General features: G+C 35.0%; 1 protein-coding gene across 1 annotated transcript; it reads left to right on the top strand.

The window, feature by feature from the left end:
- Positions 1–22,699: 22,699 nt before the first annotated feature.
- On the top strand, positions 22,700–71,842 carry LOC148590633 (gamma-2-syntrophin-like; the record flags this gene model as incomplete). Its single annotated transcript, XM_088538805.1, has 6 exons — positions 22,700–22,855; positions 35,214–35,431; positions 47,058–47,101; positions 47,219–47,260; positions 62,440–62,527; positions 71,751–71,842. Coding segments are annotated over exons 2-6 (348 nt in total), but the record flags the coding sequence as incomplete, so codon positions are not given.
- Between the last annotated feature and the right edge of the window lie 247 nt (positions 71,843–72,089).

The raw sequence follows: 72,089 nt of genomic DNA, 5'->3' as shown, positions 1-72,089 counted from the left end.
ATGATCTGTGTATTTAAGCAGACTCCCATCCTGAGCGGTATTGTCAGGAATTACTGTAAAACACGCGATGATAAAAATAATCTTCTTTTTTGGTAGAGTGTATAGTAGTGTAGGTAATACTGTCCATTCGTGCACTTCAGGGTCATATGAACTCAATTTTCTCATATACATCAAACTGAGTTACATCTATCCTGCGTTATAGAAGGGCAGTATGCTGATTTTTCTGTACATTGTAACAGTGGATAATTATTTTAAAAAATGTTGGGAAGCCCTGTGTTTCATCATTGCAAAGGTGCCCCTAGGAATAATGGAGTCCCATTGTGACACTGTCCTAAAGAACAGGAAGCTCCAAGTGTAATTCTTGACACTAGTAGTTTCCAAACTTTGGTCTTGCCAGAGATGGGGAATTATTGGAGCATATTGCCTTTAAAGTGTTTTCAAATAAAACTTGATTATCCAATTAAGTGCCATAAGACTAATTATCGTTGAATATGAAAACTATTAAGGCTAGCAAGTTTTTTTGTTTCTCCCAAATGGAGAACTTACATATTTTAAAAAGGAAATAACACAATTACACAATGCTTTCAGTAATTCACATGCCCAAACAATGTGACAGCTAGCTTGTAGTTACAATTTCTTAAAATAACTCCATTGCAAGTTTTAAATATAGCTTTTAAAAAAAAAATACAAAAGGTTGAAATACAGGCAGCCATTCACAGGGGTTTTATTGAGTTGTTGTCATGCATAATACAATACTGTGGGATCAAAAATAATTTTGGAAGGTGGAAAATTAGTGAAGAAAACAGTACTGATAATTTCAGTGTGATAATTTATAGCTGGTATACTGTCAATAAATTATTTATTCTCTCTGCTGCAATGTCTTAGTTATGTTTTGTGGATGACTTTTTAACTGTGTGATCTTCTTCAAATCTATCAGTTGAGAGAAATATGAAATCTACTTATGTTCCACTGTATACTATATCAAGTATTCTTCATATTATTATTAATCTATAATTAGTCTAGAAGAATTATTATCAGGTTAATTTAATCGTGCCTTTTCAAGAAGTAGGTTACCATACTTGGGATGAAGCAGTTTTTAGTTCTGCTATACCTTTATGCACATAAACAAAAATACTAGTAACATAACATAGTATGAGACCAATTACAGATTAATAATATGAAGAATTCCTTCAAGGCCACAAACTCTTAATGTTGCTTTTGGTAACATGTAACTTTATCTGACCTGCCTCTTCATAAATGATTTATAATATCCTAGTTGATTTAACCAGCATATACCATGTGAATACAACTAATAGCTATATGAAATAACGGAATAGATTAAATAAAGTCCGAAGTCCAAAGTGCTCAGCTCTAATTTTCTGAGCAGTGGTAGATCTGAGGTTATGCTTGACTACACATGTGGCTGGTCAGTGAAGAAAGCTTTTCTTTTGCTAAAAATTTTTAGAGTTTGATGGGCCATGAATCTAATGGATGTCATCTGGGAACGCTTGAAGATAAATTGTGTGTATATATGGACATCAGCTTTCCAAGGGCCAAACTTTTTTTGTGCCTTGTTCTGCTCTGCTCAGTTGCAAGTTTCCTTAGTCCATATTCACTATAATGAAGAGTGAATTTAGTCTGTCAGGATAAATATCCGTGACCTGGGGGGACATTTGTCTGTAAAAGCCTAGTATTATGAAGATACATTTTTCTGTATCCTCTTTATATTTTATAAAAAAAGTGTACATAGATAAATTATAATAATGCTTAAATTATGTGACAAATCTGTGTTCTTATTTTTCCTTCTTGCTACAAAAAGATATTCATTTGCATTTAAAGGAAAAGAATCATTTGCTAACAGAGCTCAACAATACTAAAATAGTAAAGCATAGCTATATTTTGTTTCCCATCTGTCTTGCAAATAACAATGTATGTGCAGAAAATTTAGGAAGTATTTTTTTCATACCTGAATAGGCATTCGGCCACAGTACTGCACTTAATATGCAGTAATATGCATTTTAAATGCTTCTTATTTAAAATGACAGTTGCCAACCTTGTCAAAGTTTGACATATACTATAATTGACATTTTATAGTGGGAACTATCCTAGATGAATTCAGCTTGAAAACTTGCCCACAAAGTTTTATGTTCATTACATTGCTGGTCAGAAAGTAAAAAAAAAAAGAAAAAGGTAATATTTTCAAATATTATCTTATTTTCTAGTTACAGTTATAGAAGCAAAAATGTATTTAAGAAAAAGGAAGAAATAGAAAATAAGGAAAGGTGGAAGTCATACTGAAAATAACTTTGTTGTTTGCATAAGCAATTGACAAAATGTAAAATTTAGCAATGATAAAGCATAGAAATATTTAGCAAAATATTACTGAGATGTTAACAGTCCAAGTCAACATTTTTTTATGTCATAAGTATCCTACTTCTGAGCTTTTGAATTACAATTTTTTTAACTCTCATTTCTTTTTCATATAACATTAATCAGTATAGTATTCCAGATCCATATCTGCAGTCATCTAAAGAAAGAACAGATATAAAGTCATCATTAAAAAAAAAATGATTAGACTGCCTGTGTTACAGGCAGAGAATTCATAGCTCACTTCCTGTGGTTTCTTCTGTTCCTTTCTAATGTTCAATACAGCCTAGATCTTAAAAGAAGGCATTTACTTTCCCAGTGTACATCAGGTAGGACATGGCTACATTAGAGAGGAGTATCTATTTTAAATCTCTAATCTATTTAAAGCAGCAGTTGTTTCTGAAAGTTCAGTCACCTAAATGCAAGCCCCAAGTAACAGCAGACAGATGTTTTAAGTCTAAAGAAGGTAATGATTCTGCTTTTTCATCATTATGTGCAGGCAGAACTGAGCACACGGAATTGAATTAAATTAATCCTTGCCAGATATCTCCGTACAGTTTTAAACAATGTAAAGCAAGGCAGTGTTTTCACACTATCTCTCAAGTATACTAAATCAAAGCTTTTTGTGGTTACTATTCAGTTTTGACATTGGAATATTTACTTAAGATATATATTAACTTCTGTTTTATTTCTTTCATGTAACCAGGAAGAGCTTACAAAGAATTATTAATACTGCAGGAGGAACACAACGTTACTGATGAATTTGCTCTATAAAGAAATCAGCAAGATGCTTTATAATTAAAATATACCACTGAAAGATAATGAGTTACAATTGAGGAAGTATGGCTTTTAAATAAAGTCCCTGTAGTGCCTTAAGCAGAAATAACATGTTATTCAAGTATGTTACTAGACAAACATTATGGTATCAAGGTGAAACAGCCTGAGCCATCATAAATCTGGGCTGAAGTGCATTATAGTGATTTGGTTCATGTACCCTCATGAATAATCTACAACTGCTATATCATCTGGTCTGTCTGAACCACAACCTCACTAGGGTATTAAAATAGTATTTTATAAACAACAATATGAAATGAACTGAAACAAATTCACTTATCTTCATGTTTCAGTTATGTGTTACTGTTAAACATTCTTTAACTTCTTTGTATTTGAGTTTCCTCTTACCCCTAAAGATGACTAACCACTCAAGAGATCCCTAAACTTATTTTGATTAATAAAGTCTGGAAGTTTCTTATAAGATGTTTTTTGCCATTCTTAAGTTCTTAAAGGGATGACGTTTTTGTGATTTTTTTTTTCTTTTTCCATTTTTAATATCTTTACACTTCACACTATAAATTTATGCAGTATTTTGGGTTAGTACTTTGCAAGTACTATGTATGGATATTATAAACTTACTTGCTTTTTTTTTTTTTTTTTTGGGGGGGGGTGTTGCCCTGGACATTCTATAACTATTATAATTTGCTTATTCCCCAAGTACTTTCTCCATTATGCAGTATGTGCTCTTGGATATATAGCTGTATCTCCTCAAAACTCATTAAAATCACAGTATTCCATTATAATTTCCTAATAATTACTTTACTTAGTAATCATTTAACTAATTCTTTTCTTAAAAGCTCTTTTGGTAGTATTTTTTAAACCTAAATATGAGGTAAATGTTGTCTTGCCAGTTTTCAGTAGTCTGCCCATTCACCTGCCTTCTCTCATTTTTGGTTTTAAGGTCCATTTTCTGATAATTTCTGATAAAATGTGAACGGATATCTACAGATTTCCAAAGACCTGCTACGTGCTGCCAGAGATGTGCACCTGTGGTAGCAGCCGCAGGTGCCCAATGCAGCAGTGCCTACCGTACTGCCAAATCCTGAGTATGCACTGACAGACTTCACAGAATCCATTCTTGACCAGTGCTTGGGTAGCTGTCAAGTCTCTTCTTTCCTATTTAATTTTTATATAACAATACAGCATACATGATGGCCCTATTTTTCCACCCACCCTCAGCACGTGTGAACTGTTACATTTTTCAGGATATGGGCAGCTCTGCATTTCCGTCATTTTGTATCTGCAGATTATTGGTGGGGCCAAAATAATTGCTATGATGAGAATTTGACAAGTTTGCCTGTCTGTGATGAATTATAGAATCATTAAAGTTGGAAGAGACCTTTTGAGCTCATCTAGCCAACCGCCCTACACACACAGGGTCACCTAGAGCACATGGCACAGGATTGTGTCCAAGTGGGTTTTGAAGATCTCTGGAGAAGGAGATTCCACAACCTCTCTGGGCAACCTTTGTGCTCTATCACCTGCACTGTCAAGAATTTTTTCCTTAATTTAGTTATTTTTAAAAAATTATTACCTTAAAATGATTAAAATTGAAATTGTGAACATAATCTCAATCTTTCTCCCAGTCTGACCCACTCCACCAAGCCACTGTTACGTTAAAATTTACACTACTGAAAGAAATCCATTACATTGCTGTGAAAAATTCGGATGTCCAGGCAGCAGGTACACTGAGTCTTCACTATCTTCCTGCACGTCAGAGCTGAGTTTTGGTCCAATGCCTCAAGAAAACCTATAAAGTTTTATCAGACGAATGAGGCATTTCTTCTGGGACAAAAACTATACCGATACTCTGTCGAGATGTGGTTATGTAGGAAGAGAACCAGAGGATGAAATGGCTCTTGAGTGATATCTTGTGTAGGTGATTTGAGGTGGATTTCTTCCCATTCTGCAGCCATTCATTTCAGGTTGTGAATTTACGTGCAGAGTCTATCTTGTCATTTCTGCTTTGCCACTAAGGGTTGCAGTGTGTGAACAACTCATTTTTAGGCTGTCGCTACTAGTTATCTCTTTGGCTACCTGAGTGCTGTGTAAAAGTATTTACAGAGCTGTTGGCAGACAGGGGGACTAAATATAGAAATGCCTTCATACACGGAGGAATTGCATATTGGAGTATAATTCAAATGCCCTGTATGTCACGCAAAGTCAACACAAAATGAAGATTATACTGAAATGTTAGGAGCTACCCTTAGTTCGAACTGTATTTTTTGTATTTCTCTCTGTGTTGTCTATTCTCTGGGTTATACATAAAGAACTGCACATAGGATATTCTCTGGTCTTTAACTGTTGTTATGTGTCTGCATGAAACCAGGGCTGTCAATAATTTGTGACTGTTAAGACAAAGAGAAAATACTGAAAAGGTCCCACACTTTTACCTAGGTGGGTAGGTTTCATATGTGCAAGGAGTTTTGACCACAGTTACATTATGATAATTATTTTTTTTTGTGGGGGGATTCTGTAGTTTTGGAGTATTAGGAAGAGAAATTCAATGAATTAACATCTTGTTTGTATTTTGTAAAAGAACGAGTAATAACTTTTCCCTAAATTTTCACTAAATAGGTTAGCCATCTCACTGTATTTTAATACTAGATTATGATATTTTAAGAAATGAACAATAGTTATTTTTATATTTTTTAACTAATAAAATTATTTTTTTTGTTGGTAACCAGATCATTTTAGACAAATCAGGCTCTTTACTTACCTTTTTTTTTTTATTACAGACTTTAAATTATAACAAAGGTACACAAGTAATGATGTGTAATGATAAACTTACAAATCATTCTATGCATAATGATTTTATAAGCTACACAAATGAATATTAAATAATAGAAATTTAAATCTTATACATACAAGAGATAGTTGTTTGTTATGTTGTTATGTTTGTTATCACAGTTGTTATGACAGTTGTTACAGTTTAACAGTTCATAATTGGTTTCTTATTGCTGTTGGTTTCTGTCGTAGACATACATAAAAATAGCGTGACTAGCAAAGTGGATTGAGGCAGAATAAACATAATAGAAGATTAATGACATTAGCAGAGATTTGTTAATTTTTTTTTCATAAATTTTGACTGAAGTGCTTGCAGATGTTCATAGTACCCTCTCTCCTCTGTTTTTGGCCTTTCTACCAGATAGCAGTGAGGTGTCATGCATAATAACACATCAGACAAGTAATTAAGCTAAGCAACTGTCTACTCATTTCATCAAGTATGCTGTTACTCATGTCTCTTTTTGGAAAGCAGTAATAATATTATCCTAAAACAGAAAATGTGAAGCAAATACAAATGTAAAGGTGTAATCCTACTGCTGATCTTTCATAACCTCTTTGAAAGTGTGCAAAGAGAGCACAGAGTGCCAAGGAACATCTTTTTTCAGTTTTCTAAATTTGTAGTCTTTCAAATGTCAGATTTAAGACTTGTTCTGGCACTAATGGCATGCACATTCCAAATCATGCAGTTTAAGAGGATACAATTCATGTCTATGTATACTACCCATTACAATCATTTATTTTTCTCTTGTGCAAGCATCCTTAAAATAGTCATAAACTGACTGATTCCAAGCAGACACGCTCTGTACTTCTCTGTGCTGGGAGGGTGGATTTGCCAATTTGCAGAGCCTTACACTTTATCAGAGAGAGGGGCACCCCATCGCTGTATCATTAATACCTTCTGGACAGGTTGTCAGTTCTGGAATGAGAGCAGCTGTATGCCCCAATTCAGCATAGCTTAAGAAGTATAAGTAGCTCCACTGGAAATGTGCATATGCACAAAGTTCACTTTATGCAGTGTTTGAAGAAAAAAATGTATTAGTTAATACCTGAATGCTGTTTAATGCACATCAGTATGAATCACCTTTTCAGCCCGTTACTTGCTTTCTGTCCACCTTGTAATGAACTACCATTGGAGAAATGTGAACATTATCTGTAAGTACTAAGAAAAAACTTTTACAGGTTAATTTTAAGGACTTTTGCTTATGATATACTTACCCATTTTATATCTTTACGTAGAAAAGAAATACAAATTAATAAAATGGAGTTTTAGTCCCCAGACTAAAATAGTCCATGCAGACTGTTTTCTTCAACCTCTTCAACTGCCAAGAAATGAGTATATACTGATTTCAGGCTGTTTTGATAGGAATCTAGTTGTCTTTTTCCCCTCTCTTTCTCATAGGTTATTTAATTCCTTGCCAAGTTTATGGAAAAAGAAGAATATACATAGCAGATAATAACTCCAAAATATATTGTTTTCTGTGAAAATAAAAGCAGTTAGAAAGCATCCAACTGTAGGCATATGAGTACTGCAGGGAAATGGTGCCAGAAGCTCAGCATTACAGTGATTTTTTTTTTTTTTTTAATTAGGAATGTGTCTGCTTATACTCTATTTTGGCATTCTTATTTTGGAATTCATTGCCAATTATGTGAATAACCGAAGCAATTTAAACTATAATCAGAAGGATTTTATTTCTGAATTATTCATGTGCAGATGTAAATATTCAGAAGAATGTCATCCTTTTCTTTCTTTCCATATAATTTCAGATGCTTTTAGGTGTAAACAGGACACAATTTCCAAAACGAATGTCCTGGTAAAAAAAAGTGTACTTTTTTGCACTTCCAAAATACAAGTCATGGATTCAGTCATAGATATGGAAATGCTGAAAGGCAAATAACTGTAGGCAAATAACTTTCTTAAACAATATGCTATACAGACATTGTGCAAACAAGATTGCCCAAAAAGCTGAGTCCAGAGTACTGTAGTGGTCTTTTGTGATCAAAAAAAAAAAAAAAAAAAGAAAAGAAAAAAACACTGAGGTAACTTAGATCAGTGTAGATGCAAATAACTGTGCAGAAGCCTTTCTTCAAAGGAAAAAAAAAAACTTTGGTAAAATGTTAGTGAAAGCAGCAGAGAATGAATTATGGTAGTTTGCCAAGAGAGGAATTTGCTTTTCTGAGTATCAAATCAAAGCAAATTTCATCTAAGAGAATATTTATCTTTCAGAAAATGGGCATTTTTATTTAGACTAGCTTATAACATTTATCTTTATCATTTCTCCATCTTCGGATGTCATTAAATTCTTGGAAGTCATATAAGTAAATTCAATACCAAAATTAGAATAGCATAGTGTTTTATAAAGATCCCTCAGGGTGGGTAAATACTGGCAAATATAATACACTGCTCCTTTGGTTATTAGTTTCCCTAATTTCTGCTGATGATATAACAATATTTATTTCTCTGTTTGTGACAAGGTATGAAAACAGTAATGATTATTATTTTTTTTCTCAGTAACCTTTTTTTTGATTTCTCCTCACCTTTGCTGTATCTTAGGAGTTCTAAATGGGGTCATTAATCCTAAAATGTACCTCCATAAGAAATAGCATTGCTTAGTTATGACAATAGAAACAAAACTGTATGATGAAATGTGGTGAAAGGCCAACAAAAATTTCCAGGAGTGGGAATTTCCACCAAATTTATCCATCAAAGAGAACCAAAGAGAGAGTATCACAGAACTAAATACCCAGTTTATTGATCTCAACCTAATTTAGCTCTCATTATTTTTGTAAATATTAAAAATTTGAAGAGAGTATGTATTTTGTATATTTCTACAGAAGCATAAAGATGCTAGACTAGACAACCTGTGATGCCTGTGCTCACTGATTCACAGCTAGGTTTTGAGAAACTCTATAGATATCTGCACTTCAAGTGCAGATAAAATGTTACTATCTACTGCTTTGTAAATAGTTGTATGAATATGCAACTTAATGAATGGTTATGGTCTCATTGTTAACTTTCGTAGTTTGGATTCTGTACGTGTTTGTGATTCTAGTGATAGCATGAATATTTTCGTGAATGAGAGATTTATCACTGAATAAGTATGTTTGGATAAAATGTGCTGCTGATAGAACTTGTCATAGGTTGGCTACATAATATATATTAGTAGTATAGTATGATTGCTTCTCATAAGATATTTTAAACAAAATTGAGCTGTGATTTAAAAATATCAAAATGAAGTGAAAATCCTTTTTTGCTTGCTTTCTTTGATGGTTGGAAATATTAAACTTTGACACAGTCACATTAGATGGATATGAGTGAACAGGACAAAGTGATATTTTTGGATGAGCTAAAGGGGCTTATGATTTAATAAACAGGCTTCAAGGACTTTTTGCTTTCTTCTTTTTGAATTCTTTGCTGTTTTTTCCTTTTTGTACTGTGTCAAACACAGACCATTTTTCTCTTTGTTCAGTTCCTCTTCCCGTCTTACCAATTTCCCCTTGCTTCATAATGAGGTTGGCTTTTGTCTTTCATCAGATATTAATATCAGCTTTTGTTTCCCTCAGGTAGGATATTTTCAAGACATATTTTTCAATATTTTATTGTTGAACAGACGTTAAAAAAGTCACCTTAACAAAAATATGTAATTTCCTCAAATTCGACCCTTTATAATTTGAATGTGTTTCACCAAAATTTCCACTGAATCTTTTTGTTGTTGGATTATTGGCTTGATCTCTACCAAGTTTAGCCGAGATCAACTAAACTTAGCTGAATGTTTAGCTGAATGACAGTCGCCTTCAGAGGGTGATTAATCTTTAAGAGTCCCTTAAAACTGAATTCTCAGGGCACTTAGTATAACTGTTCTTATCTTAGGTGTTCCAGCAAATTATCTAAAATTTGATTGGATGAATTTCATCTAAGCTATCTGTGTACTTTCTCCATAGAAAGAATAGAAAAGATTTCTGGTCCATAATTAAGGTTACAGGTATTATGGTGCAACATACAGTAACTAAATCCACTTGGCAGAATGATTATTAATCCCTTTGAAAGATTCTGTTCATTTTGCTTTTGACTATCAGGGCACTGAAGCTGTTCAGAAGCCGTTAATTGTTCCAGTCCTAAGATATGTGGAACACATTGAATGGAAAATGAAAAACTAATATTATAATTACAATTTTGGTAATGCTTTATTTAACTAAGGACTGTATTTTATATAACATATATTAATGGAAATGTGCTCTCTTTTTTTTAAAAAAAAAAATAATTTCTAGCTCTTTCTTATCAGTGTTCCTACCTTCAGTCAAATGTATTAATAGATGCTCAAAGTCCTTTTAAAAAATGTAAATAAATTTCTGTTAGATGGCAGATAGATCATCAGGTAACAGGTATTGTGAATACCATTTTTGTGGAGCCTAGGTTCTCTTTTCAGTGTAGAAATCTACAGTTTGATCTATCAGTTGTTTTGAAGCTGCTGCCTTGCAGTAAATAAGCTATTCTAGATTCTCCCTCAAAACAGTTTCTAAAACCTGAATTTTAGTGTGTAAGAGAATACCCTTATGCCACACAGCATATTCTCCTAAATTCTATATTCAGACTCTCAATTGGAGACACAGCACCAAAAATCAAACTGTCTGTTTTTAGTTTTTCAGTCAGATTGGACTCAGAGTAACTGCTTAGGAATCTGAGTCCCACCACACACAATAGGCTTTTTTTTTTCCTTCCCACTTCAGAATTTTATTTAATTTTAACTTGAAAAAATTTCTATTATGTATCTGGCTCCTTAAATCATTTTTTAATCTATCACTCAGTTAATTGCATGCATTGTATGAAAAATGTGGATGTAGCCTTGAGGATTCTTTTTCGGTGGGGTAGGAGAATGGAATTAGGCTGCTCAGCCTGGACCCAAAGTCCTCGGGATGTTCAGGAATGAAATATTGGGTTCAGTCTACTCTTGCGTTCAATAATATCTGGTTGTCAACTGCTGTTTCCATCATTTTACCTGACAATCTTAACTATTATTTGCTGTAAAAGACTCTTTAGACAGCTGTTTTGCAGGTTGGTTAATTCATCAGCTCATAGGAGAATAGATGGAGACATATCAGACCATGCCAATTTTCCATCATATCCCTTATCTTCTGTCTGATGGAAGCCCATTTTATGACTCTTGGAAGAAAGCAAGATTTCTGTGCAGTTATGCAGTAGTATAGTGTGGAGGAAAAAATGTCTTTCACTTACAGACTGACAGACAATTTATGAAGTAACTTTTAGAAGTAAAATAAGAACAAAATCTCTTTACAGCTGTATTATTTCTGGAGGGCTTTGCAGTAATTTCAAAAGAATTAGAAAGTTTCCTAAAGCATGCATTGTCTTCAATTTAAGAATGCAGAAACAGAGAATCAGCAGGGTAAACTAGCCTGTACAACTTACCATCCTCAGTTGTTAATCTTTAAGACATGAATTAAATAAAGGATCAGAACTCAAAATGTTATACTCAATTTCCCACTTTGTTGGCCATATATTTATGTATACATATGATATGTAGACCACTGTTTTCAGCAGTAAACATCTAAGATAATATGCTTTTAATGCAAAACTTATCATATGGCTGTTTCGATTTAATACATCATGGTACAGATTTATTATTTCATCTGCATCATTTTACTTGATTTACCTTTCAGCCATGTGAGTGAATAACTGAACAGTTCCATGATTCTGTCCAAGACTTTTCCTCTAACTGTTTTTCATTAATTTAACAGTCTCCGAAAAATAACTGCTTGTGAGAGCAGGAAGATGAACATGGTTATCAATTCAATGTTTTCTGTAATCAGACCTCAAAAAAGTGCATTACATTCATTTAGTAATTGTTCAATCCCCCAAAATAACAGAAAAATAGATAGCGAGGAGGGTTTCCAACATAGATTTTCTGCATATTTTAGAGTGGATTATTTAGTATGTTTAAAGTTTATTCTTTCTTGTTTTATTATCATAATTTTGCTTTGAACATCTCAGTTGAAATTTATTCTGTTTATCATTTATCATTACAAATGTTTCTGTGCTGGCTGGTACACTCTTATGTTTGCAGTTCGACTTTAAGTATTCTTAAAGTATTAAAGTAAAGTACTTCTTAAATACTCTTTTTTTTTTCTAGTCAGCACTGAGAATTCTTGCTTTCCCATCTCTCATATTTTCAGATATTTTACCAGCTTCTTCATTTTGTGATTTTTTTTTTTTTAACAAAGCTTATTCTCAATGCCATTTCTTCCATTCTCAATGCTAAGGCTTAATTGCTAAATAATATAGAAATTACTTGTATAAAGCCACTGTTAAATCAATTGTAAATATTGTTTGTTTAAAGACTTATTTTTGGAAAAGGCTTAGCTGGGACTAGGCCATCTTTATTCTGTGCTTTCCATTAGCACATATAATGGTCTAATACTTAAATCATGTGGAGTAGTCCCAGCAAGTTCAGAAACTCATGGGCTCACAATGTACACCCTTTTGAAAAAAGACCATTCTTTGTGAAGCGTATAACATAGTAATCAACTATTTACAAATTCTGTAGGCAAATATAGTAATTGTAATTCTTTATATTCACTTTATTCCTAATAATGCTCTCTTAGGAACAAAGAGGAACTATGAAAATCTTGTTACAGGAAGTTTTGTTTTTCTGTATATTTTAGGTGTAAGTAAGTAAAGTGCTCCTTTCATCTTTTTCCTAGCATGACCTAGCATGATCAGTTTTTAAATTAGACTCTTATCTACTACTTAATATTGACTGTCTAGGTGCTGCTGATTATGCTCTCGATTATGAGATTGTTAAGAGTGTTACTTAGAAACTTCACATTTTTTTTCCTGGCTCCTATCCTGCTTTGCTATTTACTATCAATTCCTGTAGAGGTGCTTCCTATAGAGTTCCATATTTTCAAAGTTGAGATTCTCCCTCAAATAATTTTTCAGATAATCTCTCAGCTGTTATAATCTCCATAGAGAATGGTTTAGAGGTCCTTTTGGTCTATTGCTAAGTAAGTATTACAAATTTCAAATGTCTTGTATTACTGGTAGCTGCCTGCTGTAAGCATAGGAGTATGTCTATATACTTAGAATAGTTGATTCTGTCCTATTTCCCCATTCCTGGAAGAAAAAAAAAAAAAAAAAAAAAAAGGAGAGAGAGAGTACAGTGATCGATTTCCCTAAAGATATCATTTAAATCAAAATAAAATGAGGTATTTCTTTCTAATAGTTTGTGCTTTAACTATTTTCTGGGATAGAATTTGTGTTCTAATATGTTGTGTAGTACTATTCAGCACTGAGTAGAATTTTATTTTTAAACAGGCAGTTTTTATTTAAAATTATGTTCTGAAAGTTTATTTTCTAAACATGTATTACAGGATTCAGATATTTGTTTCTGATCTTTTGAGAGCTATGTGAGGATGACAATAATCCATCATATGTAATTAGCTGGTGACACACTGTGCTTGCAGTAATTAAACAGGATATTACTGCTTACTTTCTAATGGCTAATATCACATAGATTGAAAGCCAGCTGTTAATCACTTTTCCTACAAGACTAATGTCATTAAGAAAAAATCTCAACATTCCTAGGGCTATTTTGAAAAGAGTTTTTGGTGAACAGGCTGTGATGTAAGCAAAAAAAAAATGCATTTTGAGCATCTTTTCAAATAGCTGTTAGCTTGAGCTTTTAACCTTTTTTAGAAGTCTATATTTTACTTAAATATTTAGAAAAAAATGTCCTGCAGTGCTAGAAAATAATATTGCAATATTGTATTTAAAATATTCTAAAATCTTTTAACATTAATACACTCTTTAACTGTACATAGTAAAATGTTAAATCACAATAAGCACTGATAAAATGCAGGATGACAAAAATCTTTTTGAAAAACAGTAATTTTTAAGATGTATATTTCATATATTCTTTACTTGGAGGAAGATATAATCTTTTCTAGTTAAATATTTGTTTTTTAACATTTTTGTTTATAATTTTGATTCTTATAAAAATCATATATCTGCCTATTAAATATCTTTCAATGAAAATATACAATATATTGTGAGTGAGTGCCTTTAGTCTTCATTGATTTACCCTGTAATCACTAATGCCCATCAGATAACTGTTTAAAAAAATGAGTTGCCACGAATTTGTATTCTTCCCCACTGATTGACAGTAGTGACTGTCAACTCTATGAAATTCTATACATAATCTTGTCTCCTACTGCTCATTCTCATTCTCATAGAATCAACTATGAGGATAGTTGATAGAATCATAGTCTCATTTTCATTATCAACTGCTCAAGATGAAAATAATAATAAGAATAAAATAAAAATAAGAATAAAAATAAGAATAACACTAGCATTTCTACTAGCTACTTAGTGATTAGGCTACCAAGCAGTTTTGTTTTTCTGATTAGTTTTTGGTGTTTTTGGTTCAAGGTTTTGTTTTTTTGTTTGATTGTTTTTTAAATAGGAGCTGAAAGAAGATATGTTTCAAATACATATGAGATAGAAGGCAGCTGTTATGTCAGTTTAGTTCTATATTATTCTAGATTAAAAATTACTGTTGACTTTGTGTCATAAAAAATAATCTACTCTCAATAGTTAGCATGGGCAGTTGCTTTCAGGCTGGAATAAATTTCACGGTTTATTTTCTTTTGGCTATTTTTCAGGGATGAAAATAATGCTACTCTTCAGTCTATTTTATGATAATGACAAGGTAGACTCTTTTTTCACTGTAGTTTGTGGGGAGGAGGGAAATAGTAGAATTAGGTAATACGAGTATGGTTTCAGATTTTGCTTTTTTTGGCAGAATGCATTGTAAAGTCCTCTCCAGTTCAAGTCTAGTTCAAGATATTTTCTTTTCTTTATAAGTTCTATATCTCTCTTCCTCCATTGAGTTTACTATGATATTATAAAGCAAACTAAAAACAAAGAGTGTGTTTAAAACATCATCTACACTATTTTTTCGGTCCTTCTTTCTGAATAAATATTCTTAACAGAAGTACTAATAAGAATATTTCCTTATACTAAGGAAAACATTTGATATATTTGATATATTTGATATATTCTGCTAAACTTAAGTTTCTAATTGAAGAAAGCAATATTATATTTTGAATATTTTATAGTGTTTGTTCTTACTATTCATCTTAATTATTAAATTATTAAATTAAGATAGGTAGTCTGAAGAACACTATACTTAAAATGGAAAAACAGAGCTAATATGCCTAAATTCCTGTGCAGTATTCCATAGTTTAGTGATTAAAACCTAACAAACAGTGGTAATATTTGCCAAATATATGTATTAAGAAATGCTTTATGCTTCATGGCTGGCCACATATGAATTCATATGAATGATGCATTTGTTACTTCTTTTCCTAGAAGATTATGAAGAAGTCAACATTTTCGGTAGCTCAGGCAAATAGGTGTTTAGTGTTCATATCACTCTTGGTCTAACAAAACATTTCAACATATGCTGAACTCAGTTATGCTGAAGTTTACATAAATGTGGTGCTTTTGTACAAGTCATTGACAGAATTAGCATTTTAAATTCCTCATCTTTTTTTTTTTATGCTTTTAAATGCTTTTTAGCTATGCAAAGCAGTTATAATTCTGAGTTTGCAAGAGTTCTAATCATCACATAGAGGAAAGTACATTTTCTATGTCAAATATGTGTTGTTCTTTCAAAGACCATATTACTGTATTTTTCTCTCAGGAATTATTCCAGTAGAATGTCATTCTAGTTTTCAGAATACTTATTATCATAATGGGTGTAGTTTTTAAGCTATAGCTCACAGTGCACACCCACACACTGTATCATTGACTTACTTACATGGGAGTCTGCATTTTTATACAGGCCGCAGTTTTTAGGCGAGGCTGTGCTGTGGGCAGCTCTGCCTTGTTCAGTCAAATAAGTTCTCATATCCCAGCTCTACGTTGTATCTTCGGTGTACTTTCTTCTGGAAGTTGCACTTCCAGTGCTCTTCCTCTGCCTACACATCAGGCTGTAAACCCATGGGTTTCCAGTGCTACTTTGCTGCTTCTCATGGATGCAAGGCCAAGTAAAGGAGCTGGTTGGAAAAGGGCAGCTTTGGGATGCAGAGCAGAGGGAGTACAACAAACATTATAATAACCAGTAGATGTCATAGCAAGGGGAATATTTCATATACCTCATATTTGATGACTGTAACAGGTTTCTGATTTATTGTCCTCTCTGTGTCAGTATCTAGTATTACAGGTAAGATTTGTACTTTCTTTCATTCAGTCAAAAAAGAGCAAAAAGGGTAGTATCACAATGTTTGTTGGCATTTAAGTAGTAGATGATTCCTCATGAATATTTTAGGAATATTTAGTATATATTTCCATAATACAGTGGATTTAAAAAAAGGAGGAGGGAATTTTCAAGATATGCTGGCTTTTTCCTTTTATTGCCTAGTAAGGAATAACTATTATTGTTGAATGTGTGCTCTTAGTATATTCTTTTTGTTTGTTTGTTTGTTCATTTGTTTTTCTACTTCTTGAATGAGACAACGTGCATAAGTCGTAAATACAGAGGTTCAGACCAGACAGAAGGGGAAGCTTTTTCCTCAGGAGGACAGCCAAATAGCAGAGGGGGTTGCCCAGGGAGGTTGTGTAGTCTCCCTCCTTAGAGATAAGGGGTCTCTAAGGAAATCTTGTCTGCATTAGGGAACAATAACCTAACAATAACCTCTAAAAATGTATTTAAGGACCTCATTATCTTATAATCCTGATGTATCTGCTATTTTTATCCTTTTATTCCATGTTGATCCCTCAAAAAATCTGTATTTATGTTCTCATTCAAGGCCTCTTAAGTCTGGAATTATGTTCTGATCATGAAAGATAAAATTACAGTTCTCTTTAGTGTGTAGTCTTCCTTCAGATAAACTGGCATGAAAACTCATATCTTTTATCTATAATAATATTAATATTCCTATTTTGAATGCCATGATAAACTTCCTTAGGTCTTCTAGTTATTTTTATGTCTTTGCTGTATCAGCAACAAGTTTTTTAACGCAGATACCTTTTTAAAGTCAGTCTGAGTTCTTGAAGGATGCACATTTCCAGTCAAATGCAGGAAGTAATGGCTCTAAATATTAGTATCATAGACAAATTGATCTGAAAGAAATCATTCCATCAAGGATTTTAGCCGCATAAGAGGATTAATAACTATGTCATTGTTGCGGATTGAAGGAAAGGCAAATTTAGTAAGAGATGAAGCCCCTTGCGTTTCAGCTAATCCTCAGAGGTTAGAGGGACTGGGAGCGAATGGACTTACCTCTTAATAGAGATGACAAATACTGTGGTAACTATAGGCCCAGCTCTGCCAGCACCAGATTCACAAACAGTCTGTCTACTGTAGGTCCGACTGCCTTCAAAACAATATGATTTATTCAAATGTAACATTCACAAAGCAGGTTTTGGATGTGAGTACAGAAAATTCTCTACTACAGTGTGGGGTTCTTAGCTAGCTCTAATGTACAAGTGCACAATCATCACTGCAGAAGATGGGAGAGGGCTCTCAACCTCAAGGAGTTGAGGGAGCATCCCAACCAAAGGGAGGGCAAGGGGTTCAGCCCATTGATTGATCCAGAAGTTACAATGCAGTCTTTCCTCTAACTTCTTCCCTCCTTAGTTCATCTTATATATATATATTTTACACTTAAGTGGAGCTCGAGTGACTCTAGTCATAGGTACTTTCATTATCCATTGATTTAAAAAGTCCATTCAGTCAGTCAAAAATCTAGAGAGCATGCTCTGTGAGGAGTGGTCATTCTCTGGAGTCGGGTAAGGTGTGTATTGGAGGTATGTATTTTTGGAGGTGTGTATTGGTATTATAATGAGATTAGAATGAGGAAAAGTTTGAGCAAAGTCCATTGAAAGAGACTGATCTGCCACCATCACTGGCCCAGCACCAGACATCTTATCATATTGTGTGGCTTGTCAGCTGCATGGTTAGACCAGGTTACCACCTCTGCAGGGAGTACAGCAGAGTTTGGCCATGGTGTCTTAATTCCTCTCCACCTTCCATTCACTTGTCCTCTGCGCAGCACCATCAGATTATCACCTCCACAGGGAAGCCAACAAAGTTTGCTCCATTCTGCTTCACTCTTTGTTTATTCTTATTAGCGTGTTGAAGGAGGGAACCGTGGAGAAGTAGATTCCACACATACCAACCATCCGGGAAGTGGTAGCTGTCTCTTACCCCAAGCAAACTTCTGTAATACCATAACTTCTGTTAGGCTCTAATTTTTATCTAATTTCCCCTTTCACAAGCAGTTTTCCCACAACTATTTAGACAGATGTTTGTCCAATTTTCTGTCAGAATCCCTCAGGATGAAAATCTATAATCTGTCCCAGAAGCCTGAAGACTTCAGGTTACTTGCAGTAGGAATATGCTAAAGAAAGAAGTTTTTTTTATGTATCTGTATTGGATTTTTCCATTTGTCTTTGTAATATACTTTGAAGTAATTGAAAACTGTCATTCTGTTTTTGAAGTTAAAAAACCCAAATTCATACAGAATTACTAATAGGGTCCATTTTCCAGGTCTCTGATCATTTTTAATGTTTGTTTTGTTCTTGACTCTTTTCAGTTCATTATCTCTTTTCTCTAGTGCAACCATGAATCAGCACTGTCATAATATTGTATAAAAAGAAACAATTTACTGGAACATATTAAATGCAACATGGTAATGGATTACACCACGGACATGAAAAAAAATCTGCCCTCATATTCAGCTCTGTTAAAGAACATTGTGTACTACAAAGCTGGAGTCCTATGTTAACTTCTGGACACTGTCTTTTGTTGTGGGGAGGGAAGCAAATCAGTTGGAGAGAATTAAAAGCAGAGCCACCGAAATGATCTGTGTCTGTTTTCCCAGTAGCATGCAATTGTTTATTCTTCCTAGAGTGTAGTATCTTCCATTTTTTTTTTCTGTGGTGCTTCATCCCTTTTGTTTGTTTGTTTGCTTGTTTGTTTTTGTATTAGTCAAAGCCATTTCAAATTTGAATTCTGTCCTGTTCTTGGAAAACATCTTCTTTTGTCTTTTTATCACAATAGTAGAAGTTTTGCAAAGATACATGTCAAAACAGTTACAAGAGAGTAAATTGAAGTAAATACGTTTTAAAAAAGAAGACCTAATACACGTCAGCACCACTTTTACACTTTGTCTGCCTGATTTTTTGCAGGCTTTTTCAACATTAAAATAATGAAAACAGATGCTTAAGACCAAAGTTTGGCCTATAGATGTCTACTCAGAAACAGAATTCACAGCTTTGAAGTTTGGCCTGGAGATACAGCGCATTGAAAGAATTAGGATAGTTTGGGTAAGGTCCCTAAGCATTGTGCTGAACAGGGAGAGCTGTAAAACAAGTACACTGACAGAGGACCTGCCCCTAGTGAGAATAATAATACAACAAAATTGTTTGGTTTTGTATTTGTTGTTATTTTGAATAACAATAAAAGTCTGACAAAAGGATGCATCTGCAATTCTATCTCCCTCTAAAAAGTGCTATTTGCACTTTTATCGGTAAGGGCAAAGTGTGGTATTGACAATTTTTCAACTTCCTCAAGAAAGCAAAGGACAATGTTTTCTCTTTCAAAGAAAAAACAGTGGCTAAGCTTTCTTAAGTGTAATGTGTTGTGTTGCATTTGTTACTGATCTTCCCTCTCTCGTCTCTTTCTTCACACATACACACACACACACACCTTTTCTTTTCCTGAAACCAGTATGTAGAAAAGTTCAGTATAGTGTGGATTAGTATAATGACCAACATTTAATTCCTCATCTGCTGAAAGTAATTTAAGCACATATTCCCTTACTTCTCTCTATAAGCACCTATATCTTATTGAGATGCAACTTTGCACATCCGTTCATTCAAAACACATGCAAATATAATGTATGGTCTCTAGCATTATTATATCATTTTTAGGAGAAATTTATATTCTTAAAATCTCACTTTCTGATAGCAGTTATTGGAAGTTTATAAAGAAACTTTTTAAAAGGGAAATCTAGACAAACCCCGCATGCTTTAAATGTTGTATATACATGCACATGCAAAAACTAAATTACCAGTATTCTTGCATGAGGAAGCACTTTGTCCATACTGAAATTTGCCTAATGAATGTAAGAGTTACTTGTAACAACCTCTGTAGTGTTACAAGGAACAGGTGAATGTTCTTAATTCTAATTCACAGCCATTTATTTAAAAAGGCATAATTGAAAGGCTGAGAGAACTCTAGATTTGTCTTATTGATTTGATTCTGAAAGCAAATAGGGTATTGCTTTATGTCATCTTAGATCACATTGAAAGTTAGATAAAGTGTGAAGTAGGTATTCATTTAAATAGGAATAGATGAACTTCAGTCGGATTTTCAGCTTAAATAGCTTGATAGAAATACTAACTTATTCTGCACATTTCATTTGTTATTTAGCGAGCTGTTACAATTAAAAGTTCAGATTTTTTCATCATATCACTTCTAAACATGTGTAACAATTACTAGGTGGTAGAATGTTCTGATTTTAGATTATATAAAGTGTTCTGTTCTCTCAAGATGTTTCTGTAAAGCATAATCTGGCATATCAGTAAAAGCAACAATGATTGTCAGGCTGGGTGAAATAGTGATGCAGAACCTTTGGGAGCAAAACATGGGTAAAGTGATTTTGAAAGGAAATTCTATTTAAAAATATTTGTTTCTACATAATATAGCAGTTAAGCAGATGGTGTTGACATAACTTTCATATTCTGTCATTTATAAAATTGTGCTGATAAGTTATCAAATCATACTAAAAAATTTAAAACACTTGGGGAATATAAAGTAGTGTCAGTTTACAAACAAATGAGGATAATAAAAGTTTATACCCCCCACTGAATCTTTTTTTTTTCCTTTAGGCATTCCCAGCAGACACTCGGAGCAAGACTCATTTGGGTTGTCATTTATTTTCCCAGTTGAAATAGAGAGCTATGATACAATTTCTTTCATTCTTGAAGGGTGTGTGGAATAGATCAGGTGAATTGTGCTCCAGTGTTTATTTCTCACCATTGACTTTACAGAATCCAAGTGGCTGTCTAGATGGGATTTTTTACATTTTAAATCTTTGTAGTGATATTAATTTCAAACTTGAAATGTTGACAGGTAAATATCTACTGTCACGATAGCTATCATGTCTGCATCTCATTATAATGGTGGAGATCTGGAGATCTGTCAAAACCTCTCTCCAGAAGAGGCTTTGGACTTTGGTTTCTCATAGGGCCAAATATATGTATAGATTGTCTTGGATACCCTAAACTGTCTAAAATGGCAGCAATGGCCTACATGGGACACTGAGGACAACCCAATGAGCAATTCAACTGAACAACTCCTATGTAAGGGCAAATGGAATTGCGGTCTATGCTGCCTTCCATTTCTGCAGACTATAAGGGATGCTTCGGCATTTTGTTTCTGCATAGAGCTACATGACATCTAAATAAAAGTGCCTCGAGCTGAACAATGGTTAAAAGATGAAAGGTTTTTGCTAACAATCACCAAAGAGCTCTCTGCTTACTCTTTATAGTAATGGAAATACTGTTATGAAGGTGACATGCCTTTTTATTTTACTTTTTGAGGAACATTCATTCAGTACACAGGGCATGTTTCTTCTTTAAGTCCATCGCTCTGTTCTTTACACAGTCTGCTAATTATCAAAGTAAAAACAAAATAAATAGGTGAATGACTTGATTCAAAAGCCTTAAAAAAAAGGAACGTGCTGTAGCTAAACCTTCCTGTGCAAGTGCATGGTGGTGGTCCGAAGTGATATTATAAATTAATAAGCAAATATTACTCTCAAATATGTTGATCTGTTTTCAGAATAGGTGCTTTAATCTTTCTCTTCTGTGCAATGACTATAAAGTTCTGAAATTGTACTTGCTTACTTATTTTAACAAATTTCTATAGCATTCTGGAGTCCAGTTTAGTAGGAAATCTGTATATGTAAGTAAACCAAAGTCAGAACAGATTTTCTTTTCTATTAGTCACAGGCTTAACATCTTTTAGATGTTAATGTTTGTTACAAAACTGATTGACTTCCAGGCTTTACCTATTTTATATTCTGATGATGATGTAACTTCTTAAGTACACGTCCCTTGACTTAAGCAAATTGAAACCTGTAACACCTGTATGTTTGCAGTGTGTGTATTTGTGTGGTTTACTGTTGGAAAACAGTTTTGCGCTACAGTGGAATTCTGTATCTTAAAGGTGACACTTATGAAGGATACATTTTTTTTTTCCCTGAGACAGCAGAAGAAACTACTCTAAGTCAGTAATAATATGACATTTCTCCACCTTTTGTTGAAACTGAAAAGTCCATCTGCATACATACTTACATATATACATACATACATTCTGCTTCTAATACAAATTCATGATAAATGGAATGGCTAAATATAAACAGAAAAAATATCCTTTGTTGAACAGTATACTGGGAAAATATTTTTTACATATATATACATATATATACCTGCTTCAAAGACCTTTTTGCTGTCTTTTTACAGTACATGTTTATTCTTATGTTTAACTCATTTGGAGCCTAAAAAGCAGGCCTTTTTTCCACTTTTTTTAAAAAAATGTTTATTTATATGCATTTTGTGTATTGGATAAGATAGAGGCTATTTTTTATCATTATGAAGTGTTCACATAATTAAAATCTTTGTTTCTGTGTCTTGTTTTCACAGACTAAAACTGGTATTGCTTTATTATATGATGAAGTATCTGAAAATGCCTATGACATCCGACTGAAGCTTACAAAAGAGGTACTAACAATTCAAAAACAAGATGTCATCTGTGTTAGTGGAAGTGATCACAGTGCAAATGTAAGTGCTTCTAGATCTCTGTGTTTTTGGCTGTATATTTTCATGTCTTCTACAGAGATCCAAATATGGTATTGGAGTGCAAGAGATGTTATTTGGGAATAGAAAATATGTAATGTTCAACATTTCTTTTGTGCATTCTTGTAGCCAAGAACTTATTCTTTTTACAAGAGTGTCCTTTATTTTGAAAAGAAATTAAAAATATATAAACATTGAGACTATAAAATTATTCCACCAAATATTGTTAGGTTATTAATGGTAAAAAAATGAAGAAAAAGGCACGCAAATGCTGTATTTCCAACTGAAAGCATCTAAACGAGTACAACAAGGCCTTTTCTTCATTGTTTTTTCAAGTATTGACAATTGTCAAGGATATACAGTGGCCGGGAGAACACTTGACAGATACTTACATCCTTCATTTTAATTCTTTTTTTTTGTGCACAGACGGGGTGCAGGGAATGCCAGCATATGTACGGTACTCTTCTTTTTTTTCCCCTAAAATTCAGTTACAAAACTTTTTTTTTTTTTTTTTTTTTTTTTTTTTTAATCATGTGGTGTCCCTACACTATACACCCTTGTCTGTGTAATTCAGTGGAACATGACTTGCTTTTAAAATGCTCAAATGCTCAGGTTGCATCAGTGAGCAACCAGTGGAAGGCCATTTAGAGAACTAAAGGCATGTCACGTTTTGGTTGGTTTGCTGAAGTAGATAGAAGCCAAAAATCATCAGTTTGTGTGTACTTTCCATTTCACTGAGAAGCATGAAGTGCTGCAGATTCTAGCTACTGACACTGTATGTTGGTAGTACCGGTAAGCTGTATGCAAAGTGTGGTAATAAAAGGCATAATAAAATGTCATCTGCCTGAAATTTAATATGTCTGTATATATAAGCATATATGACTGCTGAGGTCTTGCTGGTATCTACATGCCTTGTGTCCTCTAACTAGTATTTGCTGGAGGAAGATAGGACAGGAAAACAACCTCTGATTTTAAGATAAGAAGAAGAATTTTGAAAAAAAAGTTCTCAAAAGTAAGAGTCATTGTAGAGTAGAAGAGTTCTGACAGAACTGAAGAAGGATGCAGAAGTAGGGGTAAAAGTAAGGGAGAAATAATGGGTAAAAGTGAGAGAGTTTCAAATACAGTTCAGATGTTCAGATGGCAATCTAGATTTGAGTTGCAAAGTACTATGTGGCTCTAGATATGAAATCCACTAAGGACTTCTTCCTCATTATGCTATTCATAGGCAATATTTTTCAGGGAAACCCTGAAAAATCAGGTGATCATACACAAACAACTGGGTCTTCCTCAGCCTGTCCAGTTGACTGCACTGGAGGAGGGCCTGTAGTTTTGTACTCCTCTAAATTAATTTCCCACCTGCACATGTTGTTTTGATGTTACAGATGGAATTGTTCTTTGTTTCCCTTAATTGGCAGCATAACATTTTTCTTCTTATTTTTCTCCATGTTCCTATAAATGGTGTTTTAATTTTTGTTCTTGTTGTTAAGAAATACATTGAATTTATATAATAGAAACTATAAATTGAAAAAAACTTTCAAGACCTCTTCAAACAATCCCATCTTGAAACTGTTATCTTCAATTCACATGAGGTTCTGTAGACAAACTCAGATAAGAAAAAAAATGATTAAATATAGCTTTCATGGCAGTATTTGTTTTGATTTACTTTGAACCAAACAGTAACATTAGCTTTTAAAATAAATGCCAAGTGAGTATAATATTAAGATGAACATTTTATTTTTTACAGAATGTAAATCGCCATTATATAGGAACTAAAATGCAGAATTTGAAATAAAGGTGAAATAGCTGGCAGTCAGATAGCACTCTCTTTGATAATTCAAAAATTTTGAAGTTAAATTCAGAAGAATTTTAAGTGTTTCAAGATTTTGTTTCTGTACTCTATATGATTATGTGTAATTCAATATATTAATAGAAAATTGTAAGCTGAAAGGCAATTCTGTAGCAACCATAGACAATCACATTGTCTTACTGATTTATTCTTCTTTCTATAGTTTGCCTTTATTATTTATTATTCATAGTTATTCTATATTTTGCACACAGCCTTTCATCACATTATTTCCTTTATAACAAAAATAGAAATAATTTGTTTTCTTTCTTTATGTAATCATCTCAAATATGTAGGAGGAAAAGGACTTGTGCTTTTAGAGTTGCTTTCTGTAGGTGGAATATGTGCATAGGAAAATATCGATACATAAAGTTCTGTTATCTACTTGTGACAATACTTAATTCTCTAGCCAGTTTCATGGAAAGCATTTCCTGCTATTTTTTCTGCTCCTCTATCAGTTTTACTTTTCATATAATTCCAACCTCCCTGGGGCCAAACAGTTCACCTTGTTGTGCAATACAGAGGACTACACAAAGCCACGAGGGTGGGTTGGACTTTCAGTAACACAGATAGCTCCTTAAAGATCTCATATTTGTTGTTCAGATAAAAGGCAGATCCTCTCACTGTAAAACAGTACTCATAGTAAATTACTGTTACTAGCATCAACTTGACCATCTCTTGTTTCATATTTCGCCATACACTTTTAAACACTGAGAAGGCTGTTTACCTGTTCACAAGGAAATGGTTTTCTGTAATTTGATGGCAGCTCATCCCATTTTCCTAGTCATTTGACTCAGATGTAAAATAATGAGGGAGAGCAATGTGGTTTGCGCAATTCGGTGTGTAAATAAAATAAACAGATAAAGAAAGTGTTGTCTTTGCATTTAGATACTATATTCTACATAATGGAAAAGATGGATTTTTAAAATATAAAGAAATAATTCCCAAAGTAGAACCACTGTGGGAAATAATATGGTCTCAGGGTTGAATTACATGTTCTTTAATCATCTATATATATATTATAAAATATGTGCTCCTTCCAAAAAAATATTTCAGTCATGCAAGTCATGCAAGACTTGGAAAGTCCAAGCATTCCAAACAAGTCCCCATGACTTGATTCAGAGAGTTCTCATTGGTAGGAAAAAGGAGAATGTATGGGAGAATCATTCACAGAATTAAAATTTGAAAACATTGACAGTAGTAGTATATTGAAATTAAATATTTGTAATTATTCTCTATGTATATTTAAGAGGTAATTTATTTCAAGAAGAATAGTTTAACAATATTCACAGAAGCAAATTGAATGATAGCAGGATACAGAAACAGGGGAAACATTTGTTTCTATACTTTAATACTATGATGTACTTTACTAAGATGTGGTATTTTTGTTACTTTTCACTTCTTCACTTGTTAAAATTAATTTCCAATATATTGCCAGTGCCTCACTCCATGTGTATTGCCATCTTATTTCTGCAGCTTTTAGCCTACTTTTCATAGTTTTTTTCTATTCCTTTGTGTTACATTTTTGTCATTTCCGTGTCTTTTCCCTGCTAAGTCCACTTACAAAGTTAAAAATAAAAAAGCATTTAGTTTTTTATCACTATTAATCAATCCCTCCCACAGAGCTGAATTGCATCTGACTTGATTGGTGGTAGGACAAATAGGTTTCTTGGCTTGTTAATTGAAAGAGGACTCTTTAGGAGCTTATGGGAGATGAATATAATGAAAATGACAAAAGCTTCACATCCTGGGTACACAATCCAGTTTCACAAGTATTGTTTTAGCCACTTTACCATATTGAAATAAGGTAGGGACAGGGACAATAGGGACAAAAACATAGCAAGACTCATTGTTTTGTTGATAGGAAGGAAGGAAGGAAGGAAGGAAGGAAGGAAGGAAGGAAGGAAGGAAGGAAGGAAGGAAGGAAGGAAGGGAGGGAGGGAGGGAGGGAGGGAGGGAGGGAGGAAAGAAAAAACAGAAAGCATTTTAAAGTACTGTTTAAATCCCTGATGAGGATATGTTTCCTTTGTAACTCAGATGCTAATAAGAACAGAAGAGAATATTCTTTTAGAAAACCTCTAGGGAATTGGTCTGCATTAAAAGATTTTTTAAAACTCAAGTATGTTTCTATCTAGATAATTACTAATATATACTGTTTCCCTAGTGCCCATTTTGCCATAAGAGCTACTAAATAACATTTCTATTTATTTGGAAATATCAAGCTGATGATTAAAGAAAGACTTTTCCTTTTGAAATTTAGATAGTTTGAATGGAGAAAATACATTATTTAACCTTTTGTTACTTATTTTCCATTCTCTGTAAAGCTGGCCTAGATAGATATTTAGAAGACAGATATAAAATAATCCCTTAGGAATATATTATCACAAGCTCCAGTTGCTGTCACTTTGAGAACTGATATAAGTTTATGTGACAAAATAAATAATAAATACAAGCATTCAACAGCATGGCAAAAAAAAAATCTTGATTTATTAGAAGCAAAAAAGTAAGTAGCATAGACAAAAATAGTAATAAACATGTACAGAGCAGAAGAATAAAAGGGTCACTGTGAATATCCCTGAAAAATATCTCTCCTTGAGATATGGTCAGAACCTAGCTGAGGTTAAGTGCTCTTAGCTACAAGGTAAAAAAACGAGCAGTTCCATATCAATATTTCTGTGTTGTTAGCCAGGGAAATAGCAGACATATATATGCATCCTGTATTAAAAATTAAATTAAGCTGTTGTACATCTTGACAGGATGTCAAGATTGCTATTGTGTATTTTATGAAAAGTTGTGCAAAAGTTAAAAACCTTTAATAACTAGATGCAGAATGTCTGTGTGGAAACATAAGTATTTTTAGTTATGGAACAGGGCATGAATGCAGCCTCTCTTGCTCATCTTTGCCTTTACACCTGCCAACGTGTAAAAGTGAATGTCAGTGAAATTGTTCAACTAAAGAACAGCTGGGTTCTGGAAAGATTTAGCTATCACTTGCTACAGGACATCTTTTTATTTGAAAGAAATCAGCTTATTCTTAATGGGAAAAGAAAGAAATATGTCTTGTCACTGTGCCCATATATGTAATAATAGTTAGCATCTCTGAAAATCCATATTTGTAGGTGATCTACACAGCCTCTATCTATGTTGTCACTACCTCAGTCTGGGATCAGTCCAAGACGCAATTCTTCTTTTACCACCAAAGAAAGCTCCTGTCCCAAATTAAACATTTTGCAACTCAATGAGGGAGTTCCTGGATATTCTTGTGAACTTATAAGATCATCGCCACATGGAAAATGAACTGCACTGTGGTTTGTCAGAGTCATCTTTATTAGAATAGATAATTTAGTTTGAAAATCACCTGTGAAGTTCAATCTCCCACTCCAAGCAGGGATATCTTCCAAGTATCATCATGTTGCCTGGGGCCTTGCCCACTCAAGTTTGTAAGATCTCCAGGGAGGGAGATTCCACCATCTCTCACCAGCAGCACCTGTTCTAGCATGTAACCATTATCACTGAATTTTTTTCCCCCCATTATGCTCAACTGGAATTTCCTTGGCAACAGTCCAGTTGTGGCTGTTGCCCCTCATCTATTTATTGTGCACCTCTGAGAACAATCTATTTCTGTTTTCTTTATAATCCTCCTTGAGGCTGTCAGACTTTAAAAATTGAGTGACTTCATTTTACTCTATCAAAAATTGAACTAAGACTTTGACCTACAGTAATGGAAACAGTTATAATAAAATAAACTTATAAAAATATCTTATACTTAATAGGGATTGTCTGCACCTCTCTCAGATCTCAGTTTGTATGAGCTTTTACTCCAAGTAAAGGAAGTAACATGGATTAAAAGCTCATTTAAAAGTAGCTAGTATTAAAAGCTAGTTTCATTAGCAACAGAAATTGTTACAATCTCCACTTTACACCCCCAATTACCAACTAGTCTCTTCTCTGTGTGTTCTCACTCTTGTATTTGATATCTATGTTTTCAAGTTTGCATTTGTCAATATATTTTCATCTAGTATCGTTCTTGAAGTTCTTGAAAGTTTTTGTCTTGCTGATGTTTCACTATTGATAACAGCTCTTTTAAACTCCTCCATCTATTTAGTTATAGGTGCTATTTCAATTTAGAGCTCTCCTGAAATTGTCTGTTCCTGAAATTCTCTCTCCCAGGGTTTATAAGGCCTTTGGGAATATGTGTAAGCAAAAAACCACAGATTTAATTAAATAATATATTACTGGTATTGCTTTTACTTGTAAAGGCTGTTTGTCCCAATGCACGGGCCAAGATCTTGTTCTGAATTAAATCCCTTGTCTCTGAGTTGTATACGAGATATAGACCCATGGGTTATGCTCTGGCCTGCTTGCATGAAATGTTCTTCCATGAGCATGACCGTAGGGACTGAGGGACAAACAAGTCGGTTACTTCTAATTATTAATATACATTTAATTAATATTCAATTGATTGAAGAGTTTTAGTTTTGTCCATGCCCTTTAGGAAGAAGGTATATCTTAGAAGACAGTCATGTAGGCTCACAAGGCTGAACGGTCAACCTCCAAAAACTAATTTAGAAGTTGACATCGCAGAGCTGAAAATACCATAGGTGAAGCTGTGACTGGATGAGACTGCTTTGGGATAATTATAAAGGTATTATTTGAAAAAGAACAATAATCCATCTGTGAAGACTGCAAAATGAGTGGAGAATCAGCTACCTAGGCCTAGGGAAATATTCTAATTATGCAGTTATTTTTTTTTCTTCATAAGTGACATTTTCATGTAAAGACATTTATAGGAGTTTTTTTTTTTTTTTAAGAGAATTAAACACTGACTTTACCAATAAGAAATTCTTTTCTATTTACCCTTTTCTTTTTTGGTGTTCTGTACTCTGTCTGCCCCAACAGTAGATTGAACCCAGCTTTCCTGTCCATCTTGTAATACTGTGCAGCATGAAACTATAACATTCCAGAAAATACTTTTTTCAACTGTGGATATTCAACTGGCCACAACAACAACAAAAAAAACAGAAGTGCAAAAATTGAAATAAACTCAAACAGTATTCATATCTACACACAGTCTCCATATGCTAATTCTTGTGAGTTGACTTTGGTTTCTTGGACCAAAGAGAAGGTGTTTAGGAATTTTATTTCTATTTAAACCTTAAATGGAACTCACAGGAGGAATTCATCTTAGGCACCTACATTTTCTAACTCTTCCTTTTACAACCTCTTAATGATTTCTTTTATTCCAGAAACAGCACATTTGGTAGATATACCAAGGTTGGAATCCATCGTTTTGCAGTAGGATATATACACAGTTAATCTTGTTTCAGTTTCTCCACTTGTTTATCTTACCCATCTGCTACAGGAATACGTCTGTCATCTTAACTTCAAGCTTCGGTTAGCAATACTTTTTGCTATGAAATAGCAAAAGCATTTTTTATCTATGAAATAGATATGTTGGTCCTTGAAACTTCTTGATATTATTATATGGTTTATAGTGCTATATAAAAAAAGTAAGGAATAATCTTAATCTTGCCAATTGCATTATTCTGTAATATTAAAAAATATATAGTTCTAATTTGGCTTTTGTAGTCAGTGTATATACACTTCCCTCTACGAGATTCCTTGTTCAGAAATTTATGGGGAAAAAATGAACATCTTATTTTATATTCTTTTGTTTAAATTGTGACCAAATTTTCATCGTACAACATTAAACTTTAATGTGTTTCCAGCATGATAACCTTATATAGCTTTCATTACCCTTAAGTAGTCTTCACATTTTCTGTGAAGATACAATATCCTTAACTTTATCCTTTGTGTTCCTTTTTAGCAAACTTCCTTACTTTTGCATAATTCCTCTTTTGGGATCGTAATTGCAGTGGAATTTTTGGACTTGCTGCTCTCACAGATGTTAAATCTAAAGCACATAGTGGCTGCTGCTACAGAGAAGCTTTTCAGCTGTAAAAAAATTAGCTAGATCCTTCATGGTACGCGAGAGTAGAGCAAGTATTGCATCTAATCTTGCGAGTTCTGTAAGCAGTTGCTCAGCGAAGCAGTCACCAGTAGATACCTGTGTTTTATTGACTGCATTGTATCCTAGGGTGATATTTGTTTCTACATGAGGTTAATTTAAATCTGTCTTCAATATTATATTTTTTCATTTTCCTCACCTCTTCACATGTTTCGGTTAATGTTGTCAACCTAGTTGACTGTTATCATCGTCGTAGAGAGTCTGGCTCTTATTTGATTTGGAATCCAAAGAGATTCAGTTTTATTTGATGAAGTAGTTGGTTTATTAGTGGTTTTTTTTTTTGAGAGAGAGAGAGAGAGAGTTAAGTTCTTTTTTTCTCACAGAGCACTTACTATGCTTTTATGCAGCCTATTTTACCTTTCCTTTACAAGTGCATATATATACAGTTTTCATCCTGTCATTACAGTCATTTTCTATCTGTCCAAAAACTCTTTACTTAAGGATATAGAATTTCTCTACAGAAATTCTTTTTTTTTTTTCTACAGAATACAAATATAATCCACAATAATGTTCTTTATTTTTTTCCCACACCTACGGTTTAAAAATCACTTACAGCCTTCCTGAATTTTAAGTACCAGCATCACTGGTTTGTTTCAGTCTGGATGAAATTTGGCTCCTGAACAAGCTCCCTATATTTCAAAAATTCCTTCAGTTTCAGATGAACTGAATCCATATTATTTGAGTTGTCTTTTCAGGAATGCATTAAAGCCTTTTCTGTCTCCTCTGTCCTGTGGAGTGTACTGGAAGTGTTCTGGATAATTTTACAGAAGTACAGTTCTCCAGCTTCCTTCCTTGCAGCCTAGTTTTTTGTCTCTAGGACTTATTTCCTGCACTCTCCCGTGTTGTTGGTATCCATGAACATCAAACTTACAAACTCCTTCCATTTATTATTGTTATTATTATTATTTTCCTGGGTTGAACAAGATTCCTGTGAGATATCACCTTTACACTTGACTAATCAGACTTTACCTGGAGTAAAAAACCTATTTACCCGATGGTCATCTACCGCTATTTCAACTGTCAAGGATCTCAGCTTTAAGAAGAAGGTTCTCACCGCAAGAAGATCCATGACCACCTTGACCAGGAGAACTACCAGTGGCATTACTTCCCACACCACCAACCTGTTGCATTCTGTCACAAGACTAGGCTTGTGGATCCTGCTATATGCTGTTCCTTGACGTCTTCTCAATAAACCACGTATATATGCTGGCCTTCCACAGGGAAGATACTCCGGCATATGATACTAGCAGAGTAAATTGCATAACTCTCATCATCTTGCATGAATTCTGTCTTCATATCTTACTTTAACAGATTCGTACAAATATTAAATACTTAGATCATGATTTAAATAAAAAAAATCATTTTAAGGTCTAAATGCCATGTTATTGTTTAAAAAATGTTCACTATGTTCACTATCCAATTATAGTTTATCCTAGTAGGAGGGTTTAAATGGTGTATTGTGTCTGTAGTCTGAATGTGTCCATTTTCGACTTCATGTCACTGAAATTTGCACTGTTGGTTCATAAGATTTACTGTTCTGCCGAGGAGATTGCTTAAAAATGTGCCTGCCTGTGATCATCCATGAAATATGCTTTAAAAAGCAAAATAGGTTAGGTCATGGTATCGGTTGCACTACAAGACAAATCTCTCAAGCCGTTTGGTGTTGTTTGCTGCCTGCCCAATACAAGTGTATCATTTTCAAAATGAGCTTACCAGAACTTGCTGTATTCTTTCAAATGTGTGCACCATTGCCAGCTACAGAATTAATTTATAGTCCCTAATCCTACATAGTAATCTCCTGATAATGTAGTACTAGTACTAGTACTTTTGGCTGTAATTTTTCTCATTTTCAGTGGAACTCATGTTCATTTGCAAAACCACTCTTTTTTTTTTTTTTTTTCTAGATAACAGTGCTCTAATTATTAATGGGAGATGATTGCCTTGTTGCGAGAAGAGTTTATCTTTTATTTGCTAGTATTAAAATATCATGGAATAGTAGAATCCTTAAGGTTGGAAAGGACCTCTAGAGATAATCTAGTCCAACCCCCCTGCACATGCAGGGTAACCTAGAGCACGTGGCACAGGACTGCATCCAAGCGGGTTTTGAAGATCTCCAGAGAAGGAGACTCCACAACCTCTCTGGGCAGCCTGTTCCAGTGCTCTGTCTCCCTCACTGGCAAGAAATTTTTCCTTAAGTTCCTGTGGAACTTTCGGTGTTTCAGTTTCCGGCCATTACCTCTAGTCTGTATGTTTTGCAATTTACTTCTAATTTAACAAATCATCTAAAATCTATCCAGATTTTGACCAGTCATCAAAGTCTATCCGTCCTGTTCATCATGACTTCTCACTTTGTATTATCTACAATCATTATTGCAATTAATTTAGTTTTTCTTTCAGATCACTATTTTTTCAACTCTTTAAATAATCCAGGGACTGTCACTGCCCTACCAGAAGCATATCCACTTAATGTAAACTTTACCTTCATTAATTTTTGATTTGGATTTATTAGCAAGCCATTTTAAATACAGTTTTTGTTTTTTTTTGTTCATTAAACACTTGTGTGATATCAGATGAGAACCTTATGAAGGTTTTTCATAAAGTCTGGAAATTTAATAACAAATATTAATTTAACTTTGAAAGTTCTGTTTTCCATAATATTCACAAAAGCACAGAATCACAGATTAGTCTCCTTTAAATTTTTATGAACTTTTTTAATGAACTTATAATGAATTGACTGTTATTTTAAAATGGAACGGATGGTTAGTTGGCAGATTTATGATCATCTGAGCTTTACACCTCTATAATATAATGAAGACTTATATGCTATTTATATGTTTTAAGTATTGATCAAGTTTTAGCTTTCTCCTATTCTTCTGGAATTACATATACTTTTCAGGTTTTGGAAAATTGAAAATCAACAACAAAAATCTTACTTTCAGTCAAAATCAGAGGCAGTATTTGCCCTTGCATAACTGTTAGTCATGGTCATAGAGAATGATATATGATTACATAATAGCAGTACTGTCTCATATTTATGCATACTGTTGACATGAGTTTGCTTAAAAGATCTTTATTATGACACTGTCTAGCTTTTTATTATGTAATAGAAAAAATGGCACTTGGGAATGACCACAGATTTTAAACATAGAGATCCATATAATCTCAGATTGGGTCTGTAGTTTCTCAGTACACATGATGATTTTGATTAAAAGTTTTGATTCAATTCAAAATGAAGAAAGAATGAAATAATATGAATCAGCACATACTTCACTAAAACTGAATTATATGGTATGCGATTGAATCATACACACCTTTATAAATCTGTTATCTTACATCATGATATAATAATTTTCATTTTTAGCACAGACTGGAGTAGTATAATGTTCATGGGAACAGAAAAAATAAATTTTAAAAATGCAAGGAAGTATTTTTAGCTTGTTTTAACTACATACTTTATTTTTTACCCTCTTAAAATACAAAAGGAAATGTATGACTTACTCTTTTGCCCTTTACCCCAAGTCAGTATCATCATCATTCTGCTAACTTCAGTGCGAGAAAAAATAACTTGTTAAAGTATAAAATGAGTATGGGCTTAACCATTGAAGATCAAAATCCACATTTATCTGAATCATAAAATACTCAGTTTGAAATTTACATGTAAGAGTATAAGTACATATAATACATATAATCTCATGTAGGATTTCTGATATGCAGAATAAGATATGATCTGTAGTTACAGTTTTAGAGGCTGAGAGGTAATGTTATATGCAGTTTTGTTCAGCATATTGCTAAAAAAAGTCCTTCTCAGCTCTATAATGGTCAACAGATGAAGTTAAGTTCTGTTGTTATGGTGTCAGGCACTGATAGGTACACATGAATGAAGTGTCATATTCAATATGGTATTAAACATATGATAGGTTATTATAGAAAAATATTGATAAATGTTTATGCATTTCACTAGAAAATACAATAAAATAATTCTGAGAACAGATTGTCACAATAAGTTTTTTAGCATATCTTGCAAGAAAATTCACATAGGCCAGAAGATATGGAGGTATGGATTAGAAAACATAGGTATTTGCACCTGAAAAATGAGCAACTAAAGAAAATAAGTCTAAAATAATTTAGGCCTTTCAAATCTCTTCATATAGTATTCTCAGGAAAACAAAGCAAAATCATGTAAAAAATCTATCTAGGAAGTATATCACTTCAGCAATAGAAAAAAAATCATTAGAAATCTCTGTACAGAATTCAGAATATAGAGGAGATCTGATCTCAGTGTGAATGACCTTATGGTAAGGAAATGAGTGCCTCTTGAATCATAATTCAGAACTGAACTTGATCACCCAGACTAGGCTATCCTTGAGAAGTAAATTTTTAAAGTAAAAAACAAACAAATAAAAAAGACATTTCATTTGCTTGTTCAGATATTGTATTTTCACCTAAATTTATTTTTCTGCGATTTTTTAAAGCACAGAACTGTTACACTTCGTAGACAACCAGTTGGTGGCTTGGGCTTAAGCATAAAGGTATGGATAACTTCTTGCTTTTTTTTTCCCCCTTTAATTTTCATTATAAATGCTTCACTCTAGTCAGAAGTGAAATCTCATGCATAATACACATCTTTTGCAGGGTGGTGCTGAGCACAAAGTGCCTGTCGTCATATCAAAAATATTTAAAGACCAAGCAGGTAAAATATGTTTATATTGTTTAATTGTATAGTACTGTAAAATACATCACTTTTTGAGGAATTAAATGTTCTTTAAACATTCTTTAAAAAAATAAAATACGTTTATGGATTGTTCCTTCAGCATCACACTATCTTTAAGACTTTCTTTAAAGGTGCAACATGTATTCACAAAAAGAACCTCATTTTCAGGACAATGTTAGACCTTGGAATGATCTTGAAAATGTGTAGAGCTGCTGTGAAAAATAAAAGGTAAATTCAGTGAATTACTGCACATAGATGGGAAAAATGCACCACTTGAAGGCAGTATCTTGTAAGGTGAATTAAAAGGTTAGCTGATCAAAAACAAAGACATATTTCTGTGGTGGACATGGACATGGTTTGTTCTTTTCTTCACTAAGGTACCCTTTAAATATTTGAAGACTTATTCTTTTTCTATGATAAATCTATATGTTTCTGCACTTCTCTGGAATAAATCTCTCAATTTTTATAATCTTTCCTGCAGTAAAAGACAGAATATTACATAAAGATATTCAGCGCATTCGGTGCTACTTAAAAGACTCAGAGCTCCTAAAAGACTCAGGTTTTTGGCATCATCTTATTAAGTTATCAGATTCTCTTCCTGATTTGTGTAGTGGAGTTTACGCATTTTTGATCATACTTGGCTCCATATTCAGGACCACGTTTTCCTAGATCTCAGACTGTACTTGTTTATCTTCTCTGCATGTTCTTTAATAGGTTCCCATTTCTTTAATAGGTACACATACTCAAACATGCAACTTTATTTCCAGCTGATATATAATGAATATCCAGTGTACTGGCTATATCCTATTAAAAAGAGTTCTTCAGATTTCTTACATCATGTACTTGTGTTTATATATTTTGATGTAATTTTGTGTATGTGTGTTTCCATTGTTTACAACTTTATTGTTTCTGCAGTGAAGAAGAGAATAGATATTTTTATATCAACTGTAGATGGGACAATAATAAGCTTCTAATACAGAACGTAATAAAGCATACAAAGATAATAAATATATAATTAAAAGGAGATGTATAAGCATCCAGGAATGTAACTCAGGCAATTAAATACAAATCAAGGAAAGATACCTACTACTCTTTTAGGACTTAGTACTTTTAATCAAATACCACTGTAAGCTTGCATATCAAGTAGTAACATGCATTATATTGTACATAGTATGTAGTTTTTCTTATGAATCTGTTTCAGTTGGTGGGGTCATGAGTGCATCAATAATTTTATGGAGTCCACAGTTTAGCTCATATTTGAAAGCCTCTTCTCAGAAGATTCCTGCTGTAAGATATTGTAATGTTTTATCCAAGAAACATGAGTTGCAGTTAAAATAAAAGACAAGGCACATTAAGCCCATATACCATCCTGGATGAATCCATGAGTGGCATGAAGATACTAACCCAAAAAGCCAAGTATAAAGAAGGAAGTATATGCATTAACTGCACCACTATTGTGGGTGTTGGACCACATGATCTTCTGAGGTACTTTTCAATCAAACTGTTTTTGTGATTAGCAAAAAGAAAAAAAAAATAAAGCTGATAAGGAGAGTATGTCCAAACGTAACTCACTCCTGTCTAATTTTCCAGTTGACTCAGTGTGGAAGCAACATCACTAATAATTCGCCCAAATACGTTTTTTAAAATATTCTATTAATGTAAAAGTGTTTAACTAAAATTTCCCAAGATTAATCTGTACATTCTCTTACTTTTTTTCTTTTGAATGATTTAATGCATTATTGTTTTTTCTTTAATTTCCTTTTTGAAATTGTTTTCAAATTGAGTGAATCATTACATAATACCTTGTGTTTTGCTAATAGCTTCTAGCTGCATATTATTTTTACTGATTGTTATCACAATCAGTATTAACAGTTTATTTATGGTAAAGGATGTAGTAGGTCTACAAAATAGATTTCGTTTCTTAGAGGTGGGTAAATGAACAGTTGGACATGACTATTTGAAAGGAATTAGATAATTTAGGGTTATTTGATGCACAGTGAACCTATGAGAAATTTTGGTAGGTTCATTAAATATCTGTTAAAAATCCTTACACACAGTAAGAATGAAATTGTATTATCTTTTCTGTGTTTAGATCTTTCTTTCTGTTACTTATTATTTGCATTTTTTCATGACTAGGGAGTCTTTATGAACTTTGGAGGCTGTAAATCCTTCTGGACTTTAAAAATCACTTATACATACAGTGATTATTTTAATCACATATAGTATTATGGTTTTTTTTTGTAAAAATTGTTTATTATACCAGTCAAGAATAAAATTTATCTTTTATGTTGTAGAATTTTGAAGATAGCAATCATGCTAGCATGCATTATCTTCATGCAACATTCCATTTTTGTGAGAACTGCTTTAATGATGACTACTGCTGAGAGCATTGCCTGTGTCTCATATAATATGTGAAGTCAGATAAGCAGCAGTGATGAAACAGACTCATCTCTGCAGAAACAGAATAGTGGGATCAGCTCACTGAGGCATGATGAAAATAGTAAAATAAATACAACTACATCCATGGGCCCTGATGGGATGCACCTAAGAGTGCTGTGGGAGCTCGTGGATGTCATAGCTAAGCCGTTCTCCATCATCTTTGAAAGGTCCTGGAGAATGGGGGAGGTGCCAAAAGACTGGAAGAAAGCCGATGTCACGCCAGTCTTCAAAAAAGGCAAGAAGGAGGACACAGGCAACTACCAGCCAGTCAGCCTCACCTCCATACCTGGAAAAGTCATGGAGCAGGTCATCCTGGCTGTTGTCTCCAAACATGTGGAGGATAAGAAGGTGTTCAGGAGTAGTCAGCATGGATTCACCGAGGGGAAGTCATGCTTGACTAACCCGATAGCCTTCTATGATGGAATGACCAGCTGGGTAGATGAGGGAAAAACAGTGGATGTTATATATCTGGATTTCAGCAAGGCTTTTCACACTGTCCCTCACAGCATCCTCCTGAGCAAGCTCCGAAAGTGTGGGTTAGATGAGTGGACTCTGAGCTGGATTAACAACTGACTGGATGGCAGAGCCCAGAGGGTTCTGATCAGAGATGCAGAGTCTAGTTGGAAGTCTGTAGTTAGCGGTGTTCCCCAGGGGTCAGTCCTTGGTCCAGTCCTGTTCAGTTTATTCATCAATGACCTGGATGAAGGCACAGAGTGCTCCCTCAGCAAGTTTGCTGATGATACCAAACTGGGAGGAGTAGCTGATACCCCAGAGGGCTGCGCTGCCATCCAGAGGGACCTGGAAGGACTAGACAACTGGGTGGTGAAAAACGTCATGCAATTCAGCAAGGCCAAGTACAAGGTCCTGCACCTGGGGAGGAATAACCCCAGACACCAGTACAGGATGGGGACTGACCTTCTGGAGAGCAGCTCTGCAGAGAAGGAGCTGGGTGTCATGATGGACGACAAATTGACCATACGGCAGCAGTGTGCCCTTGTAGCCAAGAAGGCCAATGGGATCCTAGGGTGCATTAAGGAGAGTGTCTCCAGCAGGTCGAGGGAAGTGATCCTGCCCCTCTACTCAGCCCTGGTGAGGCCACATCTGGAGTATTGTGTCCAGTTCTGGGCCCTCCAGTACAAGAGGGATGTGGAGTTGCTTGAGAGAGTCCACCACAGGGCTATGAGAATGATCGGGGCTTGGAACATCTGCCCTATGAGGAGAGACTGAGGGAGCTGGGCCTGTTCAGCCTGGAGAACAGAACGCTGAGAGGGGACCTGATCAGTGTATATAAATATCTCAAACGAGGGAGGGAAGGGGATGGGGCCTGCCTCTTTTCATTGGTGGCCACCGACAGAACTAGAGGTAATGGCCGGAAACTGAAGCATCAGAAGTTCCACAGGAACTTAAAGAAAAATTTCTTGACAGAGAGGGTGACAGAGCACTGGAACAGGCTGCCCAGAGAGGTTGTGGAGTCTCCTTCTCTGGAGATCTTCAAACGCCGCTTGGACGCAGTCCTGTGCCACGTGCTCTAGGTGACCCTGCGTGTGCAGGGGGGTTGGACTGGATGATCTCTAGAGGTCCTTTCCAACCTTAATGATTCTATGATTCTGTGATACATGAAAGAGGGATAGTTTAGATTTTGCAAGTTTCACAGAGGGTCCTCTCTTAAAGAGCCCGGATTGGTCAAAAGCTGAATTTGAAAGGATTTTCCCATCTTCTGTGCTTTATAAGGTGACTTGTAACTCACATTCTGCTATATTAAAAAAAAAAGTTTCCGTTTTATGTGGTTAGGCCATTTCTGACTGAAAGAAGAAGTGACTTCTGACTGTGGAAGAAGTGGGGCAAACTCAGATCTTTCAGCCATTGAAGTATTCTTGAAGTATGGCTTGAAACCCTGCACTCTGCAAACACAGAGGGTGTCTATATCCAAATACCATATCCTGGCTGCTCATGTTCAGGACCATCTATATTTGGAGGGCATAGTGGATTTGAGAAAGGCTTATGACAGGTTCGCCTATATAAAGAGACCAAAGATTGTTTAATAGGGAAGCAAATGTGTTACTTCCATTCGTAACTGTTTTTCAGTATTGTCCCAAATTATCCACGAAGGAGGTAATTAAGACCAGGTCGAACAGGTCAGTGGCCAGAGGCCTTGGGCTCCAGCGGGCTAAAAAAGTCAGGTTTCTCAAGGATGAGATCAGCCCACATGGACATGCATGCGTGCATAAGGAAGTGAGAGTGGATGAAATGCTTGTGTTATACCTTGCGCTGATGAAGATGAAGGCCGAATATTAGTCATTTATTGGCTTAGGAAGGCCTTTTCTTGAGCAGGACATTAGAACTTTCATGGTATTTATTACTTGTACACTGTTTGCGAGTGCCACATTTCTCAATATTTTTTCAGGATTACTCTTATTTTCTAATGTCTAAATATCTGAATGGAAAGTGTAAACAGGGTGAGGCCAGACTCTTTTCCGCAGTGCCCGGTGATATGGCGAGAGATACAGGCCAAGACTGAAACACAGGTAGTTCCATCTGAATATAATGAAATCTTTAGTACTGTGATAGTGACAGAGAACACTGGAACAGCTTGCTCAGAGAGGTTGTGGAGTCTCTATCCTTTAATATATATAAGAAGTATCTGGACAGGGTCTTGTGCAACATACTCTAGGAGATCTGGTCTGAGCAGGGGGATTGGACTAGATCTCCAGAGGTCCCTTCCAAGCAGAACCATTCTGCGATTCTGTGAAGATGTTTCTGTACCTTAGCTTTACAGGTATCTCCTAAGCAATATTCACTTTGGAAAGTGCATTTTGCTGTTTATGAAACAAAAGGTCAATAATATATCTGAAAACCATAATCTGTATTTTCAGGGCACTTGTAGTGTTACAGTTACCATTCACATACCTTAATCTTAGTAGAGACAGGTATCAAAATGCAAACTGTAGTTTTAATTACTCTTTCTTCCTTATAACAGATCCATATGACAGAATAAACAGCTACCCTAGGATACAACTGCTATGAATAATTTTTGTTCTTTCTTTTACCTATCTGTGGTGGAAAGTAGTTTGATTATGAATTTCAGAAACATAATCAACTAGAAGGATAAGTTATTATTTGAATTTATTACCACTACAATCCAGGTAGAATTAAAAAAATTATAATTATTTCATTCGGGCAAATAAGAGATCTAGATCATACATGTTCACTCAGATCATTGTTCAGGAGAAAATCCCCTGAAATCTTTCTGAAGATAGTGTTTTGGACTTTAGTTTTGGAGCTTGCTTTTACCATGATGCTTTAATGTGGAAGCTGGAGAAGCGGGCAGCTAGAGGTAGAGCCTCCCCTGTTCTGTATATTGCAGATTCATGGTGCATTGAAAGATAACGATTAAATTCAAAAGAAAATTCATTCAGATATTTTCGGGCAAAAGCACAATCATATAGTGTATTTGATGGAAAGAGCAAATGTAATGATTCTTCTGCTAGGAGATAGTGTCACATGGAATAATAGGAGAAATTTAATAACATCCTTTGGCAATTTCAGAAAAGTTCTCTTTCTGATCTTTACACTGTTCTTATCTTTCTTGTACTGATTTATGAATTTTAGGCTTTCTAGGCTATTTTAGGAAATATATTTTTTCTTTCCTTATGACTCATTTAATGTATATACTTCTGCTATTTCTGGTATCACCACACTTTGTCAATTATGTCATCTAATTTTCATCTCTACAGCTTTTACAACAATTTCTTTTTTTTTTTTTTTGCATTCTGTAATGGTATGTAACAGAAATTGAGTTACATATTTTGGAAGAAAAGATTGAAGATACTGGATTTGCCTATAATTTATTTCTGCATAAAATGTTACATATTCATAACTCGTCTGACTTATTATGCTGTTCAGATCATTAAGCCTTTTCCTTGTGATATTAATCATACGTCTATTAAAGCTAACCTTATGTCTTAGACTATTGCAATTATAGGAGCAGATTGATCTTCCTTTACATTTTACTGAATCCCTCAAACCATTTTTTTTTACCAAGTGATTAATTAATTTTAAAATGTGTACTAGTGTTTTCACCTGAGAAATATTGTAAACGTTCTTGAAATATTATCAGGTTTAAACTTAGTAATATATATGCATTTCTATCAATTTAAGTAGTTTTGCACTGACTTTTAATGGGATCCTAGTTATACTTGGCTGGTAGAACTTTTTTATTGCTGATATTTAACAATAAACATTGCTTGCTCACAGTTACATTTGTGGGTTTTGCTACTTGCTTATTGGTACTTAATTCTCTTCTTATTCAATAGATGAGTATTTTTACATTTATATTCAATAATAACAAACTTGCTGGCTATAGGTGGGCATATATCTCTAATAATAAATATCAGTAGTAACTTTTCATATTTTCTAAAGATACATTAAAAAAAGCAAACAGTGCAGTGTCTTAACTGCCATGTGTTTTCTTGCAAAAGTGAAGTTTTAAGTATTCCTCTGACTAAAGTTCCAATTTCATGTTTCTTTTAGTGTTGATATTTTTCTATAAAGGCAAATTCAAATGAGGAAGAATTGATTTACTAAATATGTATAAAACTGGAATATTTTTTCTCTAGTAGAAATTTATTCATATAATCACACATTCAAAGCTTATTCCACTCAACACAGTTGCATGTGTTCCACTCAACACATGAATTACAGTAACATGAGAATTTGCTTTTCAGTAGCTCATCTATGGCAGGTTTCATTCAGACTCTCTTTGCTTGCAAAAAAAATGCAATGTAATCAGGTTACATTAAACCACTTCCTTTAATTAAAAAGGCAACTTTTTCTTTCTCAGTTTTTCTTCATTGATTTCACACTGAAATATTATTTGCTTGGAAATCACTGAAAGAAACATATTGTTAGTAGCTTGGCTTAAGAGTCTTTTGATGAGATGAGCAAATACCTGGACTTCTGAAGGAAATTCAAATTATTTGCATTTTTCTCCTCTTATTTCCTAAAGTAGATCTAAACTTTTATCACCGTGTGTGTTGACACTTCGCTCAGATCATCCGATAAAATGTCAGTGTGGCTGATGTTGCAAACCCACTTGCAACAAGAAATCCATACAAAAGCCTTCAACAATTTCTCTTACAGTCAGTGCTAAGAGTTTAATGGGCAGAAATTTAGCTTTAAAGCTTTTCCTGTTATAGCTTTTGATATACAAAGCATATTTATTTTCTAAAAAAGAGACATCCCCATGACTTTTCTAGATGTCTTCTGTTTCCTGTTATGTATAGCACTTGTCCAAACCAGGTCAAGAAAAAAAAAGGTAAATTTTGGCAGTAATATAGGCTTTCAGATCTATTAGGCAATTAGTATCAAAACGATATTTTTGAAATTGGTGAGAGACAGAGAACAGTTCATCTGCTTTCTAAAAGTCACTGCAGGAAAAGGTTCTTTTTCACTTTTTTTTTTTTTAAAAAAAAAAAAAAAAAAGCTAAGGAAAGAACTTTCTCCTTCATGCCTGTTGACTTCTTTTGCAATTGCTAATTGCACTCTACCCTTTTGCCTCCTTTTACTTTTTTGTTTATGTAAGATATAAAACCATGCTTGTTTATCAGAAAACTACATTTGTTCCATTAGTGGAGTTTGCAGTGAAAATATTATAAATTTATTGTTGTAGTAGATTTCCTTTGAAGTTAGATTCAGTGCCAGTCCTATAGGTAAAACTATTTTTATTGGTAGAATGTTCTAGTAAACAGTTTATTGTGAAAACCTGCTTTTTTGTTTGTATCATCTGAAAGGCCTTAAGCTGCCTATTTCTGTTAAAGATCTCATAAAACAGCATAGATTCTCTGTTGCAGTTTGAAAGAAGTGTGGGGTTGAGGGGGAAGGCGGTATGAAATACTGACTCTGCCAGTATCAGATTCACGAACGGTCTGTCGACCATAGGTCCGATTGCCTTCCAAACAAGTAGTCCAGTTCACGAATAGCAGGATTTATTCAAATTCAACATTTACAAAACAGTTTTTGGATGTCAGTGGCTACACTGTGGCATTTTTAGCTAGCTTTGATGTACAAATGTGCAATCATCACTCACTCAAGAAAATGAGAGACGGCTCTCAGTCCCAAGTCTCCTCAGGTGGCATCCCGACCCAAGAGAAGGAAAGGGGTTCAGCCCATTGACTGACCCAGAAGTTAGGATGGGATTTTCCCGCTCTATCTTGCCTCCTTAGTTCCGCTAAGTGGAGCATGAATTATTATAGTCGTAGTTCCTATTGTTATTGATTGGTGAAAAAGTTTCTCGCTTTCATTTAAAGGCAGAGTCAGTCAAAAATCTGGAACACATGCTCAGTGAGGAATGGTCATACCTCGGAGGTGGGTAACTGGGATGGAGGTGTGTTTTGGCATTATAATGAGGTTATAATGAGCAAAGTTTAAACAAAGTTCATCCGAAAGGAGTGATTTGCCACCCTGGCTGGCTCAGCACTGGACATGTTATCGTATATCTCCCATTGGACAGCCACTGTGTGGCTTATCAGCGGCCCAGCACAGGGAGTGCAACAGAGTTTGGCCGCAGTGTCTTCACTCCGCTCCATCCTCCGTTACTCCCCTTTGCAGCTGTGAGGAGGGCAGGTTGTGCTGCCCAGGGAACCGTGGAGGAGCAAAGTCCGTGCGCACGAACCATCCTGGAAGTGGCAACTGTGTCTCACCCCAAGCAGGCCTCTGTAATGCCCTTCTGTTAGGCCCTAGTTTTTCTCCAAGTTCCTCCTTTTCAAACAATTCTTCCACAGTCTCACACTGAAAATGAGTAGAAAAAGAGATGAGAAATAAGAGGTGAACAGAGCTAGAGATAACAGAATTGGGGGAAAAACAAATGGTAATAATAGTGGAATGAAGAAAATCATTTTTGTTACAGGACCATAATCTGACATGAACAATCTGAAGAATATATGGTCAGAAGTGTCCACCATTTTTTCCCCAAAAGTGGAATCTGGCTTAGTTACATTTTTCCAGATGAGATTCTGCTATTCATGTTCAATTTGGGAGGATTATTCTTCTTCGTCTATACAATTTCCCTTGTAAGTCTTCCTCAAAAACTGCTATGAAATTGTCTGCTCTCAATGTGAAATTTTGGTTGTTCTTCACGAGGCCGGTTTGGTTTTGTGAATACAGTTCCCAGCTCAATGTTGCTCCTATTACATTCTAGACACTGGGAATTGGGAAAAAAACAGTGCTTCAGTTTCTCCTAGAATAAGGTCCGGAAAATGACTTGGCTTGCATAGAGTATGAAAAATTAACATCTGAGAATCTTTATTTGCAGGATATATTTATTTATTACAAATACTTCTTTAATATGTCAATACCATGTTAAATTAGTTTTTTTTTTTTTCCAGCAGTTATTTTATGGAATTCTTATTAAGGTATTCAGCCAACCTAATCCTGCTTAGCTTTTGGAATCTGATGCAATTACAGGCTATTATGATAAGGCAAAAGGCTTACTACCTTGGTTTATTTTATAGTAATGTAAGGTCAGAGCTTGCTGTGTTTAGATACAGTTTTCTCCCCTTTTTTATGGCAATATTACGTTAGGTAAGTCTCATGCTTTTACAGATTCCTATACTTGCCCTCTAGTTTCCTCTGTATGCTTAGCTTCTGTTTGTGTAGCTTCTTAGCACTGCAACAATCTTGAGGCAGTAAATAAATAAAGCTCTATTTTGAATTACGTGCCAGCAGAACGTAGGAGGGAAACATAAAGTAAAATTAAGCAATCCATAGGTATAATACAAAGCCTACATTTGTGCTGTTGTCTTTCTGTTCACCATGGAGTGGTACTAAATAACAATTAATTAATTGCATTAATTTCTTCAAATGATTTAATATTCGAAGATTCTTCTGTCATAAGAATTGCACGTTTAGTTAATAACAAAATAATACCTTTCATTTGTGAACACAGATGTGCCATTTTTAGGTTATAAATCATGTTTTCCCCAAATTCTTAAATATTAAATATTACTAAAACTAAGAGCAACAACATTAATAGTTGCCTTTTGACCCGTGCACATATTTAGCCTCAATCCAACTAGGTTCCCAGCCCCTGATTTACCAGCCTTCCTAGTGTTACAAGAAAAACACACCCTTCTATTGTGTGCTGACCCTGCCTGCCTAATGAAGTCAATGGAATAGAAAAAGACCGATTTTAGTAGTGTTTCTTTTATTAAAGAAAATCTGAAGTTTACAATTGCCATCACATATCTATGGCAGTCTTTGCTGATGCCATTGTGTTATCTGCACACTGTTACAGTTCACACTGTTCTTCATGTAGTCCAAGTACAAAACACTTCTCATCTTCCAGGTCAAACCAGTTTTATCTTGAGTTAACTTTGAAGGTACAAGTACATGTGCAACTGTAAGAGTGCCAGCAATAGTTGCCATTAGTTTGACAAAATGGCATTAGCTTCTTAACAGTTCTGTAACCTACTGACATCAATCTTGGCAGGATCAGAGCCTTGTTTTTAAATATTAAATTCCAAGAGGTAAACATCTTCCAATTCCACTAAAAATTACAAAATTACAAAATCAGTGAGTACACCTCAGGAAATGTCATTGTACCTATTAAGAATTAGTTTTCTTTGCAGTTTCATTACAATATTCCCATTAATTCTGTAAAGGTAGAACACATGCAAATTACACACTGAAATAATGTATTATGGTACTCTCAGGAACAAAGCTAACTCAAACTTAATATTAAAGAAAGAGTGGTATTATATTCTAGACACAACCTATTTTAATTATAGCAGTCCTTTTAAATTTGTTTGGGGGGAAGGAATTGCTAAGTAGCTTCTGAAATTTCTATTTTTCTTAGTGGAGAAGACTAATGAAAAGTGTGAATTTCCACATAATTTAATGAAATCCTTCATTAGTGAGAAATTACACTTGTGCTCCATGTTAAATTTTGTGTATGGAATGTAACTCTTGTAATTTGGCCAAAATTGGAAGGAATCTATTAGCTTTACAAGGTGGTGACTGATTGATATGCCATTGGTATTTTCAAAAGCAAAGCAGTTTTAGATGACTGTTATAAACAGCATGCTAAACTAAATGCTGAAAGTCAATATAGCATTATTTTTTCAGTCAGTAGATTTTTCAATTAAAATGTACTCTTTTTGTATTTCCACAGCTGACCAAACAGGAATGTTATTCATAGGAGATGCAATAATACAGGTCAGTAAACATTTGCTTGTTCCACAGACATGTTTGTTTCATACTTGTCTTTTTGTTTATTTCATTAACTAACTTAAACATTTCAAATAATTTTCTCTCTATGGTATCTGCTTTTAGGTTAATGGTATTAATGTAGAAAGTGCTACCCATGAAGAAGTGGTAAGTCATTCTACTTTGGATTTTTTATAATATTGCAGAATATCATGTCCATATAGTTTTTTTTTTTTGTTTGTTTGTTTGTTTTTTTGTCTTTTTTCCCCCTCTAGGTTTGTACATATCATTTTTGTTTTTTCACTGTAAAGACACAATGTTTTATCCAGGTCTGTCATACATACGAACATTAAGAGTTTTGTTTTGTTCACAGTTTTTATAGCTTCTATATAGGCACTGTTCTTTGACTATTCTTCACAGTCAGATACTTGCAGTTATGGCACAAATGTACTATGCCAAATCTTTGTAAGTTACATCAATTTTCTATGGAGCCAAATTGCTCTTCCCAGGATAACTTAATCACTTTCACCAATGAACATGTGATTTTTTTTTGTTTTTCCTGTAAACTGTACACTGGCCTATTTGCCATAAAATTGATTAGAATGCAAACAACAACAACTAAAATCTAAAAGACCTTCTCTATTTAAAAAAGAAAGTAAAAAATATAAAAAACATCCACAGCCTTTTTGGGGAAGCTACCACTGCTACTGTGCAGGCTCCCACTGCAGTCCAATGGGTATTCACAAATACAGTCTCTCAAACAGGGTTAGTATATTGTGTAGTCACAGAATCGCAGAATGGTTGAGGTTGGAAGGGGCCTCTAGAGATCATCTAGTCCAACCCTCCTGCTCCAGCAGGGACACCTAGAGCACGTGGCACAGGGTGGTATCCAGGCAGGTCCTTCGCTCCAGAGAAGGAGGCTCCACAACCTCTCTGGGCAGCCTGTTCCAGGGCTCTGTCACCCTCAAGTAAAGAAGTTCTTCCTCACGTGGAGATGGAACTTGCTGTGTTTCAATTTGTACCCTACCCCTTATCCTGTCACTGGCCACCACCAAGAAGAGTTTGGCCCCATCCTCCCTACATTCTCCCCTCAGGTACTTACACATATTGATCACATATAGATATATGTGTGTGTGTTTGCAACTTTATTTATTTATGCACACAGGTATAATCTTTAAAGAGTATGACTTTCTTATAACTCCTGAACCACATGGATTGTAGATGATCCTGTATTGTGTTAATACTTTTAAACAATAAAAAAAAAAAAAACACTTAACATTTTAGCATTGAAGGAACAAGGATTGAATTACTGTAGTAAAGAATCTACTTTAACTGACTTTCAACATTGAAAAATTAGACTATGTGGGATTAGTGTCATGTTCCTGATAATTGCCTTCAGGACAATTAAAAGGGAGTCAAGTTTTTCAGATAATATATACACATATATACATGTATATATATACACACTATATATATATATTTGCATTTATATATACACAGACACATATATTCACATATATTGTGTGTGTGTGTGTGTGTGTGACCAGAGTAGTGGAGGAGTCACAGTCCCTGACATTGTACAAAACACATGTAGATGAGGCACTTAGGAATGTTGCATTTAAAGAACGGAATTAAACTAACTAGTGCTAGGTCCATATACTCTTTCTGGAATATTCATTTTCATCATAATATTCAAGAAGGAGAATAAGGTCTTTTCATGAGTTCTGGGGAGATATAGTGCTGTAAAAAAGGATTGGAAAGATTATCCAATATTTCTGAGACCAGTAATTCCAAATAGCATTCAGTTTGCTTAAAGCAAAAATTATTAAAATGTTTTCTATATTGTTTTATAGAATTTAAATGCTAATAGCTTTTCTTCCTATAGTTAAATGGTAAGCTTAGACTTTTGCCTCTTTATTGAAAAGGCAGAGATGGGGTGAAAGGGTTCAGTAAGATTGTGCTGTTCTTGATGTAAAGAAATAAGAAAGGAAATACTTCTTCTGAAAGATTGTTCTTCTCAGTAATACCTTCCACAGCATTTTGAATATTCAGATGCCTGCAGCCATACCCTAGATTAGAAAATTCCTATCAATTGCTACTTCATATTACCTGTGGCAGTCTAGACAAGAGATAAGCCAGAAGTTGCTAGGTGAATTTACAGAATGTTGGTTGGCCTAAGGTATCAATTCTGGTAGTATTTCTTGTACTTTCTCCTCCAATTCATACTGTACATCAGTTGAAGAATCGCTTGTCCTTAAACCCTCAAACTAATGTGTTGATATGCAGAGAGAGAGGCGATGGCTGAGATGGGAGTAGGCAGTGCACAGAATATGAGCAGAGGAAACGTATAGATTTTGGAAGCTACTGAAACAAATCACCGTCTCATGTCTGAGAGTATCCGAATGGGGCTTAGCAGTAATACGTTCTCATCGCATCTGTTCCCTGTGCTGGCATTAAAGGCATTAGACAAGGATTACTACCTTAGTCCTATAATTATGAACACATTATTGAATTTGGTTTCTTGAAGAGAATGGACACATGCCAGTCTCACTGACTTAAAAATAGGTGTCGATACTACTCTTTTTTTTTTTCTGTTACTGTTCTGATTATACCGTATGAAAGCATAAATCAAAAAAAAGTTTGATTTCTCCCTCATTTGACATTCTTTAAGTTGGTTTAGGTCATTTATCAGGTTTACTGTATGCAGGGAGTGGTTTTATACACTATGAGATCAGCTAGACTATGGACCTCTAAGAGAATGGAGGACATTTTCTTCCTTTTTTTATGTATGTTGCATTTTCTTGAAAAAATAGTTGAATGTTATCACCCAAAATAAAACCAGTTCATATTCTGTCCACGTGCACTGCTTTTTTGGCAGGCAGTAAAAGTCAGTATAGATAAAAGTTCTTACCACCGGTTTGTATTTACTGGCAGAATCAGTTGATTCACTGACAAGTGCATCTCAGAATAGTATCTGTAGCAATCAGCAATGACATGGGTTTTGTCAGTCTTATCATCAAGGCAGAAATTATATGGGCAAAGAAGCTAAACTTGCTTTTATTACCTGGAGGTGATCTCTCTAGGTCAAGATAAAATGCAGCTACATGGTCTTGCAATCCATTTCTTAGTGCTGATTAATACAGTCAGGCTGAATTTCTAAAATAATAACAGACAGAATCTCAGTAAAGCACAGTCAGGTCTGTTTTATATTGGTGAACTGCCCTCCTGCTAGTTGTATTGTTATTGCACATACAAAACTTCAAACCTTCTGAAAGCTGTTCCTCACAAAACATCCCTTAAGGACTGTTTTTCAGAACTAAGGAACACTCAAGAATTGTCAATGTAACTCAGCTATTCTCACTGGTGAGGAATGATAAAGAAATTTGTGAAGTTAATCTTTGCACTGCACATGAGAATTCAATGAGAATCACTAAATAAAACGTTTTGAAACAACTTTAGGTCATACAGCTGAAAAAAGCTCCTGAAAAGAAAAGAATCTTAATGGACCTGGAGACAGATCTGGAAAGAGACATTTCTACAACCACGGCCTGCTATCAAAATCAGAGTGAGGTTTGATAAATGCATCAAGTAGTTTAGGAATTATTCTATAGGTTCTGGGATTAGGTAGGCTACTGCCAAAGTTCCTGAAAGAATGGAGGATGTTTTATTTTTTATTTTTACCTGGGTTACCCCTTGAAATAGCGGTTAAGTTTTGTCACTCATAATCAAATTTTCCATATTTGAATATGGTATATGATTTTGTAATTGTGAAGAAATGCCTCAAAAACCATGCAGTTAATGTTCCTAGGCTTGCAACTATAGGAATCTCATTAGCCATTATTTGTAAATGAAATGTGTAAATGAAATGTGTCAATGAAGCCCTCATCTGCTACTTATCAGGAGATTAATATTTCTTATCTCATGTTTATTGAGGTACACAGTCCACGTCTTTATATGCATGCACACAAACATATCACATATACGCCTAAAGTGAAATTTGTGTGAAATTTATGAATACATGTATGTGATTCATTTAATTTAAAAAATAAAAAGGAAAAAGCCTTCAATTTAAGTTCTTGAGGGTCTGTGGTTCTATGTCTTTTTTTGCTGAGGAATGTGGATGTGTTTAGATTTCTTGTATTGCATACAATTCTCAGTACTTTTTTTCCTGTGTAAGCTTTTTTCCTACACCTGTAGAAGAAACTTCATGTCTTAGCTCTGTTTAGGGCTCAGAGAACTCATAAATTAACAGCTTTGGGTTTTGCATACAATGCAGTAGCTTTGGGCACGTAGAAATACCACTGAAGAAAGTAGTGTTGTTGTTTCTGAAGCTTTTAAAGCCTAGTGGTTAAAAGTACTGATCCAATTCAAAAGGCAGGAGATCAGGATGTGAGGAGTCATCTAACCTTTATCTTCTATCTATCTTCTATCTCCATATAGAGTTGCCTGCTTTTTTATGTACATAAGTCAAGTGAGAGGTACTCCATTAATTCTGTTCAAAAGGCACTCATCAATGAGGCTCGGGCAATCTCAGTTCACATAGTGTTGAATTTTATCCTTAATGTTGTTGGCATCATACAAAAGAGTTTAATCAGAGATTTATTGAGTCCTTCTGGCTTGCTCTATTTTCTTTGGTAACATGATCATATTCAGTGATCTGCTTGAAGAAGAAACCACCTTCAGTATAGTTTGAACATAATTCTTCCTATTTACCTCCTGGGAGATGAAGATATCATTTATAAATATCTAATTCAAGATGATGAATTGTACTGTTAGATCCAAAGGACTTCTACATGGATGCTGATGGTAGAGTAACTGAATACTTTCACTGATGCCACAGTGATAAACTGTTCAAGGGCAGATTCAAGAATATGATCTCTGTTTCATGATTTGGGGTTTTTAATCTTTTTACTGTAGCAGTAAAAAAAAAAAAAAAAAAAAAAAAAAAGTATTTCTTCCCCTTTTGTTCTTCATTTCTTCTGTTTTAGAATACCCTAAAATATATAAGGAGGTGTTCTGCGCAGACACAAGTTTAGATAACCTGCACTTTATTAAATGGAAGATTATTTATAATCTCATGTCAATTTGTCTGACAGGTGTTAAATACTCCAGAGCCCCATTCACCCAGGGGTGAATACTCTGGGAGAGAAAGCTACAAGATCTTAGAGCAGTGGAAAAGGAAACCAATTCATTCTATCTACTACACAGCTGGCACTGTGGATATGGTTACTTAGATGTCTGATCCTGGTTCCATGTGTATAGTTTGTTTTCTTGACCCTTTGCTACTTTCAGAAAAGTTAAAAGATCCTAGCTTCCCTGGAAGCTAAAAAAAATATAATCTGAGCTGTCAGTATCACAGCTTTCTCATTTTATACTGCTAATTATGAAACTTTGTTTTTCTCCACACTTCTTCAAGTTGCTACAGACTTGCAATCAACTTGCAGTATTTCCTACCCTTCTGAGGGATTGTCTTGATTACTTTATTTACTAATGCAGTTTGACTTTTTTTTTCTTATTTTGTACTTTTTTTCAGCCTTGCACTGTGTTTCTTTACCCTTTTTTTAATCTAACTTCTAAAAGTAACCTATTGCACAGGTCTCCCATTCTTTGCATTATTTCAGTCATATTCACCAAAAATGCACCATTATTTCACACATATTCAGAGGACATGCAGACAAAATCCTTAAAATGGGAGTGGGTCAAAATTTTGACTGATATACAAGCAAAAAGGGGAGCTGTGAAAGGAAATAAAATGTGCAGTGACAGTTTGCTGATTCTGTGGAATTATTCAGATTGGTGAAGATGGGAAGCAGCTCTGAAAATAAACAGAAGGATTCAATGACAGGGTAAAAAAGTGGAAGGTGAAATCTATGTATATAAAAGTTAAGTAAGCGGTACACAGAGAAGAAAACAGTTCTAACTTAACATGTGAAATGATGGACTTTGAAGTGTCCACTGCAGCTTTGGAATAAAATTTCAAGCTTTTAGTAATCAGGAAAGTTAATTGAATCTTGGATTTTTATTTTATTTTATTTTTTTTTTTTTAAGAAAGGAGGAGAAAATAGATCTAAAACACCACAAAGCATCTAAGGCGCCTCTGTATCTTCAATATTGTCAGCATTTCTGGTTCCCTCAGTTTCAAAGAGTTTAAAAGAACGGGAAAAGGTTCAAAGAAAACATCAAGGCACGAAGCAGCATGATCAAAGATGTGGGAGAGCTTCTGAACAGCGAATAAATAAATGGTAGCTAGAACTTTACTCTGGAAAAGAGATAATTGAGATGGGTGATTTTGCCGGAGAGCTGGTTTGTCAGGATCATCTTTCTACTACTCACCACTTTTTGTGGACAGCCCAAACCGTCTGTGACTTTGAGGGAAACCCAGGGCAATCCCCACTGCAGCCGCAGTGCACTTCGTGCTATGGTGTGGTGTTGTGTGGGCTATGTGTTGTCATTTATGTCCTTGGTGCATAATGGAGAATGGAGGTTTGGCCAATTTTGACTGGGGACACATCACACTGTGAAGTGAGCACTACCCGGGAGTGAAATAAATTGGCCACTAGAAACACTCGTTTGTATCCACCCAAATTAGTATCCCAAAATACACGACTAGTACAAAGGCAAATTTCATTAAAATGAATCCCATTTCAAGGCAATAATTTTTTTCATTAACTAGAAAAGACAGAATTGAGCATCTAAGAATATAAAATGAAGAACATTTTTATTAATTTAAAATTAATGTGTTTTAGCATAATTTTGGTATTTTACACAAATGGTAAATTTAATCTCACAGATCCAGGAAAATGCTTAGGAACATTTCTTACTTTAAGTAAAGCCACAGAGGTGAATGAATAAATAAGTATTTCTTTACAACAGCAAATCCATTCATTGAGGTTTGTTTTATATTTTCAGGATTTAAACTGCTTTATTAAGTGTCTTTGCCAGATCTTTGAACTCTTCCAGCTATATATTGTATTAGTTTAATGTATTATTGGCTTGTCTGGAGAGAGTGATGTACTTGGACTTGAATGGGATGATTCAATAAGGACACAAGGAGAAAAAAAAAATGAAAATTGCTTTTCCTTAAGATATTGAAGTTTTCATTTCACTTAGTCCTTATTTCTTCATCCATTCATTGGATGGAGTGTAATTTATTTTAGAATTAAGGTTCTTTGCACAGAGCAAAAGCATTATAATTGAAATATAACAAGTATAGTATGAGAGTTTGATCAAGTTAAAGGAAAAGACAAATATATATATATAGGAACTGTGCACCTCTTTCATTTCTTGGAAGCTCCATCTTAGTGCTGCCAAGATGAGTATTTTTTCAACTTTACACTGTACATTTCACATTAATAGTTAGGCTTTTTCACTGCAATTTCAGCATTCTGGCAAAATATAAGAAATATTCCGCCAGTGCTAGGAGGTAATTCCTCCAAGTCCAGAAGAACCAGTAACGTAAAGTTTCTCAGGTCACATGCAGATCAGCTGGTGTTTTTGGATGTTATGGCACTGGTCTTCTGTTTCAGCTGTGTGGCTGTCCCATTTTATCAATGCTTTGCAAAACTATTTTATTTTAGTAAATTAATTTCCTCTGTTGTATGAAGAGTTTAGAACTGATGTTACAAAATTTTCTGTCTAAATTAAATTGTGCTTCTGTATTCTCTATCCTTTGCCTCCCAAGTCCCCTCTACCAAGGGAAATTCAGTCAAAAACTAATCAAATAAGTATTAAGGAAAAGAAAAAAGAAAAAAGAAAAAAACAAAAAGTATAAAAAGGAAGGATGCAGTGATACTTAAGATCCTATACAGGATCTTAAGAACAGATATTGTCCTATATATCTGTTACTTTCATATAGATAGTGCTGCCTTGGTCAGACATCCTAACAAAAGCTATTTGTTCCTCCCTCTTCCCCCTTTTTATGTACGGAGAGGTGGATGCTTTTAATAAGCTTCTTTAAATGAACAATTACCAATAAAAAGAGACAATAAATTCTGTGTGAAATATCGTGTATACATTATTGCAAAGCTCTGTTGGAATTAAATTCTATTATATTAATGCAAGCTAATATATATATATATATATGTGTGTTATTGCACTGAAACTTAGCAGTGCTATTTTAAATCACCTGAACATTTTGTTACAATTCACGCTCTGTATTTCCAGGAATTGCGATGTGTTCAAGTAATGCAGATGTAGTAGAGTGGAAATAAATGAATCTTTGTAAAGATTATATTGAACATGTAGAGAAAAAGTATGCTTGCATTTTTGTAAGGTTGTATGTTTTATCATGGGAAACCTAAAGAAATATGGAATAGAATAATCAAAATCTGTGTTCCAGAGAGACTGCAAATAAATCTCCGGAAAATATCAGAGAGTGAAGAAAAGTAAGAGCAAGAAGCTTCTAAATCGTGTTTTGTGCTATCAGTTAAATCACTTTATCTTGGGTGATCCTCAGTTTTTCATCAATGTAAATAGTTACAAAGCATGATACATTCTAGCTCCATGTCAGTATGAGGCTGAAAAGAAAAGCTGGAAACTAGGAAAGATTTAGTGATTTTGGGTTGATTATATAAATAAAATTGTGTGTACAAGATCAGGCTTATTCTGTTTTCATAAGTCAAACTCAGTCATTTTGCATGTTGTACATTTCCTAAAGCGGAAAGAAAAATATAAATTATATAAAAAATTAATCTCATATATAATTAACTTCTTAATAGAGTTATTATATTATTGCTTACAAGTGAGATGTTTGAACTACTTCTTCGATTGTGGTTTAAAAGATCATTATATCATTATTATGGCAATATTTCTCTTCAAAAAGGCATTGACTTAAGTGCTTTTATGTCTGTTATTAGTATTTCAGGCACATTTGGTTAGCCACTAAATTGAGGCTAGATTGTGGTACCTGCTCTTGTTGCTTATTGCAGATACCAGACAAAACACTCAGAGCATAGAAGTTCATATGCTTTTTTAGGGGGAGGCTGAATCCAGTAGCCTTTTTTTTTTTTTTTTTAATACAATGAAAAAAGTATAGGTCTGTGTTAAAACAAGTGCACCTTCAGCTATAATCAGGTTTCTGGGAGAAATCCTCAGAAGAATATCACATGTCACTGAGATTTGCATGATATTCCACTAATCAATTATTATGATTTTTTTACTATGGAAAATATTTGGCTATTGAATGAAAGAGTATACTAACATGTGCCAAACAGATGTTGTTACTGTATAGTAATACAGCTGGAAAAGAATCATGAGTTTGGATTCCAAGATAGTGTACAGAAGGTTCAAGTACAGGCGTTCACCTGTCAGGAGTTTCTTAGTGATGCGTACAAAGTCATGCACATGGTCTGTTTTTATGGCAATACTTGCATTTTTGTGTTTGGGAAGTTGTTGTGGAAACAAAAACATTAAAGACAAAGACATACTCACTTACGATGATTATACAACAGAGCTGCCTTTTATCCATATAGATGCTGTTATGCTTTTTTATATAATAATATGTAGCGATATTTGAGCTATAAAACATACAGCATATTTTTAAAATGTTATGTACCCTTGAACTCTTTTCTATTATAGCACATAAATAACAGCTGAGACTGACCTGAGGTTTCAAAGAGAAGTCACTGTAGTGCTCTGAGATTCTTGGAGTTTTTGAAGATGGCAGTTATTTTCACAAAGATGGATCTTCAGACTTCAGTTAATATTTAGCCTTAAGCTATTTTCTTCGAACTTACATTGTTTCAGGGAAGAGCTAAACTGGCTCTGATGGTATTTCCAGTTCAGAATACTTATTAACTTCCTTTATATAGCATATATTTGTTTAAGCAAAGACTAGTATGTCTACTTAGAGGAAGGAAAAATAATGTACAAAATCATGAAAAAAAAATCTCTTTGTCTTAGTTCTTGTTAATTATACCACTCAGGAACAGTGTTATTTGTTTAAAGGGGTAATCAGGTTTTGTGGTTAAAAATATCTTTTACTTTATTTTTAGGTAGAAATAGGAGGAAAGTGTTAATTAAGTGAAAGAAAATTGTGGTATAATATGAATCCGTGAAAACTTTCATAAATTGCATTGTCTTCCTATATAGGTAATGGAGAGGGGGAATTTTTAAAATGATAATAAGCAACATATATTTTCCCACACAATAGTTTGTTTTATTTCTGAATTGGAAAAGGTGTAGATTCTCTGATGTTTCAGGGGCCAACCTGGGATACATACATCAATTGCTTTTCCACATTCACCAGCCAGGCTAGTGTTTCCTCAGATATCTACGCAAGCCAAAAGGATTTATATGCAAGATATAAATGGTAATAAATCCAAGTGAATATAATAAACAGGAGAAAATTTTGATAAGACTTACTTTTCTGCATGTTTTGTCTCCAATTAAGCTGATATATTTTCTGCCTCTAAATTTATATCTGGTTCTTCAGCAAACAAAAGAGATTACAGCTTCACTTAGCGTATGGTGGGGTTGTGTTATATTTGGTAAGCTTTGGTATTTCTTCAGCCACAGATGGAATTGTGCCTTAGGAGATATGGTGGAAGTTTGAGGTGAACAACAGTTCCAACTGAAACAGAAGAAGGCAGTGAGAAAGTTCCCAGATGATAGAAGGGAAAGGATCAGTAATCCTACGTTTCATTTCAGAAACACCTGTGTTTCAGGATCAGACATTCACCATGAGATTGAGTTCCTTTTAATTTACACATATGGAAGTTAAGTGTTAAATCTGAGTTTTCATCTATAGCTTGGAGATGGGATTTTACCTAATGTCAGACATTTAAAATCTATTTTTCTAGCTCTGCCCCCTTCAGTAAGAGGCCATATAGGTGAATTCATTCATGATAAAAATGTTCCATTTTAATTTTAATTGCTGTTACATCTCTGATCTGTAATAAGACAGACCTCATTCAAACAGCCAAGGCCCTGTATAAACGCTGACCAGTGTGAATATTCAGGCACATTTGAAGGTCTAGAGCAAGCAATGCTAAACACAGGGCACCGTAACTTCAGAAGAACGTAATCTGTATTGACTTGGAACATCATCGTTAAGGCTTTTGTTACCATTGATCTAGTTTTCAATTCGATTTCACCCACATACTTAGTAGGAATTAATTCAGAAGACTATTGATGAATACATTTGTCTCCTAAAATAAACAAATAGAACACAAAACTTTTGAGTGTTCTGTGGATACTTACCATGAAATAAATCATATTTACAGGTTCAATTGCTAAATGGTTTTATGTGTGTAACAACACATAATGAAATATGAAATAACATAATTACAACAACTAATATGTAATAACATATCCCAATTTAGAGTCTTGTTCACAATTCAGACAGTTTCCAGAACTGCAGTTACTGTCCTGCTCACCCAGAAAGATAAGAATGTTGTGATATAAGGGAAAGGAAGTATTCTCAAACAGTAACTTTGAGCCATGCTGTTGTGTTCAGCATGAAAGCAAAATGCTTGGTCTGTCTTACTCTAGAAGTTAAACTGTACTATGGAAGAGAATGAGAATGTGTTTCACTGCTAGCAGGGAAACTAGCATCCTATTCTGTCTGTGTAATGCAGGCTGTGGATCAGTAATGCCCCAAGACATATGTATCTATAAATCTTGCCATTGACTGAACTGCTTGAACCTAAATGTATAGGATTTCTCTAAAATGGAGTTAGTAGTAAAGGTGACGCAACAAGGGTCGTTCAGTTTTGCAAAAATCTGTCATACTTTGTTCTGCAAACTCTGTAGTCAGATCTAGAAGGTCCTACTTTTTTATATTATGTAATTTTTTAACAATTTTTTAAACAATTTTTTTGTATTTTTTTAAATAGATATCTCTATTATAGTCCTGAGAAAAGAATGTGAAAAAAAGAGAAACAAAATGAATCCTGTCTTGATAAATGCACTTAACAGAGATATGCAAAATCCACAGTTTGGAGACAGCATGGAAAGCAAACATTTTTCTTGGTTCCATTTTGGCTTCCACATCTATGAACACATAAGAAAATGTATACATATATACACCTAGCTGCAGTAAATGTATTTGATCTACTATTTTGAAAAAATCTATTCCCTTTTTAAATTCACTTTTTGCATTATTACTACAGAAAGGCAACAATATAATGGTGTCACTCCAGAGCTACTGGATTTGTCTTTCTGTGTTGGATTTGTGTTAAAAGTTTCAGCACTACAGAGCTTGCATTATTTAATGATCTTCTGCACCATTAATTCCTTCTTGTAAGCACTGAAATTGATTTTTTTTCTTAGTACGTGTGGTTCCGTGTTATTCCCTCTTTGGTCATTATCTAAGAATATAAAGTAGCTACAGAAGGGTAAAATAACAGCACTAGTATCTTTCAATGCATTACTGTTTGGTAATTTTAAATTAAAACAAATATTTTAGTTTTCCTTCAAAAAAAGTAATGTGGAATTAAAAGATAAATATCTGTCTTTGCAGTAGTTTTTTTTTGTTCCATGCAATTTTTTTGCAGTGAATTTCTCTGTCTAGTGTTTTATAAAGGTCTTTCAGAAATACCTTGAGTAGTATGTATAGCGTGCAATCTTCTTTCTTGACTTTTTAAAAATAAGTCAGTTTACATGTTGTTGTATAAATATTATTTGAAACAAATATTTGAATCAATTCAATTATTTGAATTGAAATATGGTTAAACATATGGTTCTTGTGCTGTATTTGAAAGATTACATCAAAATGTTTGTGTGTTAGTGAGTTAAAACTCTTCCTTGTTTCCAGAAATCAAACAGTAAAAATAATTCATGTTGGGAGGTTTTCTGAAATCCCAGTTGCAATTGGTTACGTGAGTTCTTGGTATTAATGTAATTTTATTTGATTCACATATTTTTCCATTACATATTTTAATAGAGTATCATGACAATATATTATAACTTTGTGCGTGGTTTTTTTTTTTTTTTTTTTTGAATTGTCTATTTTACAAAGTACTGATATCGCGATACTGAAGTCACTATTGGGCACTTACCAACCAGTGACAAGGAAAATTATGTCACAAGATACAGGAGCATTCTTGACGAGATCTTTTTATATCCTTTTTATATCCTACTATATCCTATATCTGACCCTTCAGAAAACGTTTTTTCCCCATTCTTCCTTTGTATTTTTGATGAATATGCATATTATATGTTCAGAAATCCTAATTTCTTCAGATACTTTTTATTGTAAGCAAAGAGCTTTTTTTTCCATTACAATTTTTATTTCAGCTATATCTGCACTTAGAAATTAAATGGGTGCAGGACTGGTCTCTGGGCTGAGGCTAACTGATTCAGAATGACCTGCCTCCATGTTCGTTCAAAGCAGGATAAAAAGTTTAAAGCACAGTATACCCATGTATGAATGTATATACATGTGTATGTCTAGGAATTTGGAGGGGAGCTGACTAGCTGTCCTGGGCTGAAACCACACCAAGGCCATTCCAAAAATCTAAAAGAACAGACAAATAACTTCCAGTGTCGAAGAACATTACTTTGCAGTGTTTGGTAATATACAAAAAAAAAAAAATATCTTGATAGTTTGAAACCTTTAACTTTTTAGAGACCAAGCAATAAATGATGTAGTTATAAGACATATGTAAAATCTGCTGTTTGAAATACTTAAATTTTCATAATTACTATTATAACAGCCAAAATGTAATTTATAATTTGTTAACTTTATACACGCACAAGTAGAAATTGTTTCAAACTGAGTTGTTCTGGTCAGTGAATCAACAAATCAGCAACTCTATCATTAGATCATGGCAAAAAAAATGATTTACTCTTTCTGTCTTATAAATGCATTTGTCATTTAAAAGCATTCAATATAGTTTTGAAGGCTCCATTACAGTGCAGATTAGCATAAATAGTGTGAAGTGAATAGATTGTGTGACTGGCCCAGAAGGAGTTCATCAATTCATTTCAAATTCTAGTGTGGATATTAGTGAGGTTTGGGAAGCCACATTTATCAACATGAGACTGATAAAAAATGCAGTCTAAGATGCAAGGAGGTATCAACAGTTTCTTTAATTTTTATCATTGCTATTTTTCATCTCATCATCATCATTTATCCATATCACTATATATATAAACACCTGTATCTGAAATAAATAGATGAATATATATCTCTGAACTGTGTGTTCACATATGATTCAATATTATTCAGATGGTTCAGCATAATTACTGAGCATCTGCTTTAGCTTCTGAACAAAGAGTAACCTCTATATGTATATATGTAAGTATGTAACTCAGTTATACATGGCAAAATATGAGTGAAAACCTGTAAGAGGAGTACTATTCTTTTAGCTGCTATTTAATCTTTCATGAATGCTTTTGAAAAGACAACTACCTCCAGGGAAAATAATTTCAGATATTTCTGGTGCATCCAAATGTCATGCAATAATAGATCTATATAAACATCCAAGCATTAGAACTTTACTTTCCAGCAAAAGTTTTTGCAGTTAAGATGAATTTCATGAGTTTCTGAGCACTTTATGTAAAGTACTTGATCTAGATCAAAAAATATATACTATTTCAATTTCAAGTGTTGCTTCATCTCACTTATATTTGCATCTACCCGAGTCCTTATTATATGGGAAGGATGGATTGACTTCTGCTAGCAAAGATTTCAGTCATCTCAATTTTCTCTTCTTTTTCATCTTCAGTAAAAAAATCCTTATGCAATAGTGTGCTATACCTTTAATTAAATTTTTATGTTTTAATACACGGATGTCTATTATGTATATAGGTAATGTGTGTATTTATCTAATGAATTCGTATGCATATATATTCACTTCTGCTTAGTGAATATTTACAGATTATGAAGACATTAATAGAAATCAAGCCTGTATTTGAAACAGAGAAATGTCCTTAATGTATCAACTAACAGAACCAAACAAAACACTTCAGTATGAGATATAAAAAGTATATTATGTATTAATATATACTATGCATGAGTATACACAGACGATTAATATATTATTATACACACACATATACATACAGGTATGTATATGTATATATACATAAAGACACACCGATAAATAGACAATAACATATATATCCCTACTATGCTATCCCAGGTTCTACAGACTGTGTTCAGCTGGTATATAAAGTCATATTGCCTACCAAATTATTTCTTCATATTGTTCCTGTGGTCTTGCTACTGTCATCTTTTATTGGTGTGGCTTGACTCTCAAAGCATTCTTCATTTCCAGTCAGAAATATTTATATTGAATTTCTTACAGAATGCAACAGAGATGCAGATTTTATTGTAACTAATGTGCTTTTCCATGACTGGTGGTTCTTTGGTCTAAAGTAGCTGTCATTTGTCATACTGACAGGTACACCTACTGCGAAACGCTGGCGATGAAGTTACCATCACCGTTCAGTACCTCAGGGAAGCTCCATCATTTTTAAAGCTCCCATTAGGTAAGGCAAAATTAAAGGATAGGAATAATTTGTTTTTCTCTTTGCAGTATTTCTCATAAAAAGAAGACACTAAGAGAAATAGGAATTCAATTCTTGAGTGTTTTCTGCAAGAAACAGAAAATTATGTACTTTATTGCTTAATTTGTAAAAATCTAATGTCTACTGCATGATTGCTTCTGTATAGTTTGTTCAAAACGAACCTGAAATATCACTAAAATGAAGTGCAATCACAGATGCTTTTTTGAAAGTTTTTCCATACTAGGGTTGACTGAATACAATAAGGAAATATTTATAAACATTTGAATCCTACATTCACAGTGAAAGGGATTTTTACTCGAAATCATCATGAAAAACAGCAGTACACTTACTTACACATAAAACAAATACATGACATTAATTGTGTATTGTAATATATACTATATATATAACATGTAATAAATTATGTTGATATTTTGTCCGTTTTATCAAGCAGAATAATGGTGTACCACACGTGTAATCAAACCGTAGGATTAGGAGAATTTAGCAAAACAGATTTAAACTGTGTCCGTTCTCTGGGTTTTGGTGTAAATAGTGCTCAACTGTGTACTTGTTTTTTATTAATTTGAACAGACCAAGATTTGCCAAGGTCTGCCTCCTGTGGTTACAAAATGAGTGTCTGTCATTTCATCTAGTTTCTTACACCTGCTATAAGCAAAGTTGACAGGCCTTTTCTAAGATGAACTATACCTTTCATCTTAAAACCCTTATTTCTCTGCTTATAGTTTATCATTTCCATTTGAAAAATGAATATAAATTAATGAAATTCAAAGAAATTCTACCTTGAGAGATTGTTGACTGTTCAATGCCCTTTATAAGAAGAATTTCATTTTTTTCTTCCTGCTTTCCTATCACCAGAGAGCTAAAGAGTAATAGCCTTGTAATCCTTTGATAACCGTGCCTAAGCTTAGGCACAATTTTGCTAAGATAGTCAGCTCTCATTAGTAGTATCTGGGCTGTTAGCCATAGTCTTCTTTAGTTAATGATGGTTACACCTGCCTGGTCTTTGGCAAGAAGGAAATAAGGAAAAGACACCCATTAGATTTCCTGTATGTTATAGAACAGAAGGTCTTACGAATATTTTTATGGTCTTACTAATTATTATTATTAATAATACTAGGTCTTACTAATATTTACTGCCCTCCTGGGGCCCAGGTTAAGGATGTCACCAGGAAACTTCCAAACCTGATTCGACCCACAAACTATATTACCATTACAATACCATTGATGGTCTCACATGTGGGAGGAGTAGAAGTGGCAGCGTGCAGCCTGAGGGCAAGCAAAAGGGACTCTAAGGAATTGGGTTAGATGATCGGCAACTCAGGCGTGCGGGTCCTTTTCTCTCCCATTCTCCCCACTGCTGACAGCAATATAGAAAGAAATAGGACAATACAGTCCATCAACACATGGTTCCGTGGCTGGTGTCATCACCACAACTTTGTTTTCTTTGGCAACAGGAAGCCTTACATGGCACCTGACATGATGGCATCTAATGAGATTCATCTTTCTCAAAGAGGGAAGAGGGTCCTGGGTTCTGAAGAGCCCTAGCAGGGCTCTTCAAGAAGTCTTTGAACTAGATTCAAGGATATCATCAGGGAAGCAGGTGATAAGGTAGGCGATGGCCTGTCATGCCACTCAGAGAAGCCTAACTCCAGAGCCTGTGAAGGGCGCCCAAAGCCTGGAGAGGTTAAACGGCAAAATATGAGAACTACTGAAAACCCACATAGTCAAGTTCCAGTTGCCCCTGCTAGAATGAGAGGCACATTGGGTGCCCAACTCAAATGCCTCTGTGTAAAGGCATGCAGCATGGGAATAAACAAGGGGAACTGGAGATGCATGTGCAATTGCAGGGCCATGATCTCTCATTGCAATTATGTACACGTGGTGGGATAGCTCTCATGTCTGAAACGTGGCTACGGATTCCTTTAGGTTTTTCAGGAAGGACAGGCCAGGAAGATGAGGTGGGGGAGTTGCCCTTTACTTGAGATAGCAACTTCAATGTATGGAGATCAGCATAGGGGAGGATGAAGCATGAGTCGAGAACCCGTGGGTGAGGATCAAGGGCAGCATGGTTGTGGGAGCTTACTACAGGCCTCCTGACCAGAGAGAGGAAGTGGATGAGGCCTTCTACAGGAAGCTTCATGATCTCAGGCCCTGGTCCTTATGGGGGACTTCAACCACCCTGATTATCCTGTGATTGGGATAATCACACAGCTAGGAGCAGACAGTCCAGGAGATTCCTGCAAAACATTGCAGATAGATAACTTCTTGACTCAGGTGGTTGATGGGCCAACAAGGGTGCTGCTAGACCTGATACTAGCAAACAGAGATAGTCTAGTTGGAAATGTGAAGGTTAGGAACAGTCTTGGCTGCAGTGACCCTGAGATGTTGGAATTCACAATCCTGCAAGGAGGAAGCTGGGCAAGAAGTAGGATTGCAACCCTGGACTTCAAGAGTCCAGAGAGAGGACTTCGAGCTAGCTTTGACCTCTTCAGGGAGCAACTTGGAGCAATCCCCTGGGCTAGGATATTGGAAGGAAAAGGAGGTCCAGGAAAGTTGGCTAATATTCAAACACCACTTTCTCCAAGCTCAGGATTGGTGCATTCCTACAAGAAGGAACTCGAGCAAGACAGGCAGGAGATCTATGCGGATGGGCAAGGAGCTTTTGGGTAAACTTAATGAGGAAAAGAGCACATACATACATAATGTGGAAGAAAGGTCAGACAACATGGGAAGAATATAGGAATATTGTCAGAGAATGTAGGGATGCAACAAGGAAGGCCAGGGCCCGTTTGAAATTAGAGTTAGCAAGAGATGCCAGGAACAACAGGAAGGATTTCTATATGTACATCAGCAGCAAGAGGAAGACTAGGGAAAATGTTAGTCTGACACTGAATGGGGAAAGTGCCTTGGTGACGGAGGATGCAGAGAAGGCAGAGTTACTAAATGCCTTCTTTGCTTCTGTCTTTACTGCTAAGACTAGTCCCCATGAACTACAGAGCCTGAGGACAAGAGAGAGAGCTGGGAGAGAGGAAGACTTTCCACAGAACAAGGAGGACTGGGTTAGAGATTATTTAGGCAAACTGGACACACATAAATCTATAGACTCGTATGGGATGCACCCAAAACTGCTGAGGGCACTGGTGAGGGTTATTGCTCAGCCGCTCGCCATCATCTTTGAGAGGTCATGGAGAACGGGGGAGGTGCCAGAGGACTGGAAGAAACCAACGTCACTCCAGTCTTCAAAAAGGGCAAGAGGGAGGAGCTGGGGAACTACAGGGTGTTCAAGCTCACCTCCATCCCTGGAAAGGTGATGGAGCAGCTCATCCTAGAGAACATCTCTAGGCATGTCAAAGAAAAGAAGGTGGTCAAGAGTAGTCAGCATGGATTTACCAAGAAGTCATGTTTGATGAACCAGATAGCCTTCTACAATGGGATGAGTGGTTGAATGGACGATGGGAGAGCAGTGGATGTTGTCTACATTGATTTCAGCAAGGCTTTCAACACAGTCTCCCATAATGTCCTCATGGGGCAAGCTCCAGGATTGTGAGTTATATGAGTGGACAATGAGGTGCATTGAGAACTGTCTGGATGGCAGAGCTCAGAGGGTCATGATAAATGGGGCCGAGTCTAGTTGGAGGCCTGTGGGCAGAGATGTCTGCAAGGGTCAGTACTGGGCCCAGTGCTTTTCAACTTGTTCATCAGTGACTTGGATGAGGGGACAGAGTGCATCCTGAGCAAGCTTGTGGATGATACCAAACTGGGTGCAGTGGCCGACACTCCGAGGGCTGTGCTGCCATTCAGAGGGACCTGGACAGGTTGGAGAGTTGGGCAGAGAGGAACGTCCTGGGCGTCGACAAGAACAAGTGCAGGGTCCTGCATCTGAGGAGGGATAACCCCAGGCGCCAGTACAGATTAGGGGTTGACCTGCTGGAAAGCAGCTTCATGGAGAGGGACTGGGGAGTCCTGGTTGACAAGACATTAACCATGAGTCAGCAATGTGACCTTGTGGCCAAGAAAGCCAATGGGACCCTGGCCTGCATGAGGAGGAGTGTTGCCAGCAGATCGAGGGAGGTAATCCTGCACCTCTTCTTAGCTCTGGTAAGACCCCCGCCTGGAGGCAGTTCTGGTCTCAGACAAGAGGGATATGGAACTTCTAAAAATGGTCCATCAACAAAGATGATTAAGGGACTGGAGCATCTATCGTATGAGGAAAGACTAAGTGACCTGAACCAGTTTAACCTAGAGAAGAGAGGACTGAGAGGAGATCTGATCAATATGTATAAATACCTGAGGGGTGTAGGGAGGATGCGGCCAAACTCTTCCCGGTGGCGGCCGGTTACAGGACAAGGGATAATGGGTACAAATTGAAACACAGTAAGTTCCATTTCCCTGTGAGGAAGAACTTCCTGACTGTGAGGGTGACAGAGCCCTGGCACAGGCTGCCCAGGGAGTTTGTGGAGTCTCCTTCTCTGGAGATCTTCCAAACCCACCTGGGTGCAACCCTGTGCCACGTGCTCTAGGTGTCCCTGCTTGAGCAGGAGCGTTGGACTAGATGATCTCTAGGAGTTCCTTCTAACCTTCTAACCAGCAGACACCACCAGGAAGATGTGATCAAAGGATGATTCATGGAAGATAGCGCAGTAGCTGAATCAGTAAATCATTGTTTGTAGATGCCAAATACTCTTTCATATGACTCCTGTCATGGGGAAGGAGTGAAGGGAACAAGAACTAGGTGCTTCCAGATGGTAGGGCTAGTGGTATCACAATCTACCCCTCACTGGATCCACAATAATTGGTGTCCCTATCCAGTGTCAGGGGAGGTTTTCTCGCTTCCCAAGAGTGAGATTAAGACACAAACGGGGTCAAATGCCATACAACCTTTTAAGCTTTATTCTCATAAGTGCAAATAGGACAGAGAGAAGAAGAAGAGAAAAGGAAAGAAAGATAAGCAAGCAAGCGGGAGAGATGCAACAAGATTATAGTTACCACCACGAGTCCAGCTAAGTATCGCTGGCTCCACTTCGGTGCAGGTACAGGCGTCTCAGTGCAGGTGATGTTCTGTGACCGAAGGCCATGCATACTGGTACAGGTGATGTTCCATGCTGCCCAGGGAGGGGAAAAATGTGCTCCTTTTATGTCCCCCTTCTCAAAGGGTCCTCCCATTTTCTCGAAGTTTTCTGGTACGTGTTGTTCCTGTTGTACGTGCTGTGTGCTTTTGTATTCCTCTTCACCCCCATTCCTCTTCACCCCCGATTCGCATGCAAACTGCTCTGGGTACTGTCATTGTTGTCATTGTTCAGGTCTTGAGATGATCTTCCAATGCCAAGTAGATAGCTGATATTACAGTCTTCCCAGAGATAAGATGACAGGGTTAGGAGGCGCATATGGTAAGAGACCTTCCCAGAGATAAGGTGCCAGGGCATTGTCCAGGTAAATGGTGTGTCAGAGATTTCAAGACAAACACAGCCCATAACAGTCTCTTACAATTGGTCTGTAGGAATGGCATCTGCCACGGATTAGGACAGGAAGACCTAGGTTCTTGTGGGAAGAGGGCTTTTTAAAAAAGAAAATTAAATATATATATTATGAGAAAGCAGGAAACTTAATTTTCTCTTCTTGACTGTGTGATTTTATTTTGTTTTGAATTTGGAAATTCAATGCTGATAAGTAACTGAAATTGTCTCTTTTTTCTTTCCATGAATTCCAAGAGCTCCTGACATGTTAGCTTCTCCAAGATGTACAGCTATATGCCCTGGTGGCCACCCCACATTGAGGCAGGGCATCAAGGTTCAGAATCTTCTGCTGGATAATAAAGTAGGCCTGCTAAGGAGTGATGGACTGTGGAGTTGGGTGCCACCAGGCAGATTTTTTTGTTCTTGAAGGGGAAACTTGTATTGTAGCATCAACAACTGTCTGCTAATTAAGTTTTCCTGCTGTATAACTAGGATGATTTCTCATCCCATAGCTTGTGGTTTGTTCCACAGTCACTGTGGGCAAGTAAGAGAATGGATCTGTGTTCCTGGAAACAAAAAAGCGGAATTTCAACTTTTGGAAATGGGTGAGAATTTTGTTAGTTAATTAGTTGTTAGGATTCTTTGCTGTGTCTGGGACTGACTCCATTATGCATGACAGTTTAGCAGAGCGCTAAGGGCCTTGTAGGGCCCTTTTAGATAAGGTTCACTGCTACTGGAAAGATTTCCTGAGAATATTTTATTGTCAATCAGACTCTCTTAAGAAATTTCTTTTTCTGATAGTTAGACAAAATAAGCAGAGTATTCTGAAGTTGCAAGTGTAATTAAAATTTATTAGGAGCTTTTCCTTCAGTTTTATTTTGTGGTTTGACTGGAATAGTCTTTTTTCAGGTTTGTCCATTGGAGCTTTTCTATGACATAATTAGCAAGTCAGATAATTTTTTTTGCTCAGATGTTTATTGTAATTCATCGACTGAAATAAAGAGCCATCTGTTGATGGGGCTGCAGTGACCTTCTAGGTCTAGCAAGTTTATGATTTTTAACAGAATCCACATCATTTTAAAATAAAAAGTAGAGTGCTTAACTTTTTAAATTAAAAAATCAGAGTGCTTCAATCAGAAAGAATAGAAATGAAGAAGATTTATAAACAATTCCCACACCTGAACAACTGCAAATGAGTTTTTGCTTTCAGATTTAGTTTCATCTAACTCAGTGATCTCCTGAGTTATTGCTAACACTGCAGGGGCCCCTGTGACACTTTCCCTCACCTCTGAGATCTGGCTCTGCTTCCTAGAACCCTCAGGAGGTCTCTTTTTGTGAGCTGCAAACTGCTGTATTGTTGCTACAGCTCCTTCTCTGACTCCTTCTCACCTTGAAGACCGAGTTGCATTCTCTTATTGTACTCAACTGTTGTTCAAGTAAAGGTCAATCTTCTCATCAACCACAAAATCCTTCCTAACCCAGCTTTCTAAATAAAATAAAATAAAATAACACAACTAAGAATAAGCACATTAAACACATACAGCTTGTCATAGTCTGCATTCACATTTCTCATGGATTGACTGTTTAATTACAATTTGGGTAGGGTAAGATGAGAGCTAAGTAATAAAAAGATGGTGAAAACCTCGTAATGTATCAAATGCGTAGTATCTGACATGAGTATCCATTAGGATATTGTATAGATAGTGCTTCTTGAACACTAGTCCAACACTTTCCAGAGTTGGACTAATACTAAACCCATTTAGTTTGAAGTCTCATCTACTTGGGCAAAGACTACAGGAGCAGACAGTATAAGTTTTACTTCACATGAGTACATTGTGTGTTGTGTGTTTGCTCTCTTTTTATCTATCTCTGTTTGGAAAGATGAGAGAACAGCACCTTCCATGAAAGCATTTGAGCATATCCAGGGGCAGTTTCAAAAGTGCTAAATGTGGCCGTGAGTGGGCAATCCGTGAGTATGTGAGGCACAATGAACAGGGAGCAAGCTAAAAGGCTTGTGAACTCAATTGCAAGTCTATTTTAGTCAACATGGATTTAGAGATTTAGGAATCTCTAAAATTCATGTATTTGATAGGTTAAATCAATAGTAGAGAATGGATAGTTCAATTTTAAGTATTAAATGAGTCTATTAAGTAGATTCATGTATTTGTGATAATTACGGGAGATAATGGAGGGGATCTACAGCAGAGAATTTTATGTCAACTTCAATGTTTTTATTTTGTTTTACTTAAATGTTTTTATCGAGAATGTAGAAATTATTTCCAGGAAGTTATGATCATCGACTAGTCCAAATAATATAAATTTTTGTGTTCGTATACGTGAAACTCATCATAAAGTATTATAGTTACTACTATTTGTGCTTGAGTTAGTTAGACATATATAAGCAAACTGCATCTATACTATCTAAATATCCAAATGTTTTGTAAAATGAATATTCAAATATGATTAATTAAATGAATGGCCGTCAGCCAGTTTCCATGGCCATCACAGATATAAAGCCATTACAAATGCCTCACCTAGACATACAGAAATTACTGCAAGTTAAAACATGCTGGAACTTCAGAATCAGAGTATTGTTTTGAAAGCTCAGCACTGAACTGACAGAGATTTGTTATGGAGACAATGAGCTTTTGTTGAACTAACTTCCATTTTACTAAATCTTTCAGATATGTGGTATAAAAGCATATGAAAATATGTGGCCAAAAATGACTTTAAGAATTTCATGATGTTACACTTTAAAAACCTATTAATGTGAAATATTTTACAGGCAATTTCAGGTGATTTCTTCAGACTGAAAAAAAACGGAGTTTTCAGGGGTGATGAATATAATACTGTGAAATTGATTTTATTTACTTTATTGTTAAGATCAAGTCCTGTCTGATGGTAATTGTATGAAGTATGTAATAAGAGCTATATATTAAGATTATACTTTTTTAAAAAATGTACAATGATGTGAATTCGTACTGCTTCCATTATAAAAGTTGGTTAGTAAATAGAGATGCATCAAGCTAACCTAGAGTCAAATTAACCATTAAGGCAGTATAATGATGTATAACTGTTAAAGATTTATCTCAGAGATAATTTTGAGACTGTCATTGCAAAATGGCTTCTTGCTTTTAATCTCTCTGTTTTAAAATGTACCTCATACTTTAACATAATGGGCACTTGTAACAAAAAAATTCATTAATAAAGGGTACTTATCTGTACAGTTAGTGCTTGCCTGAGAGGTTCTTACTAGCTTTGTCTATAAATACAGACCATGGTTATACTGTAGGAAGAGTCAATCAATAGTGAATAAGAAATGTATTCATAAAATTAATGGGATTTTTGTAACTAAATTACTTACTTGGTTTTAAATATATCATTCTCAGTGCAAAAGGGTTTAATCCTGCTAACAGTTAAGCATATTAGAAATTCCCCTGAGCACAGTCTTTATATAATGACATCAGTCCAGCAGCTTTTATCTTTCTGGACGTATAAAGTAGCATATATGGCAGACACATTTTATCGGCTGTCATTCTGAAATACAAGCAGTGCTTCTCTTTTGGTAGTTTATATTGAAAGTTCTCATTGTGTCTTCCTTTTTTTCTTTGAAATATTATATAATATATGATAATATGATGTAATATTAACATAGTATAATATCTTAACAACATATAATATGATATAAAGTAATGTAACATAAAAAGTTATCTTTCTTCATCTGATTTCAGGTTCCCCTGGACCATCTAGTGATCACAGCAGTGGAGCTTCATCACCTCTCTTTGACAGTGGCTTACATTTAAATGGAAACTCAGCTAACACGGTAAACAAATTAGTAATAAAAACATTATGTAAACTGCGTAAATTCACTTTTCATTTTGATCTTCAGAATGTTAACGTAAGGCAATCCTAAGGATTTTTTTTTTAAGGCATATACTGTAAGATTCTGGATTTACAAAGTAACCAACATGGGCTCTTGAATTTCTAAATTCTTACTCTGAGAAGCTTACCACAGTAAGACTGGGTCACAGAGCATATGACTTCATGTTGGCTTTTGACATATTTTATTC

Source organism: Tinamus guttatus, unplaced genomic scaffold, assembly GCF_059628265.1.
Source record: "Tinamus guttatus ecotype Peru unplaced genomic scaffold, ASM5962826v1 Tinamus_guttatus_pri_ptg001194l, whole genome shotgun sequence".
In the NCBI taxonomy this organism is placed as follows: Eukaryota; Metazoa; Chordata; class Aves; order Tinamiformes; family Tinamidae; genus Tinamus; species Tinamus guttatus.
This window is presented reverse-complemented; position numbering and strand designations above follow the sequence as displayed.